The 72,089-nt window shown below is 36.3% G+C and overlaps 4 protein-coding genes across 5 annotated transcripts; all 4 read right to left on the bottom strand.

Moving 5' to 3' along the window:
• Nucleotides 1-4,123: 4,123 nt before the first annotated feature.
• LOC145007549 (F-box/LRR-repeat protein 25-like) lies at nucleotides 4,124-6,660 on the bottom strand. 2 transcript variants are annotated; one of them, XR_013662989.1, is made up of 3 exons: nucleotides 5,585-6,660; nucleotides 5,279-5,391; nucleotides 4,124-4,408 (listed from the first exon to the last, which is right to left on the bottom strand). XR_013662989.1 is itself a non-coding variant. In XM_078966462.1 (3 exons), the coding sequence occupies exons 1-2, from the start codon at nucleotides 6,551-6,553 to the stop codon at nucleotides 5,332-5,334; spliced, it is 1,029 nt and encodes a 342-aa protein (XP_078822588.1). In that variant the 5' UTR covers nucleotides 6,554-6,659; the 3' UTR covers nucleotides 4,124-4,408; nucleotides 5,287-5,331. The 2 variants fall into 2 exon arrangements, 1 of the variants encoding a protein (XP_078822588.1); XM_078966462.1 differs by having other exon boundaries at nucleotides 5,287-5,391; nucleotides 5,585-6,659.
• A 33,656-nt stretch (nucleotides 6,661-40,316) lies between these two features.
• LOC145005897 (F-box protein At5g03100-like) lies at nucleotides 40,317-41,613 on the bottom strand. The gene is made up of 2 exons (XM_078965012.1): nucleotides 40,678-41,613; nucleotides 40,317-40,576 (listed from the first exon to the last, which is right to left on the bottom strand). The coding sequence occupies exons 1-2, from the start codon at nucleotides 41,572-41,574 to the stop codon at nucleotides 40,421-40,423; spliced, it is 1,053 nt and encodes a 350-aa protein (XP_078821138.1). The 5' UTR covers nucleotides 41,575-41,613; the 3' UTR covers nucleotides 40,317-40,420.
• A 9,145-nt stretch (nucleotides 41,614-50,758) lies between these two features.
• On the bottom strand, nucleotides 50,759-52,412 carry LOC145005488 (F-box protein At5g03100-like). Its single transcript, XM_078964571.1, has 2 exons — nucleotides 51,370-52,412; nucleotides 50,759-51,072 (listed from the first exon to the last, which is right to left on the bottom strand). Exons 1-2 carry the CDS (start codon nucleotides 52,372-52,374, stop codon nucleotides 50,938-50,940), a joined length of 1,140 nt encoding a protein of 379 aa, XP_078820697.1. The 5' UTR covers nucleotides 52,375-52,412; the 3' UTR covers nucleotides 50,759-50,937.
• A 17,023-nt stretch (nucleotides 52,413-69,435) lies between these two features.
• LOC145006747 (F-box protein At5g03100-like) lies at nucleotides 69,436-70,074 on the bottom strand. The gene has a single exon (XM_078965802.1). The coding sequence runs from the start codon at nucleotides 70,072-70,074 to the stop codon at nucleotides 69,436-69,438; it is 639 nt and encodes a 212-aa protein (XP_078821928.1).
• Nucleotides 70,075-72,089: the final 2,015 nt, after the last annotated feature.

Below are 72,089 nucleotides of genomic sequence, written 5' to 3'. Positions count from 1 at the left end.
ATTTTGAGGCAATACCATGTAATGGAATTTATAAAACTATTATGATTGTAGATAGCCTAGGAAATGCTGTTTTATGCATGGATTCTTCCAATAGTATGGATAGAGCATCCTTGTGGCATTGTCGTCTTGGATATGTCAACAACAGTATGGATTAACCCATTAAATGATCTATGATAACTAGAGAAATTGATTGTGTTTAGATTTGCAAATTATGAAATGCAAACATGCACGTATCGTGTGTATAGTGTACATTCTTGTCTTTGAGTATTTTTAATTTGAAGTGTCCGGGGTTTAGTTTGAGTTACACTAGGGGTAAATTTGTGTAACGTCTCAAAAATTATAACAAATTTAAAGTTTTCAAAAACAACTCATTTACTCAAAATTTGTTTACATAACTATTGTTTCCAAAAAGATAATATAAATCCAGAGTCTCTCAAGATCCAACAACATAAAACCAAGGATGTGTACGGTCATGCATTCCTCTTGTCAAGGTCCTCAAAAGTATCTGAAACAAAACCAAAACGGTAAGCCAATGCTTAGTTAGTTTCTCCCACATAAACATAAAAGGCAACAACATGCATATAGAGCCTTTAGCATAACTGGACCGCCTCATCAGGCCTTCAACCTATCTGGACCGATCTCTGGGCCTTCGGCCTGAATAGTCTGCCTCGCATACCTTCAGTCTATCCGGACTACCCTGGGTGTCTTGACCTTCAGCGTCTCAACTGGTCCACCTCAACCTAGTAAACCATCACATATCAACATACGCCATAGCAATCAATAGCTAACTGATACATGTAGTCATATAGATCTAACAGATCATTACAACATAGCCACATCCTATGTACCAGGATACAGATCTAACATATCACTACAACATAGCAACATATAACATACCATGATATCAATCCAATTGGTCAGCCTTGGTGCATTCGACCCATATGTATAGTGACGAAAAACTCACCTCTCAATTTGAATGCAGTCTGAATCAATCTCTGCTCCGACAACCAACACTACTCAACAATTCCCAAAATACCCTTAGTCAAACTTAGTCAAAGGTCAAAAGTCAAGTGAAGACCAACCTGAGTCAACCCAACCGGGTATTTTGGGTGTATTCCTCTGTAAGCGGGGCGTACTCACTGGTTAACCAGGTGATGGGGCTTTGACCGCGTACGCATGACGTACCACTTGGTATGCCTAACGTATGCACGTGGTCAACTCTTTTCCTGTTAAGAGCTTACAACGTCCAATCCTTACCTCTAAAGTCAAATCAAAGTCCCAAATAACATCCTGGATCATATAGTTTCCAACTTTATCGTCTTGCATGGCCCAAAAGTGCTTATTACTAAAGACCACTTCTACTTAACCCATTAAGACCTTGTAGCACTTGCATGGAAGTGAATAAATTATCAAGTCCACATTCTTATGCCTCTAGGCACATCAAAAGGTATGAGAGGATGGCTTGAATGGATTGAAGTAGCTCATACTCAAAATACCCAACTATCGGCACTAAAAGGACACAAACTCAAGGCTAACTTAGATCTATGCTTATCATTTATCAAGTCATTTATCAAGTTCACTGCTTTTTACATCAAGGTGATGACAAATGATGATGAGATTTTGGATCCAAAGGGTCCTACTCCTCCAAGATGATCTTTTCTTCTTCTTCTCTCCTTCAAGGTGACCAAAGAAAAAAAAACTTTATCAAAATTCTAACCTCGATAAATGCTAACAAACCTAGTCTGGTAGCCAATAATCAAATATGATGACAAAAACTACATACATTGCCTTAAAATCCTCTAGCAAAGAGAAAAGCATGTTGTTACTAATTTAGAGTGTACCGATATTCCATCCCTTTAAACCAACTATATAAAAACACGTTAGTAACATGTTCTACATTTATATCAATCAGATAATTCAACAAAACTATCACAACAAATGAAATAGTTTTTGGAAGTTGACACAGCAAGAAGAACATTTAATGAGGAATTACCCTCCAACAATCACTTCGTCTAGATTAACCTTCTGGTAAGATGATAATATATTGTTATGGTTATCTATATCTCAAGCAACCTCTAAAATGATACATATGAAAAAGTGTCACATTATGAGTTCTCACCAAAAAAATCATTTAATATAAAACTAATAGAATTTTAATTCAGTGAAATATTGTTAAAAATAATTACTAAAATCGCAACCAAAGCAGCTAAACCCCAAAAGCCCAAAATTTTGATTCTACTTCATTTAATGAAAGAAACAAAGGAAATGTAGGTTTCTTTGTGATAGTTTGTCAAACACCTGGTGGGTACTAAAGTCAAGAAACATAGGAACATTTTGCATCATTTGTATATGTACTTTATTCCCTAAATAATACCAAGTAAAGAAATTGTTAAGCTGATTCACATTACTTCTAAATCTATTTATGAATTAATAACCTACACGTATGAAAACATCATATACCTGATGGGATAACCAAACATCATAATCACTGCTCTGATAAAATATCTCCATGAATGTGATGGTTTCGTCTCCGAAAACGACATTCTTAATGATAAAAATCGACAATATTACAACTGATAGGAAGGGGTGAGGTTAGAAGACGATTGTGATAGTGATTAAATATAAGGTTTTAAGAGGGTTACAATTTAAGAGATATAAAATGTATAAGATGAAGAAACACAACTAATCGAGTGGATAAAAAGGATTAGGGTTTAAGAGAGATAAATGGAGAAAAACACATACGAAAAGGATTACCTAACGATGAAATCACAAGAAGAAGAGTAAAACCTGGAAATGCCCATGAAAAATTAATAACTTTTCACAAATCATAATCTCTTTTGTGTTTTTTGAAAAAACCTAATTGGTATCGTTTATGATGGTTATGGAATTCAAATCCTATAAATAGATAGATTACCTTCTTGATTTTGTGAGATATGGTGATCACCACAACAATTTCGCTCACATAATCTCACTTATTCCTTCGTAACCGCTAAAGATGGAAATAGATCGTGCTGTGAATTAGATTCAAAAATCTTATAGTTTATAAATAATTGAGTTATGATGCAATATGGTAGAAATAATATCATAAATGTGTTTAAATGTATGAAGGGTATAATGGTAAAACCATTTTTGGCTGAAAATCCTTGTGGAATTTCACATGATCAGTTCTCACAAGAAAAAAAAATCATTTAATATGAAACTAATGGAATTTCAATTCAATAAAATATTGTTATAAATAATCATTGTAACGTTACATGGACGGATTGGGTTAAAACCCTCTCTCTTCCGTAAACTCTTTGTAGTCTTGTGCCCTCTCTAGCTTCTTGCTACAGTTTTGGATTTTTGGAATGAATTCTGTTGCTGTTAAAAAAAATAAGTTTAAGATAGAGCAAAACCAAAATGAATTATAAAAGAACAAACTATACAAATATAAATGAATAGGAAAAGTCCTTGAATTCTAATAAGTCACTAATGAAGTCCTAACATGTTCGTTCCTTTGGTATACAAAGTTATCTTATTATTCCCTTATATCAGTCTTGGGTAGTTGTCCCCTCCTGTGATTTCTTGTTGATACAACTTCCGCTTCTAATGATGCAGTCAAAAAGTCTTCAAGACGTGACCAAACTATTTGCATTGTCACCATGTCTTCACACTAGTCACTACGTCATTCATTGTATCATGTTTCCACACTTGTCAGTACTCATCTATACATGTGTTTAATGACAATTATATACGGTTTAATGACTTTCTTCTACTCAATGCCCACCACATCACTTCTTATATTACTTCTTACTATAACTCTTAATTCAGTGAACACAATAGACAAATACTTCAACCAACACCAGCACCTTTATAATAACAAAGAAAAAAGATATAACAAAACCAACACAACATAGAAGCCTGAAATCCAAAGTCCACTGTACGTTTTCCATGTTAGATAATTTTGCATAACCGCTTGTCAGAAAAGACTACTTAACAAACATTTGGATGGCTCTTATATGAAGAAAACGGCATAACTCATGGAAGAATAAAAATTACAAAGAAAATCGATCGATGCTTCTAAACTACAATAAATGCATCAGAGTAACAACTAATAATGCATTAGCTAAATAGAGAAAGATCATATGAAACCGTCAATAGATTCAATATTTTAAAATAAGAAATGATCCGCAAGCAACCCACAACAGAGACCTAATGGAACCAAGTAATTAAACCTTACAAACAACAAACAGTAAAAGAGATGAAAATATGTCACAATGATAACTAAAATGACAAAACACGAATTCAAAGTATCACAAATCTTCGCTTCCAACTGAATCAATGTCAGACCAATCATAAGCAAGCAACAACAGGAAATTTTCATATTTGATGGAAAATCGAAACCTTTTGCTTCCAAAAGAGACAGAACCTACAAACACAACAATATGAATCAAAAAGTCAACAAAAGTCATGTATGCATCAATTAATTATAAATGGGGCCAACAAAATTATAACATGCAACGACATCAAGAAAGAAGAGAGAGACAGAGACCCAAGAGGTAGAAACAAAGACATTCATGCTCCATAAATGGTTTCTAAGCAGCAAATAGAGGAAACATGCACGTTTATCAAATAATTAAAAAGGCTGAGGTGGATTTGAAGTTTCTTCTGATATGAACATGTATGGATTGCATTTGGATAGTTATTACTGTCGGTTAAAGCACATAATTATCAGTTTATGAAAGCTAGCTAGGGACAGTTAAGTAAACTTATATTAATTTCAATAGTCAATTTCCTATTCAGTAACTACTTATCCGCCTCTCCGTTATTTTCAACCTATACAATTAAAAAGACGCAATTATAATCATTTTAACAAAACATCATAAAAGAATCAGTTTTCTCGCTGTTAAATGAAACGGACAACACAATATACATACACACAACAAAGATCGAGATGGCAATTCATCAAACGAAAAGATTGTATACAAACAATACAAATAAAGCTACACAACAACCAACAAACTTAATAAACAAGATACCTTTTCAAAACGTACTGCTTGTCCGCAAAACTACATAAAACGGTTATGATCTAATTTTAGCAAAATCATGTGATTCAAAATGTTCCCTCTCATACCATGAAACATTTGTCCATTTTGCTCAAGAAAACGCCATAAGTACTCATGGAAGAATAAAGATTAGAAACAAAAAGGAAGCTACTAATTAATCTACAACAGATGCATTGGAGTAACAACTAAAATGCCTAAATATGAAATATTCAAAGCATCATTAAGAGTTTAACCTCCTCACCTTGAGGACCATGATCATGCAAGCAAGACCCCACTTCCAGACCAATCAATGAAACTTTGCATTTGATGGAATAGTGAAACCCTTATCTTTCAAACGAGAAAAAGTCTAGCAACAAGAAAAGTACAAGTGAGTAGACAACAAAATGATAAAATATTGGGAGCTAGCATCGAGTGATTTATAAGACAACAACTGGATAATTGGAAAAAGTTTATCAAATTAATGATAATAAATAGAGTACTACGTACAGTACCCCAGCTAATGATCAATATGATTTCAAATTAAACAATAATCACTTTACCTTAGAACATTCATCCCCAAAATTAAACTTAAGCTCCTTAACACGGCAAAGGTTTAGCATCAATACTTTAAGCATCTCTTCTTCTGCTTCATCGAGGGTACTTGTTTCATGATGATCATAGAGTGTATAATCTAGATTAGCTTCAACTAAAGACGACACGTTTACCAACAAAGGCTTCCACAACAACAAACAACCTCTGATTCTTAGTGATGAAATATGAGGAGCATTGATTTCGATGCTACCATCATTAGGTGGAGCAAGATAATCGATATATCCGGACAACACCAAGTTCTTCAAGCTCTTTGAAGTAATGTTGAGCCGCCTATAATCTTCACAATAATCCAACACCAAAGTTTCCAATACAGGACTACCAGATAAAATGTTTTCAATCAAATCTTCATCTAAATTCCCATATGAAATACTCAAACTCCTAAGATTTTTCCAACTAATAGCCCCAGTTGGATTAAAAATGCAGCCTTCTAATCTCAGATGAGTAAAACTTGAAGCCCTGAAAAATAATTCATCCAACGGATATCCAGCTTCATGTACAGGTTTCCATAACTCTAATTTAAGCACTTCAACATTACAGCTTATAGCATAGCGAATCCAATTGTTGACTTGCGATGCAAATCGTCGAATATCATAGGACTCCACTTCCAATTTCGTGAGCTTCGATTGGCGACATTGAATTAGGGTTTTGTCCACGAAGGAAACGAAATCGGATTCGCAGACATTACGAACACGACCTTTGAAAATTAGAGTGGGAACCGAAGTCCAAAGATTTTTCCATCGGTTGGAAAGTGCACCTGTTCTGATTGCGTCTTTTGTGGAGGGTAAACGGGACAGGATTTCAAGTAGCACGCAACTTGGCAACGCACTGATTCGATCATCTTTCGCTTCATCTCCGGTTCTGTTCTGAAACTTTCTCCGTTTTGAGGCAATTTTAGGTTGTTTTCGTCTGCCCACCATTTCCGTAAGCAGCAGCTGAGCTCTCGTCACCTTTCCCCCATGAAAACCAAGTAAAACTCAAATCAGGCTTAAATGAAAACAGATGGTAAAATGAGGTTCTCCTTTTGGCCCCTAAACTTTGAGAATTTACGTTATAGTTTTTACGAAAACAAAGGTGATCATCATTATTTTTTGAAATATAGCATTTATCCCTCTATCATTATTTATTATATGGGTTAATTAAAAAAATTAAATATCAAAATGTAAATATTAAGTATTTTTTAAAATTAAATTTTAAAATAAGAAAGAAAAAAATATATTTATTGCAATTTATGATCATATTTATTACATTTAATACTTTAATTATATAACTATGTGTATTATCTGGTTTTTTAATTTTAGACCCGGATTTAAGTTGGTTTTGAACGTTTTTGGAAAATTTTAGAACATACAACTATCACATGATAGGTTTAAGACAAGTTTTTGGAAAATTTTAGGACCCAAATATTCGTTTTAGTTTTTTACTAAAACAAAGGTTTTGAAATAACGCATTATATTAAAAACTAAGATGGTGTTTCTTTTATAAGAGGTGAATAACTTCGGTCTATTTTATATTTTAACCAAAAATATGTTTCAATTTAGACTTCATAAAAATGATTGTTTGTTTTTTAAAATTAAAAAAAAAAAAAAAAAAAACGATGGTATTAATGTTGTTGGCGACGTTGATGGACCGATGATGGTGTTTGTGTTGGGGTTGGTGTTGTTGTTGTTGGTGGTGGTGATGATGATAATGGCAAAGGTAGGAAAGGTGGAGTGATGTCGGAGATAGGGGTTGTAGTTGGGTGAAGATGGGGATAACGTTGATGATGGTGGTGGCAACAATGATAGGCCGCTATGGTGGTGGTAGCGGTGATGAGGACATTGATGGTGGAAAAAGAAATATCACCCATAGGGTTAGAAACTTAAAAAAACATATTCCAAAACCAAACGTTATTTATTTTCTTTTGAAAAAAAAATGTAAAAAATACTTTATGATGTATTTTGTCTTTTAAAAAACAATCAACAAGAAATATTTTTCTAAAATATCTTTCTGCCCTCAGATGTATAACAGCACAATCAACAAAACTTAAAAAAAAAAAAAAAAAAAAAAAAAAAAAAAAACAACTAACCAATTATAATTGACACAATCTCTTATTTTTATCACCATGGGATAATCAACTTCATTATGTCAAACTTGTATTCTATATAATTTTTGTAAAAAACAAAATAATAAATCTTTTAAAAAAGTGGGTCCAAATATTTTTTAAAACATTACCCAAATATTTGTTTTTTTTTTTTAATTTACTTTTTTTTTTACGATTTGGTCAAAACTTATTTTCCAACTTTTTTTAAAACATTTAATAGCCTTTACACAACTATTTCCTTAAGAGTTTTTCAAATCGTAAAGTTTATTAAAAAAGAATATAAGTAGAAATATAAAAAATACTTTAAATGCGAAAGAAAACAAAATAAATAGAAATATAAAAGGAAATTTTGGAAAAACGGGAAAAAATGTAATAAAAAAAATATTAAACAAGTTTGGGCAAATACTATAAAAGCCACAATATTTTCACAATTGAGAAAAATCATTTTATTTTTATTTTGTTCGCTCAGACCACAAATGAGAGGTAGAGTTATCACTCTTGCTCATTTAACAGGATTCATGATTAATTCCGTTAACTTTTTTACAAAATCAGTAGTAAAATTATGATAGTTATGCGCACATGGTTAATTGCTTGTGGTTGCGTTAAGGCGGTCCTGCTTTGTGCTGAAGGCCAACATACCCTATGTGTGGTCCGAGGAGACTACAGACCCACGTGGTGGACCAGTCATGCCGAAGGCTCGGGATAGATTCAGATAGACTGTAGGCCCAGTAGGGCGGTCCAGTCAGGCCGATGGCCTAATATGCATGTTGATTGATTGATTGTTATTGATATGGCATTGTTAGTGTGGTATTTGTATTTTAGGGGTAGCTCACTAAGCCCTCGGGCTTACAGTTTTCAGTTTATTGTTTCAGGTACTTCAGGAGATCATGGCAAGGCGAAGGCGTGACCGTGCCGCTCCTCATCCTTATGTTATGATTTTGGGACACTCTGATGGATGTTGATTTGAAAACATTTTTGTAAACGATGCTATTTAATTTTTAATTATTATTGAAAAATTTAAATTTGGCGCAAAATTTATGGATGTTACAAGTTGGTATAAGAGCCTTGGTTTGAGTGAATTGGAGGAACACTCGTATGTATCTAGTCTCAAATCAAGGAGATTTTTGAAAAGTAAGTTTTTAAAATGGTTTTCAAAATAAAGGATGGAGGATGCAGAGGGTACGATTAGCGGAGCCTGTAAGAAAGCCCCAAAATACCATACAGTTATTTGATATTCTGATATGTTAGAACAACATGCTAGTGCTAGGCTAATGATCTTCAGGAATCGCATGATAGATTTTCCTGATTATATGATGCCTATTAGCGTAGGGATTTCTCTTATATGGGATTGGCATCATAACTGTAGATGTTTAGTGTATGCATCACGGTTGTGCACAATAAAGACCTTATAGCCTGAGAATGTTGATTCGGCCTTCGGGTAGGAATGGATATTCGAAAGTCTATTGGGTCCAGCGTTATGTGCAGATAGCATGCACTAGCGCTACAGGGGATGATGGAAGTTTCATGGGTATATGAGTCATGAGAAGTGGTAAGACTAGATGCGAGATAGTTGGTAATCCTCTAGAAGTGAGAGTTGAGCGTATTTCTATGTTGAGTATAGTATTAGGGCGTTGTGGTGATACTTGAGACAAATATGGGTAGGTGTGCAAGGTAGTATGGGCCCGTACTACTGGAAGCATAGGACCCATACGCGTAGCAAGGAAGTCACAACCCCTAGGATTTGTGGGTTTTGGTCTCCCAATATTATGTTGTTTATCTGATGTCATGAGTGTACCTTTCTGTATGGTGGTGAAGAGATGTTTTGCTGCTGGGTCCGGTTTAGGATCGGGATCCGGATCAGGGTCAGGGTCGGGAGATGGAGGGTCAGATGTGCCAGTAGCACCTGAGCCCGTGGTTCAGATAGAGACTGAGGAGCTGGATGACAGGATCCAGGAGATTCTGCACGATAAGGTCGCTGCGGCTTTCCGAGCGCAGCTACAAGAGATGTTTGGATCGATCAAGACCGCGATGGTTGAGTATTTTGATGAGCGATATGCAGCTCTGGTAGAGACAGCAGCCGCTGCAGTCGCTTCGACTGTAACTGCGGCACGGGTTGGAGGAGGAGCCGATAGGGCCTTCCAGTACCGGGACGTCGATAATACGAAGCCCCCGACATTTGATGGTACGCAGGATGCGAACAGAGCTATGCAGTGGTTGTTTGACGTGGAGGGCTATTTCTTCACGTGCTCATGTCCCGCTGACCACAAGGTAATGTGTGCTCTGAACCTGCTTAGGCTCGGGGCAAAAGGACTGTTGGAGATTGACGACAGGTTCATATTCTGATGATCAGCGGGCTGTTATTACCTGGGAGCAGTTATGAGATTTGTTTCTCACCAGCTACATTATGCGCGTGGAACGGGAGCGGCTTGCTTAGGAGTTTTTGACATTGAGACAGGATGGGGAGTTTGTGATGGAGATTACCTAAATGTTCACTGAGAAGGCTATGTTTTTCCCGGAGTTTGCGTCAGAGTAGTCTCAGATGACTCGTTATCTGAGTATGCTCAAGACGGATATACGGCAGTTTGTGGCTACACAGCGTTGTGATACCCTCCTGGATCTACAGGAAGCCGTGAGACGGCGTGAGTTGGAGATAGAGCTGCAGCTGAAGGAGTAGTGTCAGGCACTGGCACAGTCTCAGTCGGCGCCTAAGCGGTCTAATACCACTGATACACGGTCTGGGGGTCAACAGAGCCGCACTTGTGGAATGTATGGCAAGGTTCATTCAGGGGTTTGTAGAGCAGGTGGTGGGTGCCACAAATGTGGCAAGGAGGGGCATTATGCCAGGGACTGCCATCAGTCTGCCACTCCTGCGGATATGAGGATTTGTTACCATTGTCATCAGGTTGGTCATGTGATGACCAACTATCCGTAGCTCGCCGCCAAGTCGGCGCAGGGTTCCGCGCCAACTACTGTGAGTATTGGTGATGGGAGGCCAATCAAGGTGGAGCCTCCGAAGGCTCAGGGTTGCGCCTTCCAGCTCACGGCCGAGGAGGACAAGGCAGCACCGAATGTGGTTGCCCGTATGTTTCTATTCCCTGTCTCAGTTATTGTATTTGTGTTATGCTTATTGATTGTACCTGTGTTTAGGTACGTTTTTAGTGAACTCTTTGCCCGCTTTGGTATTATTTGACTCGGGGGCAAGTCGGTCGTTTGTATCTCAGACCTTCTCTAGAGGGTTCAGAGTGCCAGCAGATGATCTTGAGTGTCCGTTGCGAGTTTGGATCGCCAACGAGTACGTGGTTTCTTCTTCTTCGGTCGACCGAGGATGCGAGTTGGAGATTTTCGGGGTGTCCTTCCCGATAGATTTGATTCCTATCCCCATGGAGGATGTATGTATGATTGTAAGGATGGATTAGCTTAGACGTTTTGGCGCCATGATCGACTGTGTGGGACAGTGGGTGGTGGTTCGAACCCCAAGGCGGGGAGTGTTGGATTAATGTCTAAGTCCATAACTATAATTGGTAAGACTTGACCCGACCCGGCATGGTCCATTTGGGTTGCATGGCATCATGCACTTGGATAGACTATAATGAGAGAAATAAGACACTTATGGTTATTAATATATTATAAGTTCTAGTATATTAATAATAAGAATAATAAGATTATTTAATTAGTATAGATCAAGAATTAATCTAGGATTAATTAAGTGATCAAAAGAAGACTAATTAAATATATGGGTTGATTGTGTAAATCATCCATACTTGTATAGTGGGCTAATGCTCCATGGATTATCTAGTTGGGCCAAAACCCATATGATGCTCCATGGTGTATTTGAACCCATGGATCCAAGGAAATGGAAAGTCATGACAATTAGGGTTTGCCCTAATTGTAACACTATATAAAGATATTATTCTTGACAAAATCGGTACTAGTATTATTCTAGAGAGGGCTATCCGATTTTCATGAAGTGTAGAATTCTCTCAAGTTATTCCAAGTGTATTTGGTGTTGTGTGAACCATTTGAGGTGTCACACTTGGGGCACTAGGCACTCAAGCTTCATGAAGACATTCTACATCAAAGAGGTATGTATTTTATCTTGTTTTATTGATAGTTTTTGTATGCTAGATTAGGATAATACCTTGGATGTTCATATTTGCATGTATAATAGAGAAAACATAGATCCAAGGTATTTAGGGTTGCATGTACACTTAGGTGTGTTAGAATGCTCAAAACCCAACAATGGTATCAGAGCCTAGGCTTGTTTTCTTGTTATACCTGCAATAGAAGCTGAAAAAACGAATTTGTTGCTGTCTGATCATCAGACTCGGCGAGTCCATGCCTAAAAAGTGATCAAATGGATCCAACTCGCCAAGTTGGTTCATGCACTCGACGAGTTGGACCCCAGACAGCATATTTTCGAGTTTTTTTTGGCTAGAAATGGACTAGGAACATTACCCTAAGTTGTTTTTGAACTTATAAACTTGTTTTTTGATGTGGTAATGTTCATGCTAATCCATTTTCAAAGATACTTGTCAATAGATTCATGTTTTGTATTGGTTTAAAGATTTAGACTAATTACATGGAAAAGTTTGATTTGAATTATCTTGTTCTTATGAGTTGCTTAGATTAATAGAAAAGTTAATTGAAATAGTTGTTTTCAATCTATTTTAATCTAAGAGTTGAGTATAAAATGTGTGTAACACCGTAAAATTCAAAACAAAATTTTCAATTTTTATAAAAACATAATTCCATCAATATTCATCAAACAACCATTTTAATTATCCAAAATAGGTCAATACAAAATCCCAAGATCACAATGTAAAACTCTGAACGTGTGTGTGTACGGATCAAGCCGGCGCCTTCCCGCGATCGTCACTAGTACCTGAAACAATAACACCAACCACTGTAAGCACAAGGCTTAGTGAGTTCCCCAAAATACCACGTATAACACATATTAGCCACTCGAGGCTATAACTCTGTGGGTTCGTGCACCCAAACTCTGTGAACCCTCAGGTTCTAGCTCTGATAAACATGCACTACATAAATCACATAGAAATAATGCAGTACAACACATAACATACATAGCATACAATACTCTGTCACATAACTCAGGTTACCTACTCAAGGTAATATAGTATAGTGAGAAGACTCACCTCGCGTATCTCGGTATCTCACGAATCCTGGAAATCCCTCGTGCTCGATCCTCCGAGCTCTAATCCTCCTATAACATTATATGCTTCTAATTAACACTTTGTATCTCTAAGGTTGACTATTTATAAGGAGTCAACACAGGTCAACTCTGGTCAACGGTCAACTCTGACCGGACTCGGCGAGTACCAAGGAGACTCGGCGAGTCTAGACATTTTCACCACTCTCTGAAATCCTCTTACTACACGTCGAGTATCCCCCCTTTTACTCAACGAGTTTCACCTGAATGAATCGCGGGGCCACCCCGACTCAACTCGCCGAGTCTCAAGGACAACTCGGCGAGTCCAGGTTTGACTCAGTCCACTCGTCACCCCCTCCAACTCACCCTGACTCACTGAGTCTACCCATGACTCGGTTTGGACCACTCGCAGAGCAGTCCCAAGGCAATCTTCAAGCTACTCGCCGAGTTGGATGAACAGACTCGGCGAGTCCATGCCATGCAACCACTCCAACTCGCTTCTAAGGTCAGATCTGCTTCCAAAAATTATAGATCTGGCCTCCCTTGACTGATTCATCACGTAAAGCTCCTATCTTGGTGCTCATAACACACCCTATAACTCAATAATGGCGTTTTTTACCCAAGGCATGAGGATTCCAATCCAAAGCCTTCATTGATCCCAAAAAGCTTTGGGGAAAGGGACTCTCTGGACCTCTAAGGGTCCAGATCTATGGTTCCATCCTCATAAGGGACCAAAAGGGCACCAAATCTAGCCATGAAAGGGTTCAACAAACCCTAAATCTAAATAAACAACAACAAACAAGAAGGTAATTTGGATTTATTACCACAAAATGATGCTCTGGACTCCTAACCCACAGAAATGGTTCCTTCTTGCTTCCCCTTTGGCTAGCTCTTCTCTTCCTTGCAAAAATGGCACCTCCAAGGTCAATAATGGCCTCCTACTTAGCTTCAAGTGCTCACACACGATTAGGGTTTCACTCAAGGGGCTGGTGGGCACAAATGACGGCCATTAGGCCCTTTAAATAAGTCTCAAACCCGAGAATTTAGGGTTTCATTACTCAGCGCAGACTCGCCGAGTCCATATCCTGGACTCGCCGAGTCCAGGCGCGATCCTTCGTCCAAATCCGCGTCTCTACTCGGCGAGTCTGAGCTCCAACTCGCCGAGTCCCCCTCACAAATCAACAAAATACAATTTACATGATACCTGATAAAAGTCCGGATGTTACAATTCTCCCCCACTAGAACTAGACTTCGCCCTCGAAGTCTTGCTCTAAAAACAGCTCTGGGTGCTGCTCCTGCATCATACGCTCTGGCTCCCAGGTCATCTCTGATCCCCTCTGATGTTGCCACTGAACCAACACCAGAGGTACCTCCTTGTTTCTCAAAACCTTGATCTTCCGATCCCTAATGGCCACTGGTCTCTCGGCATAATTCAGGCTTGCATCTACATGAATATCCTCTAACGGAACCACTGCCGATTCATTGGCTATACACTTCCTCAACTGCGATACATGAAAAGTGTTGTGAATCTGCCCCAATTCTGCTGGTAACTCCAACCGATAGGCTACCCGGCCTACCCTTGCAATCACACGAAATGGACCTATAAACCGGGGCCCCAATTTGCCCCTCTTCCTGAACCGGATCACCCCTTTCCAAGGAGAAACCTTCAGGAGAACGAAGTCGCCGACCTGAAATTCCAGCTCGGACCGACGTCTATCCGCATAACTCTTTTGTCGGCTCTGGGCGGTCAATAACCTCTGTCTGACCTGCTGTATCTGCTCTGTCGTCTGAATCACGATCTCTGTACTGCGCATTACCCTCTGCCCAACCTCTCCCCAACAAATGGGAGTCTGACACCTCCTACCATACAACAGCTCAAAGGGCGGCATACCGATGCTCGAATGATGGCTGTTATTGTAGGAAAACTCTGCCAAGGGTAAATACGTATCCCAACTACCCCTAAAATCCAATACACATGCTCGAAGCATGTCCTCGAGCGTCTGAATCGTCCGCTCACTCTGGCCGTCTGTCTGGGGGTGATATGCGGTACTAAAATGCAGCTTAGTACCCAACTCCTCGTGAAATTTCTTCCAGAATCGGGAAGTGAAGCGCACATCGCGGTCTGAAACAATCGAGATCGGCACCCCATGCCGAGATACAACTTCCCTCACATAAATCTCCGCCAATTTCTCCGCCGAAGAACTCTCACTGATGGCAAGAAAATGAGCGCTCTTTGTCAACCTATCCACAATCACCCAAATTGCATCGACTCTTCTGGCAGTCCTCGGCAATTTGGTGATGAAATCCATAGTGATCTGTTCCCACTTCCACTCGGGAACCTCCAATGGCTGCAACTTGCCATGCGGTCTCTGGTGCTCGGCCTTCACCCTTCGACAGGTCAAACACCTCTCGACAAACCATGCGACGTCCCTCTTCATACAAGGCCAGCAATACTCTTTCCTCAAATCCAAATACATTTTTGTAGCCCCGGGATGGATCGAAAATTTCGATCTATGAGCTTCCTCCATCAATGTAGTACGTGTACCACCCACAAACGGTACCCAAATCCGGCCCTGATAAGTCATAAGCCCTCGACTATCCGCCACAAACTCAGAAACCAAACCAACGACCCGTTCTCTCTTCTGCATCTCCGGATGCACCGCCTCGGCCTGTGCCCCATGAATGGCGTCCAGAACTGGAGCTATCACGGTCAATCTCAAACATACATTTCGCAGTGGAGTACTCTCCGCCCTGCGACTCAATGCGTCGGCTACCACATTAGCCTTGCCCGAGTGGTACAAGATCTCGCAATCATAATCCTTGACTACATCTAACCACCTCCTTTGCCGCATATTCAGGTTAGGCTGATCCATCAAGTACTTCAAGCTCTTATGGTCCGTGTATATCGTACAACGAACCCCATACAAGTAGTGCCGCCAAATCTTGAGAGCGAACACCACTGCCCCCAACTCCAAATCATGTGTGGGGTACCTCGTCTCATGAGGCTTCAACTGCCTCGATGCATATGCTATCACATGTCCCTTCTGCATCAGCACCGCTCCCAACCCTAAAATCGATGCATCACAGAACACCACAAAATCTTCCATCCCTTCCGGAAGAGCTAATACCGGAGCTTCACACAACCTCTGGCGAAGCGTCTCAAAGGAGGTCTGCTGCTCGGGACCCCATAAAAATGTAACACCCTTCCGGGTTAATTTGGTGAGTGGCACTGCAATCTTGGAGAAATCCTTGATAAACCTCCGATAATACCCTGCCAACCCAAGGAAGCTCCTGATCTCAGAAGGTGACTTTGGCGCCTCCCACCTCATCACCGCGTCAACCTTGGCCGGATCGACCAATATCCCTTTCTGATTAACGAGGTGCCCCAGAAACTGGACCTCCCGCAACCAGAAATCGCACTTGGAAAACTTTGCATAAAGTTTCTCCGATCTCAAAACTCCAAGAACCTCCCTCAAATGCTCCTCGTGTTGCTCTCTGGATCTCGAATATACCAAAATATCATCGATGAACACAATCACCGACCGATCCAACATCGGCCTACATACCCGGTTCATGAGGTCCATGAACACAGCCGGGGCATTGGTGAGCCCAAAAGGCATCACCACAAACTCATAATGCCCATATCGCGTCCTGAATGCTGTCTTTTGGACGTCCTCATCCCGCACTCTCACCTGATGATAGCCCGACCTCAAATCGATCTTGGAGAACCAAGATGCTCCCTGCAGCTGATCGAATAAATCGTCGATTCTCGGCAACGGGTAACGTTTCTTGACCGTCAGCTTATTCAATTCTCGGTAATCAATACACATGCGATGCGAGCCGTCTTTCTTCTTCACAAACAGAATGGGTGCTCCCCACGGCGAGCTACTCGGCCGAATAAACCCCTTCCCCAACAGCTCCTGAAGCTGCGAGGATAACTCTTGCATCTCTGGAGGTGCAAGGCGATAAGGCACCTTAGCGATAGGCGCGGCTCCCGGAACCAAGTCGATACCGAACTCCACTTGCCTCACAGGAGGCACACCTGGTAACTCTTCGGGAAAAACATCTGGAAACTCACGCACCACCGGAACTTCATCCACTGAACTCGGTCCCTCGGAGATCACTCGCGTATCCATCACATACGCCACGAAACCCTTACAGCCCTGCTGTAAACACTGCCTCGCCCTAGCGGCCGAACAAAAGGCTGATCCCGAACGTGTACCCTCGCCGTAAACCGAAAGAACTCCCCCACTAGGATCTCGTATGGTCACCAGCTGACGCTCGCAATCGATAACCGCGCCGAATCGGCTCAACCAGTCATTGCCCACTATAACATAGACATCACCCATCGCAATAGGAATCAGGTCAATCGGGAACTCAACCCCAAAAATCTCTAACATGCATCCCCGGAGGACCTCCGTGGCACAAATCACTTTGTCGGCGGCTATGGAAACCCGCAGAGGCCGACTCAATGCCTCACGACTAACACTGATATGCTGACTAAAGGCCAATGATACAAAAGACTGACTCGCACCCGAGTCAAATAACACTAAAGCAGGCACAGAGTTCACAAGGAAGGTACCTATGCATAGTGTAATATAAGCATAATATCTCAACACCAAAAATAAATATATAAAAGGAAATGTACCAGCCACGACGTAGGGTGCAGCGCGGACCTCTTCCGCAGTCAGCTGAAAGGCTCTCCCTCGAGCTCTCGGTGCCTCGGCCTTCACGGGCCGACTCTCTGTAGCTCTGATGGCGGCGGGAGCAGATCCCTGAGATGCTCCACGCAGCAGCGGACACTCCGCCTTCCGGTGTCCGGTCTGGTTGCAGTGGAAGCACACTGCAAACCCCTTGGGGCAGTCCTTGGCCATATGCCCCTCCTTGCCACATTTGTAGCAAGACCCTGCTCGGCAGACTCCATCGTGACCCTTGCCGCACTTCCCACAAGTGCGGCCCTTCTGGCTCCCGAGTTTGGGATCAGCGGGCTTGGCCCGTTTGGCTGCCGGCTGAGACTGTGCCGGCCGCCGATCCCTCCCTAGAGACTCCGCCTCCTCCCTGGCCTGAGTCTCAAGCTCAATCTCCCTCTTCCGGGCATTTGCCTGAAGCTCAGCAAATGTCCGATACGAGGAGTTCGCAGTGAACTCCCGAATATCTCGTCTCAGAATGCTCAGGTAGCGGCTCATACGTGCCTGCTCAGTGGACACGTGCTCAGGGCAGAACATCGCCCTCTCATGAAACATCCTCGTGATCGATGTAACTGACTCGGTACCCTGCTTGAGGGTCAGAAACTCCTGTGCCAGACGCTCCCTCTCCACCTGGGGAACGTACTCATCTCGGAACATGGTAGTGAACCTCTCCCAGGTCACTGCCGAAAGCTCAGTAGGCGTGAAGTGCGCCGTCACAAACTTCCACCAGTCCTTTGCTCCCTAGAGAAGCTGGTTCAGCGCGAACCGAACCTTCGAATGCTCAGGGGATGAGCAAGTGAAGAAGCACCCCTCCATGTCAGATATCCACCTCATAGCTGCCACCGGATCCTGCGTACCATTAAACTCCGGTGGTTTGGTGTTCCTGAATTCCCAAAACAGTGACGCATCACCTCCCTGGGGCCTCGCCGCAGCGATCGCTGCGGTAGCCGCTGCTACAGCAGCCTCAGAAAGAGCGGCATAACGCTCGTCAAATGTCTCAATTAGCGCGGTCTTAATAGACCCGAACATCTCTGGTATCTCAGCTCTGATGACCGCAGCCACCTCCTCATGAATGATCTGTCGAATCTCCTCATCACTAGCTCCGGCATCCTCCGGCATATGACGTGTCCTCACCATGATCAACCTCTGAAATACAACATGCGATAAATTAGAATTCACTCGAACACTCTTACATCCGACAATCCACCCCTCCTTGATTCTTGGTATCCCAAGATTCTTGTTTGGACTGTGTACTGCCCCGGTGCCTTCAGTAGTACGGGCCCAATACTACTGTCCACACCGTCTCAGTACACACCCCAAACTTTCCTCTTCGGATCCCAATTCCCAAGTACTCTATCATGCGCAACCCACTTTCTAACATATTTCTCATAAACCCCTTGCTGCTACCTACTCACTCTCAGCATCTCATAGCAGCTCACCCTTCCCTAGGCTAAGGCATCACAAATCAAGCCACTCTAGTCCTATTAGCAATACCTAGCCTACTCTAGCATGCAAACACGTCATTTTAATATTAATATCACGTAATATAAAGGTATTTTGGGAATTCACCGTTCGGGCGCTGACTGATCGTACACACGTTTCTTCCTGGAATTTGTTTCTTTTTCAAGAAAGTCTTTTACTCATAGAAAATTTTGGTTTTATTTTGAAAATATCTTTCCAATTCCTCAGTTTGAGTTCAAATACTCCCGAAGGTGTACCCGAATCCCTCAAACCAAGGCTTTGATACCAATTTGTAACACCGTAAAATTCAAAACAAAATTTTCAATTTTTATAAAAACATAATTCCATCAATATTCATCAAACAACCATTTTAATTATCCAAAATAGGTCAATACAAAATCCCAAGATCACAATGTAAAACTCTGAACGTGTGTGTGTACGGATCAAGCCGGCGCCTTCCCGCGATCGTCACTAGTACCTGAAACAATAACACCAACCACTGTAAGCACAAGGCTTAGTGAGTTCCCCAAAATACCACGTATAACACATATTAGCCACTCGAGGCTATAACTCTGTGGGTTCGTGCACCCAAACTCTGTGAACCCTCAGGTTCTAGCTCTGATAAACATGCACTACACAAATCACATAGAAATAATGCAGTACAACACATAACATACATAGCATACAATACTCTGTTACATAACTCAGGTTACCTACTCAAGGTAATATAGTATAGTGAGAAGACTCACCTCGCGTATCTCGGTATCTCACGAATCCTGGAAATCCCTCGTGTTCGATCCTCCGAGCTCTAATCCTCCTATAACATTATATGCTTCTAATTAACACTTTGTATCTCTAAGGTTGACTATTTATAAGGACTCAACACAGGTCAACTCTGGTCAACGGTCAACGGTCAACTATGACCGGACTCGGCGAGTACCAAGGAGACTCGGCGAGTCTAGACATTTTCACCACTCTCTGAAATCCTCTTACTACACGTCGAGTATCCCCCCTTTTACTCGACGAGTTTCACCTGAATGAATCGCGGGGCCACCCCGACTCAACTCGCCGAGTCTCAAGGACAACTCGGCGAGTCCAGGTTTGACTCAGTCCACTCGTCACCGCCTCCAACTCACCCTGACTCACTGAGTCTACCCATGACTCGGTTTGGACCACTCGCAGAGCAGTCCCAAGGCAATCTTCAAACTACTCGCCGAGTCGGATGAACAGACTCGGCGAGTCCATGCCATGCAACCACTCCAACTCACTTCTAAGGTCAGATCTGCTTCCAAAAACTATAGATCTGGCCTCCCTTGACTAATTCATCACGTAAAGCTCCTATCTTGGTGCTCATAACACACCCTATAACTCAATAATGGCGTTTTTGACCCAAGGCATGAGGATTCCAATCCAAAGCCTTCATTGATCCCAAAAAGCTTTGGGGAAAGGGACTCTCTGGACCTCTAAGGGTCCAGATCTATGGTTCCATCCTCATAAGGGACCAAAAGGGCACCAAATCTAGCCATGAAAGGGTTCAACAAACCCTAAATCTAAATAAACAACAACAAACAAGAAGGTAATTCGGATTTATTACCACAAAATGATGCTCTGGACTCCTAACCCACAGAAATGGTTCCTTCTTGCTTCCCCTTTGGCTAGCTCTTCTCTTCCTTGCAAAAATGGCACCTCCAAGGTCAATAATGGCCTCCTACTTAGCTTCAAGTGCTCACACACGATTAGGGTTTCACTCAAGGGGCTGGTGGGCACAAATGACGGCCATTAGGCCCTTTAAATAAGTCTCAAACCCGAGAATATAGGGTTTCATTACTCAGCGCAGACTCGCCGAGTCCATATCCTAGACTCGTCGAGTCCAGACGCGATCCTTCGTCCAAATCCGCGTCTCTACTCGGCGAGTCTGAGCTCCAACTCGCCGAGTCCCCCTCACAAATCAACAAAATACAATTTACACGATACCTGATAAAAGTCCGGATGTTACAATGTGTTTGTGTAACTTGTCCTCAAGTTACATGAAGAGTCACATTAAAGACTCATAAAACTCATAAAATTGGCAAAGGTTACAAAAATGAAGATTCTAGTTCTAATTAATTGGAGTTATGACTCCATAATTTGTCCTCAAGTTATGGAGGACCAAGAGTCTCTTCATTAAATATAAAAAAAAGGTGTAACCTTAATTAATTCCATAAGTTATAAAATAAAGGAAAAGTTAATTCTTTTATTAGTTTAAAGTCTTCCATAACTTGTCCTCAAGTTATGGAACTTGAAGAGTTTTTGGATTAAAACTACTTTAAACACATAAGTTATGGAATTAATTAGTTTTGAATACTTTCAAAACTTGCCCTCAAGTTTTGGAATTTGTAAAGTTTTCTCTTATGAATACTTTAATTCCAAGTAAGCCCTTAGAATTTTAAAAGTTAAAAATTCAACCCTTATACTTTATAATATTAGAAGTTAATAATATATATATGTATAAGAGTAAAGTCAGTCTTACCGCTAGTACGCCTCATTCACGAAGTCGGTCTATAAGGTGAGTATAAGGTTGTTGCCTATAAAATGGCAACTTAATGGGTGTCCACTCTCACCCACCGCTTGCTTGACCGATGGAGGGTCGTTAGCCGAACGGGTTTGACAGGACTATAATTCTCCCTTCATTAAAAGTATTAATGATAAATATTAAGTAACTAAACTCCTAATAATTCCCAATCTTAGTTACTTAGGAAAAATGTGAATAAGGTGCTAATCCATGAAATTACACTTTACACTTTGTCTAAGTCGTTAGTGGAGCGTGTGTGGTTAACCGGCACACTAACTTGGACTTAACAAGGTAGGTAAAGGGTGACTTAATATTTATCATAGTATCGATGGAGCGTGTGTGGTTAACCGGCACATCGATTAAGGGGTAAACACTTAAGGGTACCAAGTAATTTGCATGGTTACTTCACACCTCGTTTTGTGATCTTCGACATCCCAACCACAAAACCTGTAGGGCACACTCGAGATTGAAACATGCCATTGAACAGTTCAATAAATCTCAAAAGATCTAGGCGTTTCAAATCCAATTAAAACCTAATAATACATTTCGTTTATCTTGGTGGAAATTAGTGAATCGTCATTCACCTACCTTCAAATTGTTTTATAGCTTGGATTACGGCATACCTCTTCTAAGTTATAAAATAGTTTGTTGGATCCTAGCCTTAATATTTCATATTGGGTGTCATATTAAGGACCTTAAGATCAACTATCTTGAATATCTCCCAAAACATGTCTGGTTTAGACATTTATGATCTTCCCAAATCTCTTGAAACAAGCTTTCCTAATGAAGATGATATCCCATGGATATCATACTTCTTTCTCCTCCTCCAATTATTCTCCCCAACCCACAAGTTCTTGAAAAGTTTAAGGTCACTCAAGTCCTATTGGCAAGGCAAGGTCTAGGTGCGGTCACATCTTGGAGATGTAGTCACATATTGACAAGCCGGGAGAGTTGGGTGTCAAAGTCTTGAGAAAGTTGGTAGTTCAATCACTTTCTAAGTCACATAGTGAGTTCCTTTGGGACACCTATGAAACAGACTATAGAAAGACCCTTAATGATCTTATCTATTTGTTAAGATCAACTTCCTCAAAACTTGATGTACATTGACAATAGTGACACAGGAAATCCAGAAAAGCATTCTCTTCCCAATGGAAAGGGATCGGCCATAGTCAACTCGGTTGAACAAATGGTAAAGAGAAAAGCTAAGTCTGTGATAGTCCCGTGTACCATTATCAAAGGGTCCATATGTTTATATTGCCAAAGGAAGGGTCATTAGTTGCGAAGCTGCTAAATTTACCTAAGGATGTTAAAGTCAATAAGTTTGACTCTACTTCAGGTAAAGTACACTATCTAACTCTGCTAAGTTTCTATTCTGAGATTCTGATTACATGATGTGACTGGGTCACATGTTGATGTTTTAAGAATCAAAGAAATGTGAAGGAACTTAAAGAAAGAATATGCTGAATCTGATCGCATAGATGGATTTCTATCGCGTAGTTTGAAGATCGGATTCTTGAGCTACTTCTTAGGAGTTATGAGGTATTGCTTAGGAATAGATAACAACAAGTTTTCATATGGATTGTAAGGATAAGTTTTTCCGCATAGTTTTAAAATAAAAGAAAATTTTGATTTTATTTATTTTAAAATATCCTTACAATGGAATTTGAGGAAAAATTGTTTCTTATATGATTCCATTAATAGCAAGAGTGGAAATATGAAATTGATTCCTTCATTTGTGGTAATGTCTAAATTTACCAAATAATGAAAGATTCTCATCATCCAAAGTCTCAATTGGACCGGGACTTGGAATCATGCAAGTTGTATAGCATGATGAATGAGAAATTTCAAGTATTGGAAAAATTAAGACTAATTACTTGTTCAAATGGATGTGTGAGTCAAGTAATGGACTAAGGGATCGAGTACATAGTCATGTGTACTGATTAAGTCCACCACAAAAGATATAAGGCTATTCGTCATAGTTTACTAAAGCTCAGTAAATATGATTATACTTACAAGCTTAAGTGTAACTCTGAGACATTGGAAAAGGTTTCAATGCATGGTAGAGCGGATAGGAAGAATCAAATTAGGCAGAAGGATAAAAGTTTCTCAAATCTGAAAAGATGGGAGAGTACTTTAGTATCAGTTTTTGTGATCATCTTAATGATTAAGAAACCATATCAAAATTAGTTCTCTAAGGAAGTCTTAGTGCATTCTTATGACTAAGAAGAAGGGACCTTGAATTGTTGAAATGGTTAAATCAAGACGATGAGTCATACTTCGTTCCAATACAAGTCTTAGAGTCATAGTCCAAGATTGTAATTTGAGTGACATGTCTTTAAGAAGGTTTAAAACACGTGTCAAATGTAAGAGTAAAAGTGTTCTACTCTTGTTCATTTGAAGTTGGTAAGTTGTGATGTTTTGGATAAAACAAAGACCAACTTAGGACAACTATGTGAAGTGTTTGTCTTGATTAGAATCCACACTATCTCTTGGATATTTGACAAGAAAGTCTTATAGTGGGAGTCTTAAAGGTCTTGAAAGTCTCAAGAACTAATCAAGAATAAAACCTGAAATTCTTCACTAGCACACGACTTGCGGTTTATAACCTATTGTGTTGACATATTCTGTGCCCATTCCAGTTAAAGTTGGCTTTGCATATGAGTTCTTAGAGTTCTCAACTTGTTGCACAACAACTTGGAAGCAATGGCAGGCCCTTGAGATGCCAGGTGGCAAGAAATTAAGATTGAGTTCAATCCATATGAGTTTGGATTTGTCATTATCCTTGTCTTGTGACTATGGTTTTGACAATTCACATGGATAAGAGCACATACACCATTAAATCTAAGTGTCATATGGTTTCTCTTCGATTCATGAAAATGATGGTGAGGAAACACTTTCACTAAGTAGATTTTAGCTAGATAGCAATTGTGATATTTGCATTCTCAAAGTCGTTAGTGGAGCGTGTGTGGTTTACCGGCACACTAACATGGACTTGTCAGAAGTGGCAAAAAGGTCTAACCATTATGATTATGGCATCCCTCTTCATAATTGTTTAGACAAACAAGTGTGCTATCCAAGGGAAGGTGTATGTTTTTGATAAAGTCTTATCAAAACAATCTAGTATCAGAAATCTCAACTTTGGTAAGAAAGTCAATAAAGTATTGATTTCTAGAAGTCCAGCTGATTTATGAGTACATGTCAAAGCTAGTGGGAGCATAAGTGTTATGCTAATAATCATCATGTTAGTGGGAGCATGATAATTATGATAAAGATTGCAAGTTAGCAATGTTAATTATAGAAAACAAAGGGTTTCAATTGGGAAAAAGTTGTTTTGCTATAATTAAGGGAGAGGAAATTATACTTCATCTCAAATCTATAAGCTTAGATCGTGAGGTTTTAATCATTTAGTCAAGGATATATATGAATTCATGTTGGAATGGCTCAACATAAGGAAATTCTGTATATGGGTCCATATATGGGTCCATTATTTGCGTTCTAAAATTCGATTATGATTACGGCATCCCTTTTTATAATCTGAATTATGAGAACTTGGCAAATAGAAATGGAAATGTTATAGCAAAAGACTGGTTTAGTCTTTATGTGAGACATCATGAATCGTGTCCCATATGCTTCGGATATAGGATTGATTACATGTGCTATATTCATCCTTTCTAAAATTTTCCAAATGCCTAGGGCATTAAGAAGGGATAAGGTTTAGAACTGGATATGACTAAAAGGATTAAACAATTGTCGAGGACAATCTAAGGTTTACCAAAGATTGGTTGCTCAAGGATAGTTGGAAGTGTAGTGGTAATTCTGGAAGGACCATATTGACATAATCTATAAGGAGGCAACTCTTGTTCAGAAGTGATAGTCAAAATGGAATCTGGAAATGTTTCAAAGTTAGAATTTTTCCAATCTGTTTAAGATTAGGAAACTTAATGCAAGAAGGATGTTTCTAAGGAGCTGATCTCCTTTGGAATACTCTGTAATGATTGTTGCCAAGTCTTTCTGATTTTGTGCATAATCATTACAAGAGGATCAATGCATATAAGTTTAGAATCTAACAGATTTCAGTAAATGACATGAATTTGGAATTCTTGCATTTGCAGTAAGGATTTGGGAATGTGGGAAAAGAATCATTGAAGTTATGTTCAATTGATCTAGTTCACAAAGTAAAGATCATAGACAAACATAGTATGCATACTTGGTGTATGGCATGACTAGTGTTTAGAAAAACATAGTGTACATGCTTGGAGCATGGGACAATTATTGTTTTAAATCCAAGAATAATGTTGATAGCTCAAACAATATACAATGAATAATGTGTAATCATATGGTGATAAATAAAGGTGTTTTATTTATATTCATAAGTTCTGAGACCATATTGGATACAATTATTATTGTGTTGCACTTTGCATGTTTTGACTTCCCGAATAAACTAGGTTATTCTTCCGGAATGACTAAGTTATTCAAACCATCCACAGTCGGTCATATGTTGGAAGTAGATATGAATTAAGACTGTCATGGGTTGGCTTGTAGAGGTCTAAGGTGTTGGACAAATGGCTACAACACTCATGAGTGCTCATAAGTTCTGAGTATTGGATTCAACCCGCGCTCATTGGAATCACTTCATGGATTTTATCACGAGTGATCATGAGACGATAATATCTTATATTCTTCAAACCTAGAGATTAGAGTTGTTACTATGAGTTGGTTGTACATTGATTGCACGAAACCGCATTTGGTAACTCGGTGCTATAAAACGTGCCTTTGTGTATGATTCAACAAGTAGTAGAACAAGCCATATGAGTCGAAGTTTATCCATTCCTTTTACCTTCGGGATAAAAGCGATATCTGTGGGCCCCTCGATGATTTGATGATGACAAATGGAAGTGCTCGGCCGGGCCAGGACTAATTTGATTTGTTCAATTAGTCAGTCGTCATAAATCGGAAATCGGGAAAAAACAAATGGACAGAGAGAATGATTATAATCCATGTCTCAGTCCATACGATATCTAGAATGGAGGAATATATGATCCCTTATCTAATGGACAAGTCATTGACAAGATCAGAGTTCATCTACAAGGTCAGAGTTCGATAGAAGCTTTTGAGAGCTACGATTGTCAGTTGGTTCCTAAAGTCATACGCAATAATAGTTTTAGACTTATCCAAGTGGGAGACTGTTGGATTAATGTCTAAGTCCATAACTATAATTGGTAAGACTTGACCCGACCCGGCATGGTCCATTTGGGTTGCATGGCATCATGCACTTGGATAGACTATAATGAGAGAAATAAGACACTTATGGTTATTAATATATTATAAGTTCTAGTATATTAATAATAAGAATAATAAGATTATTTAATTAGTATAGATCAAGAATTAATCTAGGATTAATTAAGTGATCAAAAGAAGACTAATTAAATATATGGGTTGATTGTGTAAATCATCCATACTTGTATAGTGGGATAATGCTCCATGGATTATCTAGTTGGGCCAAAACCCATATGATGCTCCATGGATGCTCCATGGTGTATTTGAACCCATGGATCCAAGGAAATGGAAAGTCATGACAATTAGGGTTTGCCCTAATTGTAACACTATATAAAGATATTATTCTTGACAAAATTGGTACTAGTATTATTCTAGAGAGGGCTATCCGATTTTCATGAAGTGTAGAATTCTCTCAAGTTATTCCAAGTGTATTTGGTGTTGTGTGAACCATTTGAGGTGTCACACTTGGGGCACTAGGCACTCAAGCTTCATGAAGACATTCTACATCAAAGAGGTATGTATTTTATCTTGTTTTATTGATAGTTTTTGTATGCTAGATTAGGATAATACCTTGGATGTTCATATTTGCATGTATAATAGAGAAAACATAGATCCAAGGTATTTAGGGTTGCATGTACACTTAGGTGTGTTAGAATGCTCAAAACCCAACAGGGAGAACTGGTAGTATGGTGAGGGCACCTGGTGGGAATCAGGGTTGTGTTCGGTAACCAGGGCTCGAGAGTATATTCAGCACGGGTGTGCCAATTATTTAGCATATGTGGTAGATACGCGGGTTAGAGAGCAACTCTCGGTTTCAGAGGTCCCGGTGGTTAGAGAGTTTACTGATGTTTTTCTGGAGGAGTTACTCGGAGTGCCTCCGGTGAGACAGGTTGAGTTCAGGATTGATCTAGTGCCAGGTTCGGCCCCTATCGCCAAGGCGTCGTACCGTTTGGCATCGCCTGAGATGCAGGAGCTTTCATCTCAATTGTAGGAGTTGCTGGGTAAGCAGTTTATTCGTCCGAGCAGTTCACCCTGGGGAGCACCGATCCTTTTAGTCACACCCCAAAACCAAGAACGGCAGAAATGTTCTGGGGCGGAGGACCTAATGTATAGTATCACAACACAATATAGTAGCAAACAAGTAAACAACATCATCCATTGCATTAAATATATAATTTTAATACAAGTGTGTTCTGTAGTAGATAAGACACCAAAATATGAATCAAAATATAAGATGATTCTTGTATGTACTCCATCTTCTCAAAAGCTGGCATCGGTACTTGTCTATGGATGACCTAAGAATACAAGTTATTTTGAAAGAGTTTATCATTATTAAAGCTGGTGAGTTCATAAGTATTTTAGTGTTTATGTTTGTATCAAAATGTTTGAAACAATGTTTGAAGTATGAGTTTGTAAACGTTTCTAGTAAAAATATGTGAATGTTTGTAGCTCCTAGAAAATCCTATATTTTCTACTAAAAGTAGCCTTCTACTATGGCACAACTGTTTTGTATGTTTCTTTCTTGTAAAAGTGTGTAATTTCCCCAAGCGTAACTATCATTATCAAAATATAGTTTGTACATTAATGTTTAGGTGAAGTGATCACTAAATATATGTAATGGGTAAATTAATGTAGCATTATAGTGTTGTATTATAGTAACTACTGTTGTACTAACTACCTTAAACCAGATTTATATCAAGGTATTATTGTTGGATTAATGTCTAAGTCCATAACTATAGTTGGTAAGACTTGACCCGACCCGGCATGGTCCATTTGGGTTGCATGGCATCATGCACTTGGATAGACTATAATGAGAGAAATAAGACACTTACGGTTATTAATATATTATAAGTTCTAGTATATTAATAATAAGAATAATAAGATTATTTAATTAGTATTGATCAAGAATTAATCTAGGATTAATTAAGTGATCAAAAGAAGACTAATTAAATATATGGGTTGATTGTGTAAATCATCCATACTTATATAGTGGGCTAATGCTCCATGGATTATCTAGTTGGGCCAAAACCCATATGATGCTCCATGGATGCTCCATGGTGTATTTGAACCCATGGATCCAAGGAAATGGAAAGTCATGACAATTAGGGTTTACCCTAATTGTAACACTATATAAAGATATTATTCTTCCCAAAATCGGTGACTAGATTATTCTAGATAGGGCTAACCGATTTCATGAAGTGTTCTAGTTTCTCTCAAGTTATTCCTAGTGTATTTGGTGTTGTGTGAACCATTTGAGGTGTCACACTTGAGGCACTAAGCACTCAAGCTTCATGAAGACAAGCACTATCAAAGAGGTATGTATTCTATCTTGTTATATCCATTATTTTGTATGCTAGATTAGGATAATACCTTGGATGTTCATATTTGCATGTATAATAGAGAAAACATAGATCCAAGGTATTTAGGGTTGCATGTACACTTAGGAGTGTTAGAATGCTCATAACCCAACAGTGGTATCAGAGCCTAGGCTTGTTTTCTTGTTATACCTGCAATAGAAGCTGAAAAATCGAGTTTTGATGCTGTCAGCCCAGCTGACTCGCCGAGTCCATGAAGGGACTCGACGAGTCCAAGGCAAAATGCATCCAACTCGCCGAGTTGTGTTCATGCACTCGACGAGTTGGACCCCAGACAGCATATCCTCGAGGTTTTTGGCTAGAAATGGACTAGGAACATTACCCTAAGTTGTTTTGAACCTATAAACTTGTTTTTAAATGTGGTAATGTTCATGCTAATCCATTTTCAAGATAATTGTCAATAGATTCATGTTTTGTATTAGTTTAAAGGTTAGACTAATTACATGAAAAAGTTTGATTTGAATTATCTTGTTCTTATGAGTTGCTTAGATTAATAGAAAAGTTGAGTGAAAAAGTTGTTTTCAATCCAAATTAATCTAAGAGTTGAGTATAAAATGTGTTTGTGTAACTTATCCTTAAGTTACATGAAGAATCACATTAAAGACTCATAAAACTAACTCATAAAGTTGGCAAAGGTTACAAAAAGATGAAGAGTCTTGTCCTTAAGTTATGGAGGTTCAAGAGTCACTTCATTAATAAATAAATAAATAAAATATGTAACCTTAATTAATTCCATAAGTTATAAAATAAAGAAAAGATTAATTCTTTATTAGTTTAAAGTCTTCCATAATTTGTCCACAAGTTATGGAACTTGAAGAGTTTTTGGATTAAAACTACTTTAAATACATAAGTTATGGAATTAATTAGTTTTGAATAGTTTCAAAACATGCCCTCAAGTTTTGGAATTTGTAAAGTTTTCTATTATGAATACTTTAATTCCAAGTTAGCCCTTAGAATTTTAAAAGTTAAAATTCAACCCTTATACTTTATAATATTATAAGTTAATAATATTTATATGTATAAGAGTAAAGTCGGTCTTACCGCTAGTACGCCTCATTCACGAAGCCAGTCTATAAGGTGGGTATAAGGTTGTTGCCTATAAAATGGCAATTTAATGGGTGTTCACTCTCACCCACCGCTCGCTTGACTGGTGGAGGGTCGTTAGCCGAACGGGTTTGACATGACTATAATTCTCCCTTCATTAAAAGTATTAATGATAAATACTAAGTAACTAAACTCTTATAAAAACCCAATCTTAGTTACTTAGGAAAATGTGAATAAGGTGCTAATCCATGAAATTACACTTTGCACTTTGTTTAAGTCGGTTAGTGGAGCGTGTGTGGTTAACCGGCACATCGATTGAGGGATAAACACTTAAGGGTACCCAGTAATTTGCATGGTTACTTCACACCTTGTTTTGTGATCCTCGACATCCCAGTCACAAAACCTGAAGGGCACACTCGAGATTGAAACATGCCATTGAACAGTTCAATGAATCTCAAAAGATCTAGGAGTTTCAAAACCAATTAAAACCTAATAATACATTTCGTTTATCTTGGTGGAAATTGGTGAATCGTCATTCACCTACCTTCAAATTGTTTTATAGCTTGGATTACGGCATACCTCTTCTAAGTTATAAAATAGTTTGTTGGGTCCTAGCCTTAATATTTTCATATTGGGTGTCATATTAAGGACTCAAAGATCAACTATCTTGAATATCTCCCATAACATGTCTGGATTAGACATTTATGATCTTCCCAAATCTCTTGAAACAAGCTTTCCTAAATGAAGATGATGTCCCATGGATATCATACTTCTCTCTCCTCTTCCAATTATTCTCCCTATCCCACAAGTTCTTTAAAAGTTTAAGGTCACTCAAGCCCTATTGGCAAGGCAAGGTCTAGGTGTGATCACATCTTGGAGATGTAGTCACATATTGACAAGCCGGGAGAGTTGGGTGTCAAAGTCTTGAGAAAGTTAGTGGCTCAACTACTTTCTAAATCACATAGTGAGTTCCTTTGGGACACCTATGAAATAGACTATGACAAGACCCTTAATGATCTTATCTATTGTTAAGATCAACTTCCTGAAACTTTATGGACATTGACAATGGTGAAACTGGAAATACAGAAAAAACATTCTCTTCCCAATGGAAAGGGATCGGCCATAGTCAACTCGGTTGAACAAATGGTAAAGAGAAAATCTAAGTCTGTGATAGTCCCGTGTACCATTATCAAAGGGTTCATATGTTTATATTGCCAAAGTAAGGGTCATTCGTTGCGAAGCTGCCTAATTTACCTAAGGATGTTAAAGTCAATAAGATTGACTCTACTTCAGGTAAAAGTCCACTACTCTAACTCTGTTAAGTTTCTATTCTGAGATTCCTTATACATGATGTGACTGGGTCACATGGTGATGTTTTAAGAATCAAAGAAAAGTAAAGGAACTTAAAGAAAGAATATGCTGAATCTGATCGCGTAGATGGATTTCTACCGCATAGTTTGAAGATCGGATTCTTGAGCTACTTCTTAGGAGTTATGAGATATTGCTTAGGAATAGATAACAACAAGTTTTCATATGGATTGTAAGGATAAGTTTTTCCGCATAGTTTTAAAATAAAAGGAAAATTTTGATTTTATTTATTTTAAAAATATCCTTACAATGGCATTTGAGGAAAAATTGTTGCTTATATGATTCCATTAATAGCAAGAGTGGAAATATGAAATTGATTCTTTCATTTGTGGTAATGTCTAAATTTACCAAACAAGGAAAGATTCTCATCATCCAAAGTCTCAATTGGACCGGGACTTGGAATCATGCGAGTTGTATAACATGATGAATGAGAACTTTCAAGTATTGGAAAAATTAAGACTAATTACTTATTCACATGGATGTGTGAGTCAAGTAATGGACTAAGGGATCGAGCACATAGTCATGTGCACTGATTAAGTCCACCACAAAAGATATAAGGCTATTCGTCATAGTTTACTAAAGCTCAGTAAATATGATTATACTTACAAGCTTAAGTGTAACTCTGAGACATTGGAAAAGGTTCCAATGTAAGGCAGAGCGAATAAGAAGAATCAAATTAGGTAGAAGGATAAAAGTTTCTCAAATCTGAAAAGATGGGAGAGTACTTTAGTATCAGTTTTGTGATCATCTTAATGATTAAGAAACCATATCAAAATTTGTTCTCTAAGAAAGTCTTAGTGCATTCTTATGACTAAGAAGAAGGGATCTTGAAATTGTGAAATGGTTAAATCAAGAAGATGAGTCATACTTCGTTCCAATACAAGTCTTAGAGTCATAGTCCAAGATTGTAATTTGAGTGACATGTCTTTAAGAAGGTTTAAAACACTTGTCAAATGTAAGAGTAAAAGTTTTCTACTCTTGTACATTTGAAATTGGTAAGTTGTGATGTTTTGGATAAAACAAAGACCAACTTCGGCCAATTGTGTGAAGTGTTTGTCTTGATTAGAATCCACACTATCTCTTGGATGTTTGACAAGGGAGTCTTATAGGTCAAGAGGACAGTGGGAGTCTTAAAGGTCTTGAAATTCTCAAGAACTAATCAAGAATGAAACCTAAAGTTCTTCACTAGCACACGACTTGAGGTTTATAACCTATCGTGATGACATATTCTGTGCCCATTCTAGTTAAAGTTGGCTTTGCATATGAGTTCTTAGAGTTCTCAATGTGTTGCACAACAACTTGGAAGCAATGGTAGGCCCTTGAGCTGCCAGGTGGCAAGAAGTTAAGATTGAGTTCAATCCATATGAGTTTGGGTTTGTCATAATTCTTGTCTTGTGACTATGGTTATGACAATTCACATGGATAAGAACTCATACACCATTAAATCTAAGTGTCATAAGGTTTCTCTCCGATTCATGAAAATGATGGTGAGGAAACACTTTCACTAAGTAGATTTTAGCTAGATAGCAATTGTGATATTTGCATTCTCAAAGTCGTTAGTGGAGCGCGTGTGGTTAACCGGCACACTAACATGGACTTGTGAGAAATGACAAAGGTCAAAACAATCAAGACTATGATTACGGCATCCCTTTTCATAGTTCTTAAAATTTTTTTGACACACCCATGAGCTATCTAAGGAAAGGTGTATGTTTTTTGATAAAAGTTTTATCAAAACAATCTAGTATCAGAAATCTGAACTTTGGTAAGAAAGTCAATAAAGTATTGATTTCTAGAAGTCCAGTGATTTCTGAGTACATGTCAAAGCTAGTGGGAGCATAAGTGTTATGCTTATAATCATCATGTTAGTGGGAGCATGATAATTATGATAAGTATTGCAAGCTAGCAATGTTAATTATAGAAAACAAAAGGTTTCAATTGGGAAAAAGTTGTTTTGCTATAATTAAGGGAGAGGAAATTGTACTTCATCTCAAATCTATAAGCTTAGATCGTGAGGTTTTAATCATTTACTCAAGGATATATATGAATTTCATGTTGGAATGGCTCAACATAAGGAAATTCTGTATATGGGTCCATTATTTGCGTTCTTAAATTCAATTATGATTACGGCATCCCTTTTCATAATCTGAATTATGAGAACTTGGCAAATAGAAATGGAAATGTTATAGCAAAAGACTGGTTTAGTCTTTATGTGAGACATCATGAATCGTGTCCCATATGCTTCGGATATAGGATCGATTACATGTGCTATATTCATCCTTTCTAAAAATTTCCAAATGCCTGGGGCATTAAGAATGGAAAAGGTTTAGAACTGGATATGACTAAAAAGGAATAAACAATTGTCGAGGACAATCTAAGGTTTACCAAAGACTGGTTTCTCAAGGACAATTGGAAGTATAGTGATAATTCTGGAAGGACCATATTGACATAATCTGTAAGGAGGCAACTCTTATTCAGAAGTGATAGTCAAAATGGAATCTGGAAATGTTTCAAAGTTAGAATTTTCAATCTGTGTAAGATTAAGGAAACTTAATGCAAGAAGGATGTTTCCAAGGATTTGATCTCCTTTGGAATACTCTGTAATGATTTTTGCCAAGTCTTTCTAACTTTGTGCATAATCATTACGAGAGGATCAATGCATATAAGTTTAGAATCTAACAGATTTCAGTAAATGCCATGAATTTGGAATTCTTGCATTTACAGTAAGGATTTGGGAGTGTGAAAAGAGAATCATTGAAGTTATGTTCAATTGATCTAGTTCACAAGGTAAAGATCATAGACAAACATAGTATGCATACTTGGTGTATGGCATGACTAGTGTTTAGAAAAACATAGTGTACATGCTTGGAGCATGGGACAATTATTGTTTTAAATCCAAGAATAATGTTGATAGCTCAAACAATATACAATGAATAATGTGTAATCATATGGTGATAAATAAAGGTGTTTTATTTATATTCATAAGTTCTGAGACCATATTGGATACAATTATTATTGTGTTGCACTTTGCATGTTTTGACTTCCCGAATAAACTAGGTTATTCTTCCGGAATGACTAAGTTATTCAAACCATCCACAGTCGGTCATATGTTGGAAGTAGATATGAATTAAGACTGTCATGGGTTGGCTTGTAGAGGTCTACGGTGTTGGACAAATGGCTACAACACTCATGAGTGCTCATAAGTTCTGAGTATTGGATTCAACCCGCGCTCATTGGAATCACTTCATGGATTTTATCACGAGTGATCATGAGACGATAATATCTTATATTCTTCAAACCTAGAGATTAGAGTTGTTACTATGAGTTGGTTGTACATTGATTGCACGAAACCGCATTTGGTAACTCGGTGCTATAAAACGTGCCTTTGTGTATGATTCAACAAGTAGTAGAACAAGCCATATGAGTCGAAGTTTATCCATTCCTTTTACCTTCGGGATAAAAGCGATATCTGTGGGCCCCTCGATGATTTGATGATGACAAATGGAATTGCTCGGCCGGGCCAGGACTGATTTGATTTGTTCAATTAGTCAGTCGTCATAAATCGGAAATCGGGAAACAACTAATGGACAGAGAGAATGATTATAATCCATGTCTCAGTCCATATGATATCTAGAATGGAGGAATATATGATCCCTTATCTAATGGACAAGTCGTTGACAAAGATCAGAGTTCATCTACAAGGTCAGAGTTCGACAGAAGCTTTTGAGAGCTACGATTGCTAGTTGGTTCCTGAAGTCATACGCAATAATAGTTTTAGACTTATCCAAGTGGGAGACTGTTGGATTAATGTCTAAGTCCATAACTATAGTTGGTAAGACTTGACCCGACCCGGCATGGTCCATTTGGGTTGCATGGCATCATGCACTTGGATAGACTATAATGAGAGAAATAAGACACTTACGGTTATTAATATATTATAAGTTCTAGTATATTAATAATAAGAATAATAAGATTATTTAATTAGTATTGATCAAGAATTAATCTAGGATTAATTAAGTGATCAAAAGAAGACTAATTAAATATATGGGTTGATTGTGTAAATCATCCATACTTATATAGTGGGCTAATGCTCCATGGATTATCTAGTTGGGCCAAAACCCATATGATGCTCCATGGATGCTCCATGGTGTATTTGAACCCATGGATCCAAGGAAATGGAAAGTCATGACAATTAGGGTTTACCCTAATTGTAACACTATATAAAGATATTATTCTTCCCAAAATCGGTGACTAGATTATTCTAGATAGGGCTAACCGATTTCATGAAGTGTTCTAGTTTCTCTCAAGTTATTCCTAGTGTATTTGGTGTTGTGTGAACCACTTGAGGTGTCACACTTGAGGCACTAAGCACTCAAGCTTCATGAAGACAAGCACTATCAAAGAGGTATGTATTCTATCTTGTTATATCCATTATTTTGTATGCTAGATTAGGATAATACCTTGGATGTTCATATTTGCATGTATAATAGAGAAAACATAGATCCAAGGTATTTAGGGTTGCATGTACACTTAGGAGTGTTAGAATGCTCATAACCCAACAATTATGTGATTAATTGTACCATACTATCGACTATGAACACGACGATGTAAGACGTCGAAAGAAATGACATTTGGCACCCGTAGACCAGCAGATCCCACTGTAGCTAGCAGCAAGGTGTAGGAAAGTCAATCCAGTATAGATCTATACATAAACTCACGCTCTCCCTCCAGGAGGTTCTAGTCACAACTTGGCCCATGACGATGAAGGCATGCTCCGATACATTGGATCACATTTATGTTAAAGTATACTTGTATATGTAATGTATTATTTCTCATCATAGTATCATTGTATATGTTCTCATCATAGTATAGTTGTATATGTTCTCATCATAGTATAGTTGTATATGTTTTCATTATAGTATAGTTGTATATGTTCTCATCACAATATAACTGTATATGTTCTCATCATAGTATAGTTGTATATGTTCTCATCATAGTATAGTTGTATATGTTCTCATAGTAATAAGTAATGACTCATGAATGAACTGACTTTTGTATGCTTCATTGGACTAGAAGTAGTAAGTAGTATAACCCTAAACTATACCTATTATAGTTTATTAGTAGACTTGTTTGTATGACTGAATGTACTGAACTGAGATAAAAGTCTTTATATCTATACATATATACATAATATATAACTAAGGATTCAATGACACTCGGTCAAAAAACCGGGTACTTTAAGACCACAACCAAGCAAGGACAGGAAGTAAAGTGGGTTATCTCTGCTAAGTCCTTCAAACCTTATTTATATAACTATATATGTATTAGACATGGTTTTAACAATATATATAAGTTTGAAAACTGTACAGGAAAGGTTTAGTATACAAAAGTGAATTTGATAAAGAGTTTGATATGTAAAATAGTTTGATAAGTAGTTTGAAGTCATTTGTTTGGTAAAATAGTTTAAAGTATGAAAAATCCATTTGCATGCTAGTTATTAATCACATGTGATTGATCTAATAACTAACATGATTCAACTTGTATCCCTCCCCCCTCATAAAGCATTTAAAACATTTAAAAGGTTTATTAAGGGGTATGAACTCACCTGTAATGAGTGATGTGACGGTAGGATCGGTTTAGGAGGTTGAGTGACAATTGTGGACTTGAGCACAAACGAATCCTATTAACCAGATAATGACATATGCATGTATATAGTTAGTGTTTGTAACAATTAATTATTGAATTGGGACCACCTTAGGGACTGGTATACATTTATATTAAAGTGTTACAATCATACATGATTGTATATAAGGGGTGTACGGCTATACAAGGGAGTGTATGGTCAAAATACACCATATTGGTATGTGTGCGGCCAGGGTGCACGACCATGTGTGTGCGGCCGTACACTCCCATACAAACGTGTCTAAATCGATTTTCCAAGGCTTTGTGATGATCCTAAGAAGGTGTTTTGGTGGATGCTATGCTTAGATGAGTGTATAAGTCCATTTTAGGACTAAAAGATGTATGTGCGGCCGTACACATATGAAGATCATCTAGGACGATGATTTCATGGATCAAACTCGAGGAAAAGGCTTTCTAATGTGTTGTAGTAATGATCTAAGGATGTTTACTTACTTGTATTGCCGATTGGAGAGGAAAACTCGAAGGATTCTTGAGAGAGAATGTTCCAGCCTTGAAGGAGTGGGAAAAAGGGTGTAAGGTTGACTTAGGGTCCTTTATATAGGCTGGAGTGTGAGGCTAGGGGGTGTGCGGTCGGTTGTGTGTGATTGGCCGGCTGCACACTCGGATATGCGGCCGTACACACCTTGCTTGGTGTGTTTGGCCCGATTTTGCAATGCAACACACATTCTAAACCTTCCCAAGACTCATATCTTGATTATACTATGCCTAATAACACTTATATAGACCTAAAAATACATTTTAAAATAGCAAAACGAGGCTAATTTTGATAAGATGGAGGACGTAAAAGTTAGAAATTTCTGGTTGTTACACTTTTTGTCAGGAAGAAGGATGGTTCACACAGGATGTGCATTGACTATAGGGAGCTGAACAAGTTAATGGTGAAGAACCGTTATCCACTCCCGATGATAGACTATCTTTTCGATCAGTTGCAAGGTGCATCTTCGTTTTCCAAGATTGATTTGAGATCAGGATACCACAGGTCAGGGTGAGCGAGGAAGATGTGGAACAGACCGCGTTTCGGACTCGCTACGATCATTACGAGTTTGTGGTGATTACGTTTGGGTTCAACAATGCGCCAGAAGTGTTCATGGATTTGTTTGTTTGGAATAATTAAAGCGGTCAAAACTTTTTTTGGAAAATATCCAAAACGTTTTATCAGGAACAATTTATGAAGTGATGAATGAAAACGACATTTTTTTACTACATAAAAATTGGATATTTTTAACGTTTTAACCCGTTTTAGTTAAACGGTATAACTAAAACCAAGTTAAGACCTTTAAAACACCCATTTTATGTGGTAGAAAAATGTCGTTTTCATCCATCACTTCATAAATTTTTCTTGATAGAAGGTTTTGGAGATTTTCCAAGAAAGGTTTTGATCGTTTTAATGATCCCAAATGCATGAAAAACACTTAATTAAAAGTTAGGTGTAGAAAATTGAGTTTTGTAACGGTAAACAATGTCGAGTGGCCGAAAAGCACCTTACATCATAACAAACTTATAATTTTTTTTATCGGGATCTTTCTTATCAACCATGAAAGTTTGGTTAAATTCTAACACTGAAATCAAGTGTTTAAAAATGTGGCAAAATTTGTGAAAATATAGATTTTTCAAAACAGTTATTTAACCTGATTTATAATTGTTGCCATATGTTCAAACATTTTTGCCCATGAAATCATCCAAACCGAATTCAACCTATTTCGTTCATAAAATCCAAGCCAGATTTTAATATAGCTCGATTTAAAACCTATTTGTATACCTCTAGGTCTATCTCAACCAAACAAGAGCCGAAAACGTAACTTATCATGGGGCATCGTCATTATTATTCCATTGTTCAATACTTTTACCTTGTATTTACATAAGGGTGTCAATGAGTCAATGAGTCATATTCGGATTGACATATTTAACTAAACATGTTGAATATATTAACTCATGAGAATTCCGGACACAATTGAACATATTTATTAAATGAGTTGAAAGAGGGTTGATATGTTTATTTTTGTTTCTTCCAAACTAACATGTTTAATAAACGAGTTGAACCCAAATTGACATATTTAACTTTCAAAAACTAAATAAAATAACAAATAAAAACTCACACCTAATTAAAAATGTTACACACTCTAATAATTATTGAAATAAAATTAGAAAAAGGCTACAAACTCTAAATAATTATTCAAGTTTAAAAAAAAATACAAGCACAAATATAAAATAATTAAAATATTATTTAGTGCATATTATTATTTTAAAAAATAAAAATTATAGCTTGAAATCATATTACAAATTCCAACCCTAACTCAAATTAACCCATATAATTAATTAAACGTGTTGACCCGTTTAGTTGAAAAGAGTTGAAAATCCCAACCTAACCCATTACTTATTAGGTTAGATTCAAATTAGGTTGGCGAGCCTTATACTCACCTGATTTGATAGAAGACACGAATATACCTATTCTAATAAAAGAACAATTTTATTTTCCTATTGACAAATGTTGTAGGATTACAACTCCTCATTAATATTATATGTTATATATCATGTTACTTGTCAACCTATTAATTATCCATTTCAAATTTAAATTTAAAATATCAAACTCTATTTATATTAAATTAATAATTGTTTTTTCCATTTTAAATTTTCTCACTCTAATTATATTAAATTAATAATATTAGATTAAAAAATAAATTTAATACAAATTATAAGGTGATATAACTTCATATACTTATTTAAATAATCGATTATAATTTTATATAACTAGAAAATAAGTAATAATTTATTTAAAATAAATGATTAATAATTTTGAATTTTTAATATGAAAGTTTAATTAGTTTTATAACCGTAGTTCTTACGGATTATAAACTAGTTAACACTAAATTTGTGGGTTCAAACAAATCGACAGTTAAATATAAAAATTATAAAATAACTATGCAATTTACTAATAATAAAATAAAATAAAATCTTCAATTTTGGTTGATTTTTTTAACATAACATCTCGGCACAATGAAACTCCACAAAAGTTAAAAAAGAGATGAAAATAATTCACAATAACAAAAGTACCCGAAGATAAGTTCAAATGTCATCAATCAATTAAGCACATCAATTTTAGGACCATGGCCAAGCAAGAGCACCTTTCAATCTCATTCGAATTACTATAAGAGCATAAAGGTGGAATGACATCAGGAAACTTCATATTTGATGGAAAAATGAAACCTTTTGCTTCCAAACGAGACAAAACCTAACATGTTTATCAAAGTATAATCAATAAAGTACTACTATAACTAAAAACTTCACATGATTATTATAAAAGCATAAATTGTGAAACACAAGAAACTTTACCTCCGAACATAAATCTCCAATTTTAAGCTCCTTGACATGGCGAAGCTTTAGTAATAATCCTTTAAGCATCTCTTCTTCCGCCTCTTCAGGTATTATCTCATTATGCCCCATATTTGCATAGTCTAAATTAGCTTCGACTAAAGAAGACATGTTTAGCAACAAAAGCCTCCACAACACAACATCATCTTCAATTGTTAGTGACAAAATATTAGGAGCATTGATTTCGATAATATAGTTAGCATCATCGTCATCATCATCAGGAATCATGTATCCGGAGAACACCAAGTTCTTAACGCTCTTCGAAGTAATATCTAGCCGCCTATAACCATAGCAATATCTCAACACCAAAGTTTCCAATACAGGACTCCCGGATAATATATTTTCAATCAAATCTTCATGTAAATTCCCCCAAGTTATACACAAATTTCTAAGATTTTTCCAATTGATCGCCCCAATCGGATTGAATATGCAGCCTCTTAATGTCAGATCGGTAAAAGATGAACTAATGAAAAAAATTTGTTCTAACAGAAACTCAGCTTCAAATTTCGTATTCCATAACGTTAAACTAAAATCTTCAACCTTACAACTTATAGCATAACGAATCCAACTGTTCACTTGCGATACATATTGAGTATCATAAGTGGTACACACAAGGAATTTCTTGAGCTTCAGTTGATGACATTGAGTTAGGGTTTTGTCAACGGATGAAATGAAATCGGAAAGTGTACGTGTATAGTCATTGAAACAGAGAGTAGGAACTGAAGTCCAAAGATGTTTCCATCGTTTGGAGAGTGTACCTGTTCTAATGGTGCGTTTTATGGATGGTAAACGAGAGAGGATTTCAAGAAGCAAGCAATCCGGCAAAGCACTGATTCGATCATCTTCTCTCTCCTCCATAATTTCTTGAAACCTTATCTGTTTCGGGTAATTTTAGGTTGATTTATTAGTCCTTCTAAATAGTTAGGCGTAAACGTGTATACAAATGGTGAGATAAAGCTTTTCTTTCAACTCTAAACTTTAAAAACTACAATTCATTCTTTATTATGACAATGAGATATTTTTTCAATTTTTAAATCGATTTTCAGTGTTTCTTTATTGGCCAAGACAACACAAAAAACAACTGTGAAAACTACCTTTACTTTATTAAATGAAAGAGCGATCAACACAATGAGCAAATAAAAAGTTTGTCGCCTTACTCTATCTATACATAATACGTTGAATAGAAAAACATATATACATAATACGTTGAATAGAAAATCATAGGATAACGCATGAATTTTTTTTTTTTCAAGATAACATTGGAATATATATATATATATATATATATATATATATATATATATATATATATATATATATATATATATATATATATATAGAGAGAGAGAGAGAGAGAGAGAGAGAGTTCAATACATATCGATTGAAGGCAAACGGGCAACAAGTTGCGCCGCTAGCCCTTTCTGGATAGCAAAACCGATTCTTTTGAAAACTACATTTGTAGATCTATGAGATATGACATTAGAATGCATGACCCGTTGTACTCTATTGAGGAGCTCCACCGCCTCTGGTATGAGAAACCAAATGTATCAAATGCAAAAGGAACAAACACATGTTAATTTGCTATACATGCATTCTCGTGCTTTACCACTTTGCACGCAGCGGCTTTCAATGTCGCATGCCCAGCTGTGAAACCCCCGCTCCCTAAACCAACGAGAGGAGAGACCCAGTAAGATCCACACACGCATGCTTCCCTCCTATCCATCCAAAGACCAAAATGTCAGCCGGTCTAAGTGTGAACCTTCCATCCTGCGGGTCCGTCAAAAAGTTCATTGGCGCTTATTTCTTCACAGAAATACCAGCATGAATTTGGTTCTTATGGTTTTTTTTTTATTTTGTTTTTTAAGTATACTCCAACTTTTCATTTTATCACGATGTACTGATGTAGTCCTCTGTCTTTCCTTTTTGTTGCTGATTTAGCCCCTCATTTGTCCTCAAACACCATTTGAAAAAAATCTCAAGTCAACTCCTCCCCTCACGTCACTCTCTTACATATATCTATTGCCGCCATTTGCATACACATTTGTACACTAAACTTTCAAGATCATCCATAAATGATGCTTAATTGCTCCTAAACATTATTGATACTATTACAGATCGAGATTCCATTTACATATTTGTTAAAGCAATAGAATAAGATAATCAATTAGGGTTTAACAATGGTGTTTTCAATAATTCAATGTGGCAAGTTCCGGTCAGACGTCTGTGTCAGTGACATCTATTAGGGTTCAACAATGGTGTTTTCATCAATCTGTTGGACATAGACGAGTTCTCAATTCATGAAATAAATGTAGTCGTGAAAGAGTTAGGGTATATGCAAGGTACACACATTTACTATATTTTCAAAAATGCCAACTATTGTACGTTAAGATTGTTGGTCTACTAAAAAATGGCTTTTGGATTGGGTTGCCCATAATGATACCCACAAAGAATTTGACCCACTTTTCGGACTAGAACCGGTACGGAATTACCAATTCCATAACCAAAATCGGAACCGACGACCGATGACCGGTCAGTTCCTAAAGTATGGAACCAATTGCGCCAGTTTTGGTTCTTATTTTTTTGGAACAGTTACCCACACTTTCGTAATAGATAGGCAAGAGGTACACATTTTTCACCTATTTGGTATCACGTTTGTGTTGTCTAATTGTTTATATTGGTCTTAAAGATGGGTGATATTGGTACTTGTAAAAGCATTTTAAAATGTTCCATGTATGTTTTGTTTAAGACATATACATGAAAACATGAAGCTCATTTGTGTTAGTCTATATGTCATTAGCCACATGTTTATGGGCCCTTTAGGGTTTATCCCATTAGGGTTTGGTCTTGGCTAGTATCCATTCCTCCCTTTCTTCTTTGTATCCTTTATGCTTTACATTGATAACCTTGTAATTTATCTCTTTCAATAACTATATGGCAATATTATCATGGTATCAGAGGTTTGATATGGTATTAGAAGTTTTTGTAGCAGTCATCTATGGTTGTTTCATTTCCAATCTGTTTGATGTTTGTTTGCTTGTTGGTATTCATTTTTTGTTGTTGTTAGTTTGTTGTTGTTGTTCGATCTCTTGTTGTTCGATTGGTTGCTTCAATTGGTTTGTTTCTCTTCTCATTCTCTTATTTCTTATCTATTGTATTTGTTATTTATCCATTGCCAATATGACGGGAAATGATAATTCCCTTCAATCAATCAGTACTTGACTAGATGGAAAGAATTATACGTATTGGAGTTATGTTATGAAGAACTTCCTTCATGGGAAGAATATGTGGGGCTACGTCACTAGGGCTAAAGCCAAACCTTCAGTGCATCAAGCTGAGAATTTCGATTTGTTGGTTGATGCTTGGGAGGCTGATAACTCCAAGGTCATTACTTGGATTAACAATTATGTTATGCGATCTATTGGTATTTAGTTGACTAAATGACATATCAAAGGAAGTTTGGAATCACTTGGATAGACTGTATACTCAGTCCAACTTTACTAACCGTATCAACTAGAATATGATATTCATGCCCTTCAACAAAATGACCTGAGTATTCAAGATTTGTATGTTGTTATGTTTGATTTGTGGGATCAGTTGTCTCTTCCTAAATCTAAAGGGTTAAAAGATATTGAGCCTTATATTTCTAGGAGGGAAGAACAACATTTGGTCCACTTTTTGATGGTGTTGCGTTCTGATTGTGAAGGCCTACGTGGAACAATTCTTCATCACTCCCCCTTCCCTCGATGGATTTTGTTGTTCATGAGTCGATTTATGAAGAGACTCGTATCAAGTCTCACAGGGATAAAAGGTTTAAAGCAACATACATTCCTACTTCCACTCATGTTGTGCTTGTTGTTTCCTTTAATTAGTCTTGACAAACTCCAAGGGTTGCTTATCATTAATGTGTAATCTGCAAATAGAAAAATCATCAGAAAGCTCAGTGTCCATTACTAGTCAACAAGGGTAAATCTAGTCAGCCTCATTTGGGACAACGGAATAGGTCTGGTCAAGAGAAGTTTTAGCTAAGTTCACCTCGACATACACAGTTTGTTGTTGCTGCTGCTCCATAAGTTGACACGTAGTCAGTTGGAAACATGTCACCTTCTGCATTGGATCCCAATGTTTTTGAGAGCTTTAGATAGTATTTGGCCTCCAATCCTACTGTCATGTCTGCATCTATGTCTCATTCTGGTCCTACTTCATCCGATATTTCGGATATACCTTCATCTTTGTGGATTTTAGATTCTCGTGCAACCAATCATATGTTTCCTTATTTGTCATCATTTACTTCCTTGTCACGCATGTCATCTATCTCAGATATATCTGCTAGTGATATATCTATGAAATTTGAAGGTGTTGGGTCTCTTTCTATTCCTCATATGTCAACCCCTGATGTTTATTACATTCCTAAAATTGTTTCGGTCAGCCAGTTGTGTAAGTCTAGGACTTGGGTGTCCTTTTCTAATTTCATATGTGTTATATAGGACCAACACACTCAGAACGTGATTAGGATCGTCCGTAAGGGTGGATGAACTTTTATGTCTTGGCGGTTCTTAAAGTGTTCGTTGTTACTGCCTCCAGTATTGATTTGTCTTCTTTTTGTTGAGTCCCTTGCCGTCTCAGTTTTATCTTTAGCATTCTCGTTTGGGACATATATTTGTATCACGTTTGAGTTTTCTAGCTTCTAGTAATGTTTTGGGTGATTTAAACACTTGTGATATTTCTAATTGTAGTGGTTCTAAATTGGCAAAATTCTCTGCTTTACCTTTCAGTAAAATTTTGTTTTGCTCTATTGCTCCTTTTGATATTATTCATTGTGATGTGTGGGTTCCTACACCAGTATCCACAAAGGGTAGGTCGACCTATTATGTATCTTTTATATTTAATTATACTCGCTATACTTGGGTTTAGTTTATGAAATGCAGATCTGATTTCCTTGGCATTTAAAGGAATTTTAGAGCTCTTGTTAAAACTCAACATTTACTCAGTTACTTGCTTCCAATGGTACCATATACCAGTCATTGTGCACTGAAACTCCTCAGCAAAATGATGTGGCAGAACGGAAACACCATTATATTGTTGAGAGAGCCCGCTCATTGCTCTTGTAAGTGTAGATTCCTCATGCCCTTTTGGGAGAAGCAGTCTTAACTATTGTTTTTGTGATTAATTATATCCCTACTGCATTGAATTTAGGAATGCCTTTTTTTAGAAGATATATGGTCACATAGCAGACTACTATGCTCTATGAGTCTTTGGATGTATTGTTTTGTTCTTCGTCCTCATGTTGAGAAGAGCAAGTTAGGACCAAAATCTTCTATTTGTATTTTCTTGGGGTATGGTGTTGGACAGAAATGATATTGTTTCTATGATCATATGTGTTAGAAGTTTATGTTTCCCGACATGTCATTTTTTTGGAACATATCCCTTTCTACTCGATTCCTTCTACAACCCACAATGTAACAAAGTTGGATCTTTTGCGTATTGATCCTTTCGATGAGGATATAGAGGCTCAAGACTCATCTAATCCACCTGATCCTCCGGTTCATGAAACGCCCACTTCTTTAGAGAGTACCTTAACTCCTCCTATTCCTAAGTTCGCCCCTTCGACTGCTGAGATTGATGACCCATCTCCACCACCCCTCAGGAGGTTAACTTGTCCTATCAAGTCCACCAAGCTTCTAGATTTTGCTTACTCTACATACTCAGGACCATTTGCATCATTTATAGCAAGCATCCATCATCTTTTAGAACCTGAATCATAAAGAGAAGTTATATTAGACCCACATTGGCAAAATGTTATGGTTGAGGAACTCACTACTCTTCATTAGACTTGTAACATCCCAAAATTCATAATAAAATTTTTCATTTTTAATTTAAAAGAAACAATTGTTTTCAAACCAGAACCATATCAAATCAAATTCTAGAAACAAATATTCCCAAGATCAAGGTAACATCAAATCTCCAAAAACATATCATTGAAGGAGGTGTATGATTATGCCTTCATCTTGCCATAATCATCCGAAGTACCTAAAACAATAAACTGAAACTATAAGCCAAAGCTTAGTGAGTTCCCCCAAGGTACAACCACACAACATAACATATATAATATTTGATGTTGGGTCCAATGAGTTATCAGACTAGAATACCCTCTGTCCAATCAGTCATCAGACTAGAATGCCATTATACAACGGGTATGGTTAGTAAATGGAATACCCTTGGGTCCAGTTAGTCAGCAGACTAGAATACCCCGGTCTATTGGCTCACGCTCAAAGCGATAAAGCCTCAACCTCAAACAATAACATGTCGACATATACATAACAGCTAGCATATAACCAGTTAATAGGAAAACAGTCAGATCTACAAATCACTACCGCATAACAATCTCCTATAAACCAGGACTCAATTCTAACATTTCAATGCAACATAGCAACAACCTCTAACTAGGATACATGACTCTGTGGGCCGGCATTAGTGCCTTTATCCCACAAGTAAAGTGAGGAAAACTCACCTCTCAGTCTAAACATGATCGTTAACAGGAGACAACTCTAAATGTCAGCTTAACCGGCTACCTATTCATCAAATAATGACCAATCTCAAATAACACTTAAAATACCCAAAATGTGCTTAGATCAAACTTAGCCAAAGTAAAAAAGTCAAACTTGGTCAACATAGCTGAGTACATTGGGTGTACTCAGCTTGTACGTAGGGTATACTCACTCATTGACCAAAAACATGATGTTCACCTAGTACACTTAGCATACCATTCCGTACACCCAATGTATGTTGCCTTCACTTAATCCTTATATTAAGAGCTTACTTCTTTAAGCTCTTTCGTCCAAATTCCAAATTTAGCCCAAAACTAATGTACTTAACCATAAAGTTTCCAATTTTATGGTATTTCATAGCTGACAAGTGCCCAAAAGCTAAAACCCTAACTTCTTATCCCATTAAGACATCTCAACACTTGCATTGAGAGGAAAAAAAAGGTCCAAGATAACACTTTTATCACTCAAACCACCCTAAAACATCCAAAAGGACAACTTATTTGGTATAGGGTAGTTGATACCCAAATAGACCAAGACTATGGGGCTAATAAGCATAGACTTCTAAAATTATCAAGATCTAGAGATATGATCATCAAGTTAAAAAATTTATACCTCAAAATGAAGCTTGAAGGTGAGGTGCTTCTGGATCTATGTGGTCTTGATATTCCAAGGTGGTTCTTCAATCTTCTATTGGCTTCAAAGACACCAAAACACAAAATTTAAAGCTCCAAATTGAACACACAGGAGACTAGGGTTTGAAATGGACGAAATGAGGGTTGGAGGCTGATAAGGGAATGAGCATTGGTGATTTAATCATGTTTATATAGGGTCAAAACCCAAAATATTAGGTTTTGAGGTTCTCGAACGTACGCCCTGCATACGCTATGTACGTCCAGTGTAAATGTGCTTCGCCCAATTATTACAAAAATGCCACTATGGGCCATTTTGCAACAACTTCTCACATAAGGGCTAAATTGCAATTAATTCTCATACTTAGGGATAAATATGGAAATACCTCGAAAACAATATGTTACAAGACTCATACATTGGATTTGGTTTCCTTCCTCCTGGGAAACATACGATTGGTTTTCGTTGGGTGTACAAGATAAAAACAAAAGTCGATGGATCTGTTGAGGGTACAAGGCCAGACTTGTAGCAAAAAGGTATCCCTAATAGTACGGTTTTGACTATGAAGAGACCTTTTCCCCAGTGGCAAGGATGATGACAGGTCGTACTATGATTGCAGTTGCATCCGTTCGACAGTGGAAGATTTTTCAAATGGATTTATTCTTCCCTTTCTTCTTTGTAGCCTTAATGCTTTTCATTACGCCGGTTTTGGTTCTCATTTTTTTGGAACATTTACCCATGCCTTCGTAATAGATAGGCAGGAGGTACACAGTTTTCACCTATTTGGTATTTTCACCTATTTGGTATCATGCTTGTTTAACTAATTATTTATATTTGTCTTGAAGACGGGGTGATACTAGTACTTGTAAAAGCATTTCAAAATGTTTCATGTATGTTTTGTTTACATAAAGCTCATTTGAATGAGAAAGAACATAATGTACATCTACGGATATGTAAAACAAACATCTAGTGTGCAACCATATGAAAAGACTAAGTGCATTTCCTTCCTCTTCCACGATCTACTAATGTAAATATAATCCATGCATACGTTATAGTTTATACATATATTTTTCTAAGTTACCAAGATCTTTGTAGAACTAATACAATTATCAAACGAGATTAAAGAACACCAAAGTCTTCACAACATCCTTTCTTGCAGCCTCTTGCATTTCGTTTAAACTTGATCCTTTTTGTATTACCCCAATGTGAAAGACTTTTTAACAATTGCAACCTTATACTTTTGAATTAATATATTTTTAGGTTTATATTTTTAGGCTTCGTACATTTTACTTAATGTAAATTGTAATTTAATATTTTTTTTATTTATAATTTATAATGAATGCAATGTTAGAATTTTATGTAATATTTACTTATTTATAAAAGGGATATATACACTAAAATTCCAATATTTTCAACGATTTGATAAGAAAATCCTACACTTTATTTTTTTTAACCAAACTACTAGCAGTTTTTGGCATGCTTACCCTTTTTTGCAGGTAAGCCGTTAATTAGGACTTTAGTGTAAAAAAAATAAAGTTTAAGACTTTCTTATCAAATCGTGAATTCGAACTTTACTGTAAAAAAAAGGTGTGTTGCTTTCTTGCCAAACTGTTGAAATTTTTTGGACTTTAGTGTATATATATATATATATATATATATATATATATATATATATATATATATATATATATATTTATTGGTTAGAAATTTAATGGTGAGTCTTTAAACATAAAAGTTATTGTTTGTTTTGTTCAGCTAGATCCTATTGAAATCTTTAATGTTTGTTTATTGTTAAATAGTTTTTTTTAATCTCAATAAACCGGAATTGAAAAAAAAAATAGAGATAATCAAGAAAGAAATAAAGAACCAGAATTGTGTTGGCTTTTTGCACTCCTAATAATGGAGAACTAAAAAAAACAAAAAAAAAAAAAAAACAAACAAACAAACATTCAAACAAACAAGCATGTGCTGTTTGTGTTTATACAATCTGTCCCCTCTTTTTAGTTCAAGATTTGGCGATGAACATTGAAAAAAAGCTTTACAAATCTTTTCACCCTCTATCGTTCTCTCTCTTTTGCATTTGTTTCCCTTATCATGATTGTAGTAGGATAAAGATGATGATGGTAATTAAAATAATAGTGTTGCGACGAAAATCACAATTAAAAGTTCTTGGGCTACGAATTAGATCTCACGATGTTGATAAAATTGTTTGTTTGTAAGGAAACCCAACTCTACACTAAAGTCCCAATATTTTCAACAATTTAACAAGAAAGTCTTAAACTCTTTTTCTTTGACAATAAAATCCTAATTATCGGGTAACCGACAAAAAATGGTAAGAGTGTCAAAAATTGTCGATAGTTAGGAGTCAGGAATTTACTGTAAAAAAATAAAGTTTAATTTATTCTCAAATCGTTGAAATAATTAAGACATTAATGTATATATATCCCTTTATAAAATGATAAATACAAAATAAGAAAATGATAAATGATTAAACAAATGATGATGTAAGAATCCATTAAACTATATGAAGTTTGATAACGTTTGTGGTTTCAATGGTAAGAGTAGTTTAAAAAGTGGTATACTAATGTGATGTGGCAATCTATTAAACCCTTAACAATTCAAGAGCTCGACAATGGCCTAATGTTATATGTAAAGAACAAAGTGAAGATCCAGTTAATAATGTTCCCACTTATACATGTCTTAAGAAATTTCACCTAAATCCTTTTGAATGCAAATCAATCATCATAGTCCCATGAAGAAGACAATTTGACAAAACATACATATATAACTCACTGAAAGTCATTTCCTTAATTCCATTAAATAAACGAAACAAAAGTAAAATCTTAACAACTAATAATGTATTAGCTAAATAAAGAAAGAACACATGAAACATTCATTGAATCAATATTTTAAAATAAGAGAAATAATCCACAACACAACCCAAAGAAGATGACCCAACAGAACAGAGTAAATCTTACAGAAAAAAAAAAAAAAAAAAAAAAAAAAACAAAACATAAATATTCCAAGAGATAAACATGAAATCAAAGCATCACCAATCTCCACTTTCAACTGAATCACAATCTCTGCTTTCAATTGAATCACTATCAGACCAATCATACGTGGCATCAGGAAACTTGATATTTGATGGAAAAACAAAACCATTAAAATCCAAACGAGACACAACCTACCAACACAAAAATACGAGTGAGAAGACAACAAAAAGAAGAACCATGCAATGCATGTATGCATTAATAAAGAATAAAGCAAACAAAAATAAAAGTTGCAATCACAAACTCTGAAATATGTATATATGGTTTGATTATCTTTGCAAATTATTAGAGTTTAAGGGCTGTTTGGATGTGCATATTGATAGTGACTATTGTGACTTGAATGGATAAATCTGATAATCAAAAAAATACTACTAAAGCTAATGATCATATGATCTTTAGACAGAGATTAATTGTTAAAAGAGACAGATTACCTTAGAACAGGATCTTCCAACTTTAAGCTCGTTGACATGGGAAAGGTTTAGTATAAATTCTTCAAGCATCTCTTCTTCGTCTTTAAGTGTTGTTGCATGATACCCAAAAAGTGAATACTCTGTTGTCTCATGATGCCCAAGCATTGTATAATCTAAGTTGGCTTCGATTAAAGAAGACACATTTACCAATAAAATCTTCCACAGCAACAAATCACCTTTGATTGTTAGGGATAAAATATTAGGAGCATTAATTTCAATAATATGGGAGAAATCATCACATTCATCATCAGGAGGAACCCAGTAGTATCCACTGAACACCAAGTTCTTAACACTCTTTGAAGTAATATCAAGCCGCTTGTAACCATAGCATTCATTGAACACCAACGTTTCCAGTTGAGGACTCCCGGATAATATATTTCCAATCAATTCTTCATCTAAATTCCCTTCGGATATCAACAAACTCCTGAGATTTTTCCAGCTAATCGCCCCACTTGGATACAATATGCAGCCTGATAATCTAAGATCAGTAAAACATGAATTGATGAAGAAAAATTGATCTAAAAGAAACTCATCGGCTATGACTTCCGCATTCCATAACTTTAAATTTAGCTCTTCAACGTTACAATTTATAGCATAGCGAATCCAATCGTGGATTTGCGATTCAGATCGAGTATCATATCTGGTAGACACTACGAATTTCTTCAGCTTCTGATGGTGGCATTGATTTAGGGTTTTGGTGACTAACGAAACGAAATCCAGCCGCGGATGATTATCATCATCGAAAATGAGAGAAGGAACCGAAGTCCAGAGATGTTTCCATCGCTTGGAGAGAGTACCTGTTCTGATAGCGTCCTCTGTGGAGGGTAAACGAGACAGGATTTCAACAAGCAAGCAATCCGGCAACGCAGTGACTCGATCTCCTCCACCCACCTCCACGATTTCTTCAAACTTTATCCGCTTTGTAGCAATTTTAGGTTGATTTTGTCCTTCTTCCACCATTTCCATGGTGTCAACAAAGCTCTCGCTGCTTTCCCACCCGAAAATTTGAAAGGAAACTCAAATTAGGCGTAAATCTATGCAAAACTGTGAAATGAAGTTTTGATTTAGCCCCTAAACTTTGACTTGTTACAATTCAATCCCTATAAAAACTGAGAATTATTCTAAATAGAAAAGTCGGTAGCCTTTTTTTTTTTTTTTTTTTTTTTTTTTTTTTTTTTTTCCTCCCTTGCACTTTTCTTACTTTCCATTTGATTCACCACACTTCACCCCTCAACTTTCTGACTACCTATATTTTCTACCCTTAATTTTGAAAAACTTCCAATTTTCTTATTTTCTATTCGTATTCACCATTCTTCACCCTTCAACTTTCTGCCTACCTATATTTTCACCCCTATTTTGAAAAACTTCCACTTTTCTTATTTTCCATTTGATTCACCCCTCAACTTTCTACTTACCTACATTTTCCATCCCTATTTTGAAAAATTAAGCTTTCTCCTCCTTTACTTTTTAAAATATCATTTTTATCTTTTTAACTTTTATGTTTTTTAAAATTTCACTTTCACCCCTTTTATTTTCCACCCTCTACTCTTCTACAATGTCATTTTCACCCCCTCATGTTTTTAAATAGTGGTGTTTAACTACATCCTAGAATTATAGCTAATCGTTCTATGTGGTACCTCCTGAAACTGCAACTTAATTTTTGAGTGTATGAATGTACATAACTTTTTCTATTTAATATGGTGTATATAGAATCAGAAGACAAATACTTAAACAAAATGAAAATAGAAACAACATTTTCTTCTACTTTTAACATTTTTGAATGTACGAATATACATAACTCTTTCTACATAATATGGTGTTTGTAGTATCGGAAGGCATATGCTCAAACAAAATGAAAATAGAAACAACATTTTCGTCTACTTTCAACAAATAACAACAAACTTTCTACTACCTCTTAAATCCATTTTTGTCGCCTCAAGGCGTGCGGATAAAATACTAATCTATTCTAAATAGAAATGTCGGTGGCCCGTTCTTTCGATTTTTCTCTCTTTCAACTTTTCCTAATTTTCATTTTTGATCCTTTGGTTATAAAACTTATACAAGTCGGTGTTCTTTGTGGAACGAAATTCCTCTTTTATTCTAGTGGATAGCTTCCTCCTTTTCTATCTAAATATTCATTTGGTATTTCTCTAGTTCTCTTCCTTTTCCATACATGCGCATCTCTGCTTCAAAGTGTCAGTTCTCTGCTCCTCTTTCCTATACAAACACGACTTGCCTATGTAAAAAAATAATTATTCATATTCTTTAATGTTTTTGTACGCTTGTATCCATCGTCTTTACCATTCTTCACTACTTCGGCTTCACTTCTTTGTCACTTTCATAGCTTCCCAGTTACAATTTTGGTCCAATTTCAGCTGTCTATTGTACTCTTTTATTTATACTATGATGTTATTTCACTTTCATCCTTCATAATTATGTTCAGGAACTAAAGTTTCAGACCGTTTGAAAATGAGGGTTATTCGCTTCTTCGTATTCCTTCAACAACAAATCTCCATCATATTACGCCTTACTACTGAAAAGCTGATTATCCAACCAATTCTTTCAGGTAGGTAAAATTTCAACCATTTTCATGCCAAATACCCGCAAATCTTACTAACATTAACATATGCATGTAAATCTTATTTTATAGCACTAAACACCACAGGGTACCAAAAAAAGATTACTTTTCAGTTTCCTCCTAAAAGCTCATCCGTCGTTACCAACATAATGATTTTATAATGTATACTTTTTGATAAAAGATACATTAAAGCACTAAATTTTCCCAACATCACAACCACTTTTATCTTTCTTGAGACAAAACATAAATTGGAAATACACCTTTACAATTGTCAATTGTTAATGACGGTTTAAAAAATTAGAAGCCGATAGTTCTTAATAGTAAGGATGTAGAGTATTATGTAATGAAATAAAACACTTCATGGGAAATAGCCATTGTCAAATATCCATTTTATGCTATTTGCAATTTCCCATTGATAATGTATATTTTTTATTAAACTAAACCTACTACATTTTATACACTAATCTTACTATTTCCTACTCATCGCTGCCTTTACATCTTAACCATCTGATTAAAAGAGTATTCTTATTGCTGCATCATGCCTTTCGTATAGAGTAAAATGTATTGGATCGCAGATGTCAAACCCCACGAAGAACCCATACCACTACAAATCATAGTTATCAAAACATGGAAAGCACACAATGGAGACAAAGATTTATGTTACTTGTTTGTAGACATCGACATATATCTCTCATTACACGTCTATACATATGCTTATTTAACATACATATTCCAGCTTTACTACGAATCTATTACAGGGAGAGGCCATAGAGGCAACTACAGACCCAAATTAAGAAAGAGGCAACTACAGACCCAAAATAAAAGAGAACCTATGTTATACCATAACTGATAGCTAGCAATCCAGAGGTTTCAGAAGAGTGGTCCAACATGACGCATTTGTATGCCTTGGTGACCCACGCATCCCCTCCTACTTCTATGATTTTGCTACATATGAGATGTTTCCTACAAGAAAAGTACATCCAAAACCATTTGTTGGTAAGAAAAAACCCTTAATTTACAATGTGTGAAATGACTTGCAAGCCCAACGGAGTTTACAAACCGTTCAGAAAACCTCAATCATGTTTTGTCTGTTCAAAAGGTTAAACTCGTTGGGTTTTTTTATCTGACAAAACATTGTTAGGTTTTTTTAAACGGTTTGGAAACTTTGTTCTAACAAGTCATTTTCCCGATAGGTTAATGAGCCACATCATTTGTTTCTCTTCTTTGACTTCCATAAAGTTGAACAAAAGTGTAACTTAGTTAGGCTTTTTTATACAAAATGTCAAGTTCGTTGGATTTTCTTGAACAAACAAAACATGATTGAGGTTTCTTGAACAGTTTGAACACTTCGTTGGGCTCGTAAGTCATTTTCCCATTACAATGTAATGTGCTAGCGTTCAACTTCAATTTCGTTCGTCACACAAATAATAATAACTAGTATTATTGGCAAATTCATTCATTTATATGCATATTATATAGGCCGTGTTGAGACAGTGTCCCTCCAATAATCCGATCAGGAAAGTCAAACAAAAAAGTTAAAATACAAGACCAATGGTCAGTAACCTCCATTAGCAGAGTCTACCAAACGAAAATGATACTAATAAATTCAGTTATTTACTCGTCATATCTTACAACAGTGAAAAAGATATAGAAATCACTTTCTGGGATCTGAAAAAAATATAGAAATCACTTTCTGGGATCTATCAGTTTTTCCATATAAAAAGACAAAGCAGTCGGCAAAGACCTAGCAGTTACCACTGCACTAGTAACCGAATATCAAAGTACATAACAAATCTTTTTGCTAATTTTGGTTTACTCAACAAACAATTAAGTCTCCTTACTTAAACCAATTGATTGTAACAAAAAACTTGCAGCTAGAAGCTACGGAAGTGACATTTGTAGTTCTCAATCCACCCATCACAAATTTATAGAGTTTCATTGAAAGGTAACCGCGTATCCTTTACCTAAAAGAACATATTTCACCAACATAAAATACGTCTCTGTTTAATTACAGATTCAGTCAGATGAAACAAGCTTCAAATATACAAAAAAGTCAAACAATACTTCCCATTCGTGAAATACTAAATAATTCAAGCAAGATCCAATGGTATAAGACAATTTATTACTATTGTTGTTAGAGGCTATCACTTCATTACTCGAATATTTTGCATAAGGTATGCTTATTAAATTTAGAAAAACAAGTTTACATGCACAAAAAGCGTAACTGAAACCACATCACACCTTAAGTGGTATTATGTTACATGTCCACGTTGTCTAAAGAAATTATTCCAAAAAAAACCTACGACCCCACAATTTCGTTTGTGAAGACCACATGTATGTTCCTGAACCACTTTTCATGTAAACTCCATTCCAAAATGAAAATACATTTTTAAATTGTATTGTTTTCTAACAACACCCATTATTCTAACAATTAAAGTCTTCAAATCATTGGGTACTATGTAAACACAACAATTTCCGATGAAAGTTCACACGCAAGGGCTATATTCTTTAATGAAGCCATGACGCAAATGGTTTACAAAAGTTGTAAACATTGGTCATCACACATGGATTTTCAGATCCCAACACTATTCCTCCATAAATACATGATATTCGAGGTAAAAGTACAGTCTTCAAGATTGCTATGAAAATAGATGACACAATTAACAAAGATATACCACAGCCAACACTAGAACCTATGACACCGCATCCCAAAACAACAGCAAAGAAACTACATCTTTCGTAAGGTGTATATATATATATATATATATATATATATATATATATATATATATATATATATATATATATATATATATATATATATATATATATATATATATATATATATTAATTCATTCGGAGACATGTTATATTTCTAAGAACACTTGCATCATTATCGATCGGTTTCACAAAAATAAAAAGTGCAATGCCAAAACCAAAAAATATTGTGGTGGTGGATTCCATGGAGGAAAAGGAGATGAAGATTTGAATTAATCTCCAGTCAACTATATTTTATGCAAAAAATTAGGGAACTCCAATTTGAATGAGCTTTTAAATTTCAAACGATTTGTCAAAAAGAAGTGTTTCCGATTTCGAATGCACCAGATACCATAGAAGATATATTTTAGGAGTACAAGTTGGGTCAAAATTGATGAAAATACTAATTCAATCCCTAAAAATAAGGAAATACTAATTTAAATGTGTGTTTAATACTTGTATCCCTAGCATTATCATTTGTAAGATATATATTATAATATTATTATATTAATAATTGGTTGTACTTTAAGCTTAAAGACTTGAACGTTTTAAAAATTTATTATTATTATATTGATTGTATTTATAGAAATAGTAAGATTTCTTTTATAAGGTAGTATATATATATATATATATATATATATATATATATATATATATATATATATATATATATATATATATATATATATATATATATATATATATATATATGCTTATTACATACTCCTTCCATCCTAGAATTATTATCCATAGGAAAAAAACATACAGATTAAAGAAACATTAATGATCACTAACTTTATTAAATGAAATGACAATTAGACCCTTTTGTTGCATTTAATTCTATGATAGTTGTATTTAATTGCATTGTAGTTCAACTAATAATGATGAGTATTTTGGTAAAAATGATATTTATTTTTAGAAGTGGATAATTATTTTTGAACAACCAAAAATGAAATATGGACTATAAATTTGGGACGAATGGAGCACCTTTTCTTTTGTACTACATAAAACAAAGACAAAACTACAAAAATGGTCCCTGTGGTATGTATTTTTTTGGGGTTTTAGTCCAAACCCCGAATTTTTTGGATTCGTGGTCCTTTTGGCCATGTTTGTACGTGAATTTGGTCCCTTGTAAAATTAAAATGACTATAATGCCCTTCTGGTATATTTTTTATTGTTTTTGCTATTTAACTTAAATGAAAAAGAAAATAAATAATTAATTTGGGCCCTTCTGTCTCTCCTTCAAAAATCCGTAAAACCTCCCTTACCCTCCTCTCATTTCTCCACCTTTAACCACCATTACTCCACCATAGCATCACCACTGCCACCACCTCTTTCCCCATCGGAAACCACCATCCCCACCCCACTGTTTCTGCCGGAGCTCTTTCCTCCACCACTTGCAGCCTCTTCACAATCTCATATTTTTTGCAGACCAAACCTAGAAGAAAGTTTCTGATTATACATTTGAATACCAAACAAAAAATCTAATTCAAATCGACAGTGACACACAAATCCACCCACCGACCAAAGGGGATCGTTTTTTTTCACCCACTGTTCTGATTGAGGCTCGCCAGCACCATCCCTACGTCAACCTAGTACCGTTATTCACAGCAGTAACGAATCACCACCATCTCATTCTGTTACTAGGGGATGGATAAAACGAAATTGAAGAATAAGAACCACCTGATGTGTCTTGTTCCACCCCCAATCAACCCCACCAAGGCTGTAGAAAAATGAAGAACAAAGGTACTACTTTCCCAATTAGTTTTCAGTGAACCACCTGATCATGTCTACTCCAACCTTCACCAAACTATAACCCCTTTCCTCTTTATATAATCTTTTGTTCTTGCTCCATGGAAGCTCTTTCAAGCTCTGTCTTCATTCCGCCTTTTCAAGAAACGCGCTCCTCCTCTACTTCTTCTACTTCGCTCAGATTAAACTTCTGCTTCCCCAAAACCACGCTTCCTGGATTCCGATCTCGAGGTATTGCCGCTGTTACTCGCGAAGTTGCAGGCGACGGAGAAGATGATGAACAACCACTAGTTGATGACCTCGATTTCTCGATTGTGTATATGAGTAAATCGCGATTTTTTGGGTCTCAATTTTGACAAGGAATTAAGGTTTGAAAGAGGAAAGATGAAGGCTTGTCTGGTGTAGAGAGAGAGAGAGAGAGAGAGAGAGAGAGTCTTTATTTAATATATATAAAATACTTATAAAAAAGAAAATAGAAAATAAATCTAATAAGGGCAATTTAGTCATTTCAATTTTACTAGGGACCAAATCTAAGTACAAACATGACCAAAAGGACCACAAAACCAAAAAAGTTGGGGTTTGGACCAAAACCCCAAAAAAAATGCATACCACAGGGACCATTTTTGCAATTTTGTCTAAAACAAATACTCAAAATACCTTTGGCGGATGTATAGAAAATGAGCCCTTGCATAGACAAAAGAAAAGGTCACAGATAGGATATCAACTTTTTTGAGGCATACCAAATGAGACATTTTGGCAGGGAAAAGCAATACATCTCTATCAGAAGACACTAGTGGTTAAAAAATGAAAAGAGGCAGCACCTTTTGTATGTAAAAAAATTATGCTAGCACCTTTTTATGTAAAAAATTAAGCTAGCAACTTTTGTATGTAAAAAAACTAACTACATCCTGGAATTGCAAAAAACAAGTGTAGTTGTAACATCCAGATTTTTGAGTTACTTTATATTTAATATTTTTCAGCATATTTAGGGTTGCCACAATGTGGTGAAGGACCACCACAACATGGAGAGTTTAGATTATAACGTGTGTTTCATTTTAGCCGCCACAATGTTGCAACATGTGGCCACAACGTGACAGCCGCCTGATGGCAAATCCTAATTTTCTGGGTTTGCACCCTATTTAAAGGAATAAGGTGGCTAGGGTTACCTCATCCTGTATAACATTCGGTTAAGGTAAGGGACTTCTATATTTTAAAATTCAAGATTTAACCATGCTCATGATGTAAGTTCTTAGAAGACACCGTGGTTAAATAATGAAAAGAGGCAACACCTTTTGTATGTAAAAAAATTATGCTAGCACCTTTTTATGTAAAAAATTAAGCTAGCACCTTTTGTATGTAAAAAAACTAACTACATCATGTAATTGCAAAAAAACAAGTGTACTTGTAACATCCGGATTTTTGTGGTACTTTATATTTAATATTTTTCGACATATTTAGTGTTGCCACAATGTGGTTAAGGACCACCACGACATGGAGAGTCTAGATTATAATGCGTGTTTCATTTTAGCCGTCACTGTGTGGCAACATGTGGCCACATCATGACAGCCACCTAATGGCAAATCCTAGTTTTCTAGTTTTGCACCCTCTTTAAAGGAATGAGGTGGCTAGGGTTAGCTCATCTTCTATAACATCAGTTCAGGTAAGGGACTTCTATGTTTTAAAATTCAAGATTTAACCCTGCTCATGATGTAAGTTCTTAAATGTCACGTCGTGAGGAGGCTAGTGCAGTCGCGTTTCATTTTGGGCCTCGTGACGTGAGAATATATTGGCTCACGACGTGAGGTTAGTCCAAGATGAAACCCTAATTTTGGGGGTTTTGCCCTGTTTTTAAAGTACATAAGGGCTAGGATTAGCACACCCTCAGCCCCATCACCTCCTTGCACCTCTCTTTGGAATCCTAGCACTCATATTTGATCTTGAGCTCATTTTTGGGTGATCTTAGTCAAGAAGAATAAGAAAAAGAGCATCTAGACCATCATTTATGCATTCAAGTCTTCCCAAAAAGCATCCTTTCACATTTTGGAGCCTTTGTGAATTTGAAGTTCCTTGTTTTATGAGTCTATAAGCTTAGATCTAGGTTTTTATTATTAAATCCTTCTTTCCCATGGTGAAATAGTAGTTGGAATCCATAAAGTTAGCAACTTTTTGGATCTCTAATGTCTCTCGAGCATTATAAGTAATAGATCTGGATTTTGGCGGAGTTTTATGACTCTTGCATGAAGATTTGGTATTATTTCCTCATTTTTGCACTTAGTAGTGTTTGGGTCATGCATTGGACATGGATGTCCGAAAAACCATGATTTTTATGATGCTCTAGAGTGGTTACGGCTCTAGGGAAGATTTTGTTACTTGGCAAAAAGGATTGAGAACTTCCTTAAGAATTTCTATTTATGGAGGTCCTTACGATGTGATGCCCTGGATGTCACGACGTGAGGATGTCGGTCCTCATCTATTTTGGGGCTTAATGGGTCAAAATGTGACCATTAGAGGCCACGACGTGACCAACGAATCATGAACTTGACCAAGTTTGACCTTAAGGGCATTTTGGGTATTTTAGGATTTTGACTGAGGTTGGTTATTTGGTTGGGATATGTGTTGATTAGAGCTGAGAACTCATCAGCTTTTATCCAGTTTATGAGGTGAATCTTCCTCACTATACTAATGGGTCTAAGGCACCAAGGTCGGCCCATTAGATTACTTATCCTATTATGTGATAGTATGATGCTATGCTTAGTGGTCTGTAGGACCACCTGTGAGTTTGCCTGCATGATTATGTGTGTGTGTGTGTGTATATATATATATATATATATATATATATAGTTATAGTTATCTATTATATGTCGACATATTGGGTTGTGTTGAGGTTGTACTACTTTGTGCTGTAACCAACAAACATGGGAGCATTCCAGATACGAGTTGAGGACCGGTATACTGAGGGCTCAGGAGCAAGCAATACATAAGTTGTGGACTCGAGGGTAATCCAGACTTATGTTGTGGGCTTGGGAGCAAGCCAGATATAAGTTGTGGGCCAAGGACAATCCGGACTCATACTGTAGGTTCAGGGGTAATCCAGACTGTTAGTTGTGGACCTAGAACATACTATTGTTTGTCATATGTTATGCGGTAGTAATTTAGGGGAGCTCACTAAACTTTAGCTTAGAGTTTTAGTTTATTATTTCAGGTGCCTCAGATGATCGTGGAAAAGCTAAGGCGTGACCGTGCACATCCTTTGTTTATAGGCTTTATGATTTTGGGATACTCTGATATTTTATAAGTATTTTGGAAAAACAATGGTTTGTAAACATTTTTATGGCAGTGGGTTGATATGAAATTTTTAAAATTGTTGTGTTTTTCGTAAGTGTTACATCCTCAACCTCCTCAAGCCTTGAAGAAACACTAATCTCTTTCCTCCATTTTTGAAGCTATTTTTGGTGTTCTTGGAAACTATTGAAGGAAGAAGGAGAAAGTAGTAAGCTAAGATCCAACAAGCAAGTTTCGATTCTTCATCTTGGCATTCTTTTGGACCTTTATAAGTGTCATATACTCGATTTTTATCATGTCAGGTTTTTAGACCTTGATGTTTGTCCCATAATCTTCTTATTCTAGGTAGATAGAATGGTGGGATCTCATAAAGTTTGGAACTTTATGAATCTATGGGACATTTAGTGTAGTTTATGGCTTGGATCAAAAGTTTGGTTGTATTTTGAAGTCATGCATGGATTTAGGTCATGAACTCTCATTTTGACCTAATATGGGTTCAAGACATGCATTGGACATGCATGGATTTAGGTCATGAACTCTCATTTTGACCTAATATGGGTTCAAGACATGCATTGGACATGCATGTCTATAAAACACCGACTTTTATGTTTGTTTTAACGTTATAAGCTTTTCTAGAGAAAACAAGCTTGAGACATAAGGGATTAAGTGCTTCTTGATTAAGTCATTGCTATTTTTAGCCTTATTGGATCTAAGAATTAAGAGTTAGACCTCTTGGTAGGTCTCAAGGGATACATGTTGAAACTTTATCCATTTTGGCATTAGAAATGATCAGATCTGGACCTTGGAACCTTTGTTATTGGAGGATTCGACTGTACTCATTAAGACGTTTTTGATCCAGTTCCCATAGTATGGCGACTGGGGAAACCGCATTTGTTTTGTCATTGGGGGGGTGGGGCACGACATGGCGATTCAACTTTGACCATTGACTTTGACTTTTGACTTTCATTGACTTTTGTAACACCAGTCAAAATAGGTTAATAACAATCACATGTGATTATGCCAATCATGTAATGTGATTTTGTTAAACTAGCAATCTGATAAACTTATTATGTAGTTCATGATAAATTCTAATATAAATATGAACTTTAATACATACTTTATGATACAACTCAAAGTATACATCCATACGATTCCAAAAATATAGAGAACATCTAAATCTGACTTCATGTGAAGAAGTTATGATAAACCCTAACACTATGAATCTATATAATAAAAGGAATTTAAAATAGACTTAGAATTAGCTATTGGATTCTAAAATAGAGTTGCAATACTCGTAAATACCTAAACGTGGATATAAAGAACATCAAAAACGAAGTTCGTATGCAAAAGTTATGACCTTCCAAAGATACAACTGTCTGAGAGCGTGACATGTGTCAGAAACCCTAATCTGACTGAGCTCATGACGTGAGCATAGATGTTCACGATGCGAGGAGTCAAAACGACACATTTCGGAGCTAGAACACACATGGCAAATCTACAGAGTGATAAGTCAAAAGCTAACGACGTGAGCAAGGATTTTCTCATGTCGTGAGTCAAAGGGACACCATCCAAAGCTAGGGACCAAATAGTGGGTCTGCGAAGTGATCAAGATCGAGCTCACGATGTGGGCACGCTTGGTTCATGTCGTGAGAGGCCAAAAATCAGCCTATGAATATCCAATTCGGCCCCAAGGCTTATTACACCTAAATCTCTTCCTTCTCTTTCGTTTGTTGTGGCCATTTCGCATTCCGAGCCCGACGATCTCGAACCACTGATCGTTTCTAGTTAGATTACATAAAATCATGCTACTAGAGTGAGTTTCAAGACCCCACTTTTTAATGTTTTCGGGAGAAAACACATCGTAACACCTTGTTCTGAAAATATACGTTTATGGATTTCAGAGGCCAAAGCTAGGGCGTTTCGGTATTTTATGGGTTTTGAGTATTTATTCGAGAGATTTTGGATCGGGGTGCATCACTAGAGGCATAGGGCTTCTCGCCACCTTTTCTTGAATATAAAGTTCATCGTAAACGGACTTGGAACGAAGGAGTTATGACACTTTGAAGTTATTGACATAAATGACCCCTAATGGAAATAAATGGCAAGAAGAACCATGCATGCATAGTGGCAAACGGGCAAGTACGCCAATTGTAAGGCTGGGGTACGCCCAACATATAAAGGTAAATGGTCGCGGTTGCTTTTTGGCGTACGCCCAACGTACATCTAGAGTCCATAAAACCCTAATTTAGGGTGTGTCACTATATAAGGAACCTTATACCCTCAAGATTCAGCCTCGGTCTCACCCTGAAGAGCTGCTACGAAACCCTAAATCCTTTTGAGTGTGCTTGGAGCTTGTAAGACCATTTTGGAGTGTATTTTAGTGTTCTTGGAGAGGAGTGATCATATTGGAGTCTCATTGATCAAGGAAGAGCTTTTGGATCCAAGTTCTCCAGCTTATTTGCAAACCCTAGAAAGTATAAAGCTTCCAACTTTCCTTATAGAAGTTTAGATCTAAGTTGATGGAGCTTTGGACCTCCTCAGGTCCAAAGAATGGACCTTTTGATGAAACCCGGTGTTTGAGCATTGGATTATGTTGTAGGATGATAGTTATCTTTGTGACATTTGTTGATATGCATGTATGTGCTTGTTGTCTTTGTCAATCTTACTGATATGATTGTATGCTTAGCTGCAGGGGTGAAATAGACCCAGTACCGATTGAAAGACACTAAAGGGGGTGAAATAAACCCAATACGGGTTAAAAGAGACTGAAGGGGGTAAACTAGACTCATTATCGGTTGAAATAGACTAAATGGGGGTGAAATAGACCCGATTAGTTTTGTCCTATTATGTATGGTATGGGGTATTTTGGGGGAACCCACTAAGCTTTGTGCTTAAAGTTTCATGTTTATGGTTTTAGGTACTTCTAGTTCGAAAGGGAATGATCCAGCATAATCGCACCACATCCACTAGCATTCTGCATTTTCTGACATGATTTGTACTATGATAACTATTTTATACATTATTACGTTTTGATGGGTTTTGAAATGAGTTTCTGTTGGTTTTTAAAATGAAATTTTTACTTAGTAACTTTTGGGATGTTATGGTAGTACCTTCGGTTACTAAGTTTTTGTATATATTCAACATATAATTAACAAATGTACATAGCTACCTTATGTTTTACTACTTTTTACATACATTAATGTCGTCACAACGCGTAACAGATTGGAATTTTAATTTTTTCTATATTTGTGCTAGTTTCTAATTATTGATTACCATGAATGTTTGAAAGACCTTTTAAGAATAAAAACAGTGATGAAGCTATATTGATCAATCATGACTATGACACCAGCAAAATATCTAATAAGGTTCCAACCTAAATCAATGAACTTTAGTTAATTTGGACTTATTTGACTTCGAGAAACACTATATGTTAAATATAAGTATATGAAGTTTATATGTCAAAAGAGAAAACACATCCGAGTTGTGGGATATCATGAGCTTATCCATTGAACAAACAATTAGACAATTACAGAACATCTAACTTGTGATCCAAGGCTGATTTTGTACAAATGAGACACGATCGATATTAATGAAAAGTAGGGCTGTGCATGGGTCGGTTTGGGTCGGTTTTGGACCCAAACCCAACCCAACCCATAAATGGTCGTTTTCTGGTTTTCAGAACACAATAGGATCAGTTTCTGATCGGTTCGGTTTCTTGGGTTCTGAGGTCGGTTTGGGCGGTTTTTTGGTTTCTTGGGTTCAACCCATACATTGACGGGTTCTGGGTTTAAACCCATGGGTTTTGGGTTCAAACCCATTTTCCAAAAATAAAGCAAGAAGTTAAATACTTCAAAAAACACCAAATTGAAGTTAAATACTTTAAGAAACATGAGTCTTATAACCAAATAATCTATTATAAGTTACAACCAAAGCCTCAAATAATCTATTACAACAAAAACACAATCAAGTATGGGTTGGTTTCTTGGGTTGGATGGATCGGTTTCGTGGGGCGGTTTGTCGGTTTTAAGTATGGGTCGGTTTCTTGGGTTAGATGGGTTGGTTTCTAGGTAAAAACCGAAACCGAACCCGACTTTTCGGTTTCTAGAAAAAGTTCAAACCCTAACCATCGGTTTCGGTTTCGTTGGTTTTAGTCGGTTTTTCGGTTTCTTGGTTTGGGTTTGCTCACCCCTAATGAAAAGTTTCTAAGTTAAATAAACTGAAGGAAAACCTTCAAGAAGTATCGACATTCGTTTCCCAAGAAATTAAGATTCATGTAGTGGTTGGCCCGCTTTGTTAAAAGTGGAAACAATGGTAACCCGATTTTTTGATGGATATAAGTGTTAGTAAATTTTAATAAGTATATTAAAACATGAAAGCATAAAATTTGGATCTTAACATTTCGAATTTGGTTAAAAGAAACTTAAATAAGAATGAAGATTACATATTTGCTTCCATTGAGATTGTTGTACTTGTCAAAAGAGATTGTTGGATCTAATAAGCAAAGTTGGGTTTCTAGTTGATCTTAAATACTTTCTCTAAATCTTTGAGTAAGAAGACTCACAAATTTTTTGTGTGCATTTTTTTATGTTTGATATGTTTCTCATAATGTGTTTATATAGATGAAGATATAATTTAATATGAGAAATATTTGGCATTTAAAAGAGTTTGAGTGAACTGAGAATTCAACCCACAAGATAAACACTATCTAAAGTTTATATACTATTTAAAATCATTTCCTCAACAATTTTATATAATATTTCATATCAGTTTCGAATTTAATGATAAAATTATTTATATACGGTTATTAGTAGTCGCCAAAATATCTAACAATCTCTCACTCATTGAACAACGAATATCTAAATGTACATATAACCGTATAAACGTTATGTTATGTTATGGTTAAGTTCTTATGATTAGTTAGAATGATCAAGTCTTTACAAAGTAGTAGCAAAATGGGGCAAAAATGTGATCAATAATGTCAATCATACTATAAGTGTTATGCTATTGTAGAAATGTATTAAGACATGCTTCAATATTTATAAGAATTGAAATGATGTAAAATAAATATGATGTGTAAAAAAAGAAGCAATTCGGTCAAACCGGTAATTTGATCCTTATAATGGAAATTATGGTCAGCATTGTTTTATAAAAAGTTATTAATTAAATATTATGCATCTAGAAGTAGAATATATGGTATGCAAAACATTTAAGTACACGAAACGATATAATGTTAGAAATCAGATAAGTGGTTCACTTCACCCAATTTACATGCAATTTCTATTTTTTTTAATTTTGTTTTAATCATTTCTAATAAATAAAAGGTCTTTTTTCTACCTCTTGTCACACTCTCATTCAATTTGCCAAATATTATTTGTGGTTATTTTGAATTAATTTTTTTCACGTATCATTTTATGAGTTTTTCTATTTTATTAAATTTCACATAATATTTTAACGTAATAATTTGTAATAAATGTAGTAATAAATGAATATCAATTTCATTAATAAACTTATTTTTTAATTTCAAAATTCTCAAAATTAAGGTTCATTAGTTTCTTCTATTTATTTAAAGTATTAGTTTAAATTTAAAATATAAAAAATATTTCCATTATAATAATTCATTATTTTTCTTATTTTTTTTTATAAATTCAAAGTTCTTAAATATTTTGATCTTTATATTTAACTTTAAAAAAAAAAAGATTAACCCACGTAATACGTGGGTCTCTAAATTCCACATAATATTTTTATCTACTTTAATAAATAAAGGTTTTTTTGTCACTTGTTATACTCTCATTTAATTTCCAAATGTAATTTTGTGGTTACTTTAAATTAATTTTTTCTCACATGTTATTTTATAAGTTTTTCTATTTTTTAAAATTCTATATAATATTTTAATGTAATAATTGCAATAATTCCTCCTTAATAAATCAAAATCTTTTTGTTACATATCCTCTTCTGCTTCATTTGGAAACATGTTATTTTTAAAAAAATTTATTGTTTTTTATTTTCCACTTATCATTTTATTGTATTTTTTATTTTATTAAATTAAAATTCCACATTTAATATGTAAGGTAATATATGCAAGGTATTAATTAGAAAGTGTTTATATATGTAATGTATTCAATGTATTAAAGCCTCATTAATTTTAATAATTTAAATTTTTTCGAATTTTTCTTATAAATTCAAACTTTTCAAATTGTTAAAATTTCATATTTAATTTTTTTTTAAATAAACTCATGTAATACATGTGTCTCACACCTAGTGTAATAAGAAATAGATATCAATATCATTAATGAATTTACTTTTTAATTTCAAAATTCTTAAAATTAAAGCTCATTATTTATTTATTTAAATTATTTGTTTAAATTTAAAAGATAAAAAACATTACATTATAATAATTCATTATTTTTCTTATTTTCTTATAAATTCAAAATCCTCAAATATTTAGACCATTATATATATATATATATATATAAACCCATGTAATACATGGGTCTCACAATTAGTAACAAAATATATGGATTGTTTATTTTCTAAATTTCATAATCTTATTTAGGAGGTTAATTAGAGGATTTTAATGGCAGTTTTAGTTTCCAAAATTTGGCAGTTATATATAAAATGGTTTTGTAAGTAAAAATTATGTTATGCATCATTTACACACTACATCATTTATACACTACATCTTCAGTCATGCATGTAAGCAAAGAAGTATGAGTCTCCAAAAGGTTATAACATAATGTTTACCACTTCTAAGCATCATTAACCCCATAAAATTCACGTTTCAATACTAGACTAAAGGAAAAAGAAGGAAACATATCCAATGGGCTTTTTGGACTTGATCGGGCAATGATGTTATAAATTAAAAAATGAAAAAGAAAAAAAAAACCAAAAAACCGAACAACTGATTAGTGGTATTCAGTCTAATTCCCCCAATCCATCATTTTTGGCTTTCGATTCTTTCAGTTCGGTCCAGTTCGGGCCGGTTCCGATTCTGAACGCCTTAGATAGCACATTTTGTATTAGAACCAGAACCAGTTAATGCTATTCAGTCCAGTACTCGGTTCAGTACTCGGCTCCCCATTTAGTCCTTAATTAGTTTTCGGTTCCGGACCAATTTAAATCCCTAGACCATGCACGTTGTTTTAATGTCTTTTTTTTATATTATTTATTGTGATTTTTATTAAGAATAGTACTTTTATAAAAATACAGGACAAGACCAACCAAACAAGTAAACTCTACAAAAAGAGATGAAAATAATTCACAATAACAAAATGCTTGAACATAATTATAAATTCAATTGAAGGGCTATTTCTCCTTTTTTTTTTCTTTTATCTATCCTTTGTTTAGTCTAATATAAGATTATAATGATAATTGAAACTTTGAACATACAAACAGTAAGATCCCATTCAGATCATCAGATAAACTACTTAATAATATGTGCAGAGTATTCACCTCAAGGCTTGTGGATGAAAGCGACAAGCCTACAATCACAACCTTAGAAGGCATACCTTGCAAGATGTATACAAAATCATCAAACCATTACAAAACAGAATAGATATATCAAGCATTACCTCCAACCATTCTTGTATGCATTCAAAACAAAACCTATTAATTCGGATTACGGATTTACAATCACAATAATACACACATTCTAGCATGCATCACGACTTCACAAACATCAAAGTTTCCAATACAGGACTCCCTGCTATTATATTTTCAATCAGATCTTCATTTAAATGCACTTCACAAATCCACAAACTCCTAAGATTTTTCCAACTAATAGCCCCACATGGATTCAACATGCAGCCTTCTAATGTGAGATCTGTAAAACATGAACTGTTGAAGAAACATTGATCTAACAGAAACTTATCTCTCACGTCCACATTACGTATCATTAAATTAAGCTCTTCAACGTTTCGTCTTATAGCATAATGAATCCAATTGTTGAGTTGCGATCCAGAATGTATATCATAAAAGATAGACACTTCGAATTTTTTGAGCTTCAATTGGCGACATTGAGTTAGGGTTTTGTTGACGAACGAAAAGAACTTCCACGACGGAAGATTATGATCACTGAAAATCAGAGAAGGAACCCAAATCCAGAGATGTTTCCATCGCTTCGAGAGCGTACCTGTTCCAATAGCGTCTTTTGTGTAGGGTAAACGAGAGAGGATTTCAAGAAGCAAGCAATCTTGTAACGAACTGACTCGATCTTCTCCCCTCTCCTCCACGATTTCTTTGAACTTCATACGTTTTTTGGAAATTGTAGGTTGATTTTGTACTTCTTCCACGATTTCCATGGCGGTGAGGTCTCGCTGCTTTCCCACATGAAAATTTGCAGCAAAAATTAGGGTGTGTTTTGGGATTACAAAAGTTCCTTTTATAGTAAGGAATTTTGTTAAAAGCGGTGGGTATGGCCAATGCCCTTGGGACGATTTTAGGCGTTACAACGCACAAACCCCCCCCCCCCCCCTTCATCGTTTTTGGACGTTATACCGTGATGGTTTTGACAGGTTCTTCAAGGTGCCAATCTGCAAGCAAAATTAAGGAGGAACAGAGTATGGAGTAATAGAGAGAGAGAGAGCTGGGCAAATGCTTTGTGTATTATGGGATGAAGAAAAATGAGATCACGTTACAATGATTACATTGCCAGGGATTTAAACCAAAAAAAATGTGAAATACTAGGAAACAAACTACTTGCTTGAGACTCGGTATTACATATGACGAGTTCTTTATTCCTAAGTAAAACATAACGTGCATAATAAAATGATAACTTTTCTGAATTAAGCCAACATTCTCCCCCTAATTCAGAATCTTGTTGATCGAAATAACTCCAATCAAACTTCGCATTTCCTCAAACTTGACTCGTGCCATTGACTTTGTAAGAATGTCTGCCTTTTGTTTTGTACCACATACATGGCTCACTGTGATCTCCCCTGTTTCAACACATTCTCGAATAAAGTAGTACCTAATATTTATGTGTTTGCTGCACCCATGAAACACTGGGTTTTTCATTAAGTCAATTGCAGAGCTGTTATCTACCAACAATTCCACTAGAGGTACCTTTTGTCCCGTTATTGCTGTAAGCAATCTCCTAAGCCAAATTCCTTGGCAAGCTGCTTGAGTTGCTACCATAAATTCTGCTTCACACGATGACAGAGCCACACTTCGTTGCTTCTGTGAAGACCAAGTCACCAAATTTCCGTTCATATAGAACGCTGTACCACCAGTGCTTTTCCCATCCTCCATATCTTTGCCAAAATCGCTGTCTGAGTATCCTGTGAGGATGACTTTTCTATCTCCTCTTTTATACTGTAAGCCATAGTTCAAGGTACCTTTGATGTACCTGAGTATAGCTTTCATAGCTTGGGCGTGTTTTGTTGTTGGTTTCTCCATGAAGCGACTGATTACTCCAACAGAGAAAGAGAGATTGGGTCGTGTGTGTGTCAAGTACTTGAGAGCACCTACTATGCTTCGATATTTAGTGGGATTTGTCAACTCTCCTTCCTCATCCTTACGCAACTTCAGCTTGTGATCCATAGGAATTCTTGTTGCATTACACTCCATCATACGAGCTTTAAGAACGATGTTCTTTGCATACGATTCCTGCTTCACAGTTATTCCTTCTTCATTTTGATTAACTTCTATTCCCAAATAGTAGGTCAATAGGCCAAGATCGCTCATTTCAAACTTACCTTTCATTTCTGTTTTGAAATTTTCAACATCCTTAGCACAACTTCCAGTAACTAGGAGGTCATCTACATATACCCCCACGATCAAGGTATTCCCACTTTTCTTTCTTGTATACACAGAGTACTCTTGATAGCATCTAGTGAACCCCAAACTTTTCAGATGCTTGTCTAAACATGCGTTCCAAGCTCTGGGAGCTTGTTTAAGCCCATAAAGGGCTTTTAAGAGCTTATACACTTTTCCTACTTCACCTCCTTTCTCGAAACCTTCAGGCTGTGTTACGTATACTTCCTCTTCCAGTTTCCCATTTAAGAACGCCGATTTCACATCGAGATGGTGTACCCACCATTCATTTGACCCTACAAGTGCTAGAATGACTCGCACTGTCTCGATTCTAGCAACTGGTGTGAAAACTTCTTCATAGTCGATCCCCTGTTTCTGTACATACCCTTTTGCCACAATCCTAGCTTTGTATTTTGAAACTCTGCCACTTGGATCTCCTTTTACTTTGTACACCCACTTCAGTCCGATTGGCTTTCGTCCTTGAGGGAGATCGACTAGAGTCCAGGTCTTGTTTCTTTCAATTGAAACAATTTCTTCTTTCATAGCACTGACCCACTCCTTT

Source organism: Lactuca saligna, chromosome 7 (assembly GCF_052625555.1).
Source record: "Lactuca saligna cultivar CGN05327 chromosome 7, ASM5262555v1, whole genome shotgun sequence".
NCBI lineage: Eukaryota > Viridiplantae > Streptophyta > Magnoliopsida > Asterales > Asteraceae > Lactuca > Lactuca saligna.
Note: the sequence above shows the minus strand (reverse complement) of the source record. Positions and strands in the feature narration are given on the sequence as shown.

Bases quoted from the DNA above. Each gene is read 5' to 3' on its own strand.
- LOC145007549 (XM_078966462.1), bottom strand. From the start codon at position 6,553: ATGGTGGGCAGACGAAAACAACCTAAAATTGCCTCAAAACGGAGAAAG. The intron at 5,392-5,584 runs GTAAAGTGATTA...TCTTGTTGCTAG, and splicing joins TTGGGGATGAATGTTCTAAG to ACTTTTTCTCGTTTGAAAGA.
- LOC145005897 (XM_078965012.1), bottom strand. From the start codon at position 41,574: ATGGAGGAGAGAGAAGATGATCGAATCAGTGCTTTGCCGGATTGCTTG. The intron at 40,577-40,677 runs GTAAAGTTTCTT...TAAACATGTTAG, and splicing joins TTGGAGATTTATGTTCGGAG to GTTTTGTCTCGTTTGGAAGC.
- LOC145005488 (XM_078964571.1), bottom strand. From the start codon at position 52,374: ATGGAAATGGTGGAAGAAGGACAAAATCAACCTAAAATTGCTACAAAG. The intron at 51,073-51,369 runs GTAATCTGTCTC...TTGTGTTGGTAG, and splicing joins TTGGAAGATCCTGTTCTAAG to GTTGTGTCTCGTTTGGATTT.
- LOC145006747 (XM_078965802.1), bottom strand. From the start codon at position 70,074: ATGGAAATCGTGGAAGAAGTACAAAATCAACCTACAATTTCCAAAAAA.